The 60,948-nt window shown below is 36.6% G+C and overlaps 1 protein-coding gene and 3 long non-coding RNA genes across 5 annotated transcripts; all 4 read right to left on the bottom strand.

The window, feature by feature from the left end:
- Window positions 1-3,141: 3,141 nt before the first annotated feature.
- Window positions 3,142-35,533, bottom strand: LOC113061856 (uncharacterized). Of its 2 annotated transcripts, none has more exons than XR_003278449.1 (3): window positions 35,447-35,500; window positions 3,372-3,406; window positions 3,142-3,203 (listed from the first exon to the last, which is right to left on the bottom strand). It is a non-coding gene; the product is annotated as an uncharacterized LOC113061856 (long non-coding RNA). The 2 variants fall into 2 exon arrangements; XR_003278450.1 differs by lacking the exons at window positions 3,142-3,203; window positions 3,372-3,406 and adding exons at window positions 34,707-35,032; window positions 35,194-35,228 and having other exon boundaries at window positions 35,447-35,533.
- Window positions 4,258-4,580, bottom strand: LOC113061858 (uncharacterized). Its single transcript, XR_003278451.1, has 3 exons — window positions 4,520-4,580; window positions 4,406-4,430; window positions 4,258-4,307 (listed from the first exon to the last, which is right to left on the bottom strand). It is a non-coding gene; the product is annotated as an uncharacterized LOC113061858 (long non-coding RNA).
- On the bottom strand, window positions 12,380-14,435 carry LOC113061855 (uncharacterized). Its single transcript, XR_003278448.1, has 4 exons — window positions 14,373-14,435; window positions 13,791-13,937; window positions 13,292-13,422; window positions 12,380-12,610 (listed from the first exon to the last, which is right to left on the bottom strand). It is a non-coding gene; the product is annotated as an uncharacterized LOC113061855 (long non-coding RNA).
- A 1,230-nt stretch (window positions 35,534-36,763) lies between the features above and the next one.
- Window positions 36,764-40,848, bottom strand: LOC113061854 (uncharacterized). Its single transcript, XM_026231327.1, has 9 exons — window positions 40,752-40,848; window positions 40,618-40,650; window positions 40,226-40,525; window positions 39,702-40,016; window positions 38,794-38,901; window positions 38,662-38,676; window positions 37,504-37,555; window positions 37,251-37,285; window positions 36,764-37,089 (listed from the first exon to the last, which is right to left on the bottom strand). Exons 1-9 carry the CDS (start codon window positions 40,774-40,776, stop codon window positions 37,052-37,054), a joined length of 921 nt encoding a protein of 306 aa, XP_026087112.1. The 5' UTR covers window positions 40,777-40,848; the 3' UTR covers window positions 36,764-37,051.
- Window positions 40,849-60,948: the final 20,100 nt, after the last annotated feature.

Below are 60,948 nucleotides of genomic sequence, written 5' to 3'. Positions count from 1 at the left end.
TGTGTCCAAAATATTAGAAATAAATGTGTCTGCTCAATTATGCACCTCCGTACAAATTAATCATATCTATGAAATATGTTACCATTTTGTTTATTTAAATTAGGAATTATCTAATTTAATACCAATAAAGATTGGAGTGACACAAGGTTCTGCTTTACTCCTTCTCCTGTATTCAATATACAGTACGCACATTTTTCTAAATTATTTAAGCAAATGATTGGGGCACAGTTTCACTCTCTCAGTTTAGAATCTTGATTGAAGACATATTTTAGCCAGGTATACACAAAATGCATCAGGTTTTATAGAAACTAATTAAAAGGCTGAACAGAGTTTCTCCCGCTAAGCAGGCAAATTTGTGCATTTTGCTCATTGTCATTTGAAGTTCAGAGGATTGGAGCTACAGAAAGTCATTGTGTAAAGTTCCACTACTGTGCAACTGACTGTGGTTAAAGCTATTATATGAGAAGACATGTAGACATATATAAATGCAGTACAAGATATGTGATGCAGAACTTTGCTCTATTGCTAGTTTCGCCCTTAGTGAGGCGGCATTTGTGAGACGAATAATAAGATGGTGGTTAAATACAGGATGTGAGGTGCATGTGTGTGTGTGTGTGTGTGATTATACATGTGTTGCATATGCACTTAGCCATTAGTTAATACTGCCCAAATTATGTTTGCTTGTCAGTTCATTGTATTATTTTTCAGTTTGACCAGCCAATTCATATTTTGTTTCTTGTGACCATCTGTAAAATGCTTATTAAATGTGTACTGAGTGTCATAAAGGTCATACCCATAGACACCTAAGGCGCTACCCACTGAAATTTTCCATCAGGTTATTTTACACACACTGCTGAAGTGGTTCTTCTTTTTTAATCGGACAGACAAAGTCATCTGTCATGATAATAGACCTTCAGTTTGTTCCTTTGCTCTAGTTTTTCAGTATGATTTATCAGTCATTTCAGTCACCTAATACATTGATAATTATATCATTAGTTCATTAATTTGCCTTCTGTATAAATACTTCCTGTTTGATTTAGTTTGATGACAGATATTTTATTTGTTTTACTGGTTGCATTTTTCTGATCTGTGTTTCTGCTTGTTTCTAAGTAAATACTGTTTTTTAGATATTCCATATTATCTACTGCAACAAGCTCAGACATCATCTCCCTGTGATATATAATTTATGTAAGCACACCGTGAACAAAGTATGTAAATAAACAAAGAAAAACAAATAATGTGTTACACACCAACATTCTTTCTGATTTATTATTTCAATTTCAGTTTGGTGTCTCTATGCAAATGTTTTTAGAAAAGTTTAATCTGTTTAAGGCATTTACTCTGAAATACTACACTATAGTAGTGAAATTCAGAATTCAGGTAATTCTTATGTGAAAATATTCATTAAAAAAAAACAAACATTCAATATAATTGCATTAGCCCAGTGGTTCCCAAGCATGTTCCTGGAGGCCCCCCAACACTGCATGTTTTCTGTGTCACCTTAATCAAACACACCTGATTCAGATCATCAGCTCATTAGTAGATACTACAAGACATGAATTGGGGGTGTCAGACAAAGGAGAGATGCAAAATGTGCAGTGTTGGGAACAACTACATTAGCCTCTTCAAAGACAGACAGAAGCAGTTGTACATAAAGTAGTTTAAGTTAGTTAAGATGTTGCGTTCTGCTCAGTTGATATATCTCTGAATGCTTAGTTTACAAAGCACTGCATTGATATTATTTTATGTAGTAAAAATAGACAGACACAGACATTTTAATGTTAGTATTATATAAAAGATAGTATCAATTGAATTTCGCATATGAGTTGAATATTTGTACAATATAAGCAGATTTCCTTTCACAGTGCATTATACTCATTTGTTGATATTTTTCAAGATTATAAAGATAATATTTTTGAAAAAGAACAATAATGTTGTGAAATCAGAATTTGGATATTACATAATTGTGTTATAGATGTCCTTTGTTCTTTTCTAAGTCTATCTTGTGTATCAGCTTGTGTGTACATTTATGTTCATAGCACACTGAAAAGCTTATATGTGACCACAAAACTTAAGTGGAAATTTTTCTAAATGTACAATATTTGGCCAATATACAACCATTTGAAAATCTGGAATCTGAGGGTGCAAAAAATAAAACAAAAAATAAAAAATAAAATCTACATACTGAGAAAATCGCCTTTAAATTTGTCCAAATGAATTCTCAGAAATGCATATTACTAATCAAAAATTACTAAATTAACTAAATTAAATGAATTATTTTTGACATATTTACGGTAGGAAATTTGTAAAATGATTTTAATAATGATTTTTGGCATAAAAGAAAACATTTTTACAATGTATTTTTGGCTATTGCTAAAAATATACCTCATGGAAGTAAGACACATTTAGAATTACTTCTTTACTCCAAAATAAGATGTATATATTTCAATGGAAGAAAACATGATTTACTCTACTTTTACAGAAAAATATAACTAAAAACACTACATGGAGTTAAATATCTACTGATTCTGAAAACAAATATATGCAGTGTTAAAAGTTATTTAGTATTTTATTATTTTAATTTGTTAACATTAAACACTAAATGACCTAAAATTGACTTGAATTTAATATTTATGTGATGTTAACAGTTAGTACATTTCACAGCACTATCAACCTTTAAAATAGAATTTGTATGACAAAATAAAGATTTTTTAAACTGCAAAAAAATAAATAAATAATTAAATAACGTCTGTACCTGGTGAAATATCTTTAAATTCCAATCATTTTATTGTGAGATATTCTTCAGTACATTTGTGAAAACACTAAAACACTGCAGATTTAGAGAAAAAAATAAAACAAACATCAGTTTGTATTCTAAAATTTGTTACATTAACAATATTCATAATGTATTTTGGTATGAATGAGTTGTAAGAATGTCCAGTCTTGAAAGATAATTTACAGCAATGTTTACATGAAAAAAAAAATTGTGCACAGTGACTAAAGTGATAATCAACAATTAGTCAGTAGTTCAGTCTCATAAAAAAGTGACAATAAACAGATTACAAAGAGATTAAAACAGAAACGTAAAAAAAGACCATAAAAAGCAACATTTGTAAAATAGGAAAAGCAAAGATAACCCCACAAAGTTGCAGCAGCATAATTTAATCATACTGTAATGCTTCCCACATCATTATACTCTTCATCTGTAAAAATAAAAGACATTTGTGTTATGCAGACGAGGCTATTCACTGTAATTGCACATCACAAAATGACTAAATTTCTGTGTATATATTACTGTGTTTTACAATACTGTAAGATTGCTTCAGTAATTACACAGCATTAACTCATTCATTCATTCAGTGCAGACCTACCACTTTCAGAGGAATCAGCAGACTCTGAGGCACTCCTGAGTCATTATGGACATTGATTTACAGCATTTGTGTGGAAAAAGTCAATAAATAAGGAAAAAAGAGAGAGAAACTAATCAATCATTCATATGAAAGCTAAAATTGCAACAGACAAGACAAAAGACGTGAAATCAGTCAGAGGTATGAAAAATAAGAGATGAAAACAACACAAAGATAAAACAGCAAAAAAAAAAACATATTTATACATAATTAACTGGCTTACCAGACAACATGTTGTGTGTCACCAGTATCAGATGTGTGAGGATTGTTAACTTCTGGAAGATAGATTTGAAAATTTAAGATATGAAATAAGAGAAGGAGAGAGTCGAGAAACTGGTGTTTTAGGGTCTTTAGTCCAACTTTGAAGTTATCTGTATTGTAGGATTAAAGTATACTCCTAAATGCTTACAAATGAACATTTAGCAGATAAATAAATAAATGAATAAATAAATAAATATATATATATATATATATATATATATATATACACACACCCTTACACCGTACACCTCGTGTTCTAATCTTAAACTTTTGTGCTCCACAGAAAGTGGTAAGGGTAAGTAAATGATTGCTTCATTTTCATTAGTCATGGATGAACCATCCCTTTAAAATATGTACTACCACCACTTTTTTTTTATTGTACGAATTCATATGATATCACCACATCATAAAATTGTCAGATTTTCTCATGAGATCAGGCTAACTTTGCAATGTAGGAAAGTTAATAAACAAGTTAATAGAGTTAATAGAAATCCATGAGCTCAGTTGTTATGTATAGTGACAGCATAGCCAAACCTTCTGTTTCCATAAGGAATAATCCAACAAGAAATAATAACCATTAAATGAATACCTTCGTGGAAAATTTCTGTTCCTCTGAGCTCTGTCTCGTTATTCGAAGATCTGTTGATTTAGGAATGCATTAAAATTGTTCTAAATCTAATATCTTATATATTTACATTTCTAATTTACTTTAATTTCTTGTAATTTTTCAAACTGACCTTTCAATGTTGATTCTAAGGCATCCTACCAGAAAGAAAATGAGTTTTAGGATTTAAACAGAACAATTCAACAAAATTGAATGTCAGTGTTTGCAGATCTAGAGAAAGTGGTACCTCGTTTTCGGATCAGTGCCGAGATTCCCAGCAACAGACTGAAGAGCAAAACTATGATAGAGTACCTTATGATGACAAATATGACTTTGTCAATGCTGCTATTAGATGTCGCTGTCAAAACACAAAAACATCTTATTTTGACAGTTAACCTAATTCTTATAGTTAAGTAGTGTAGTTAACTATAATGCTTTATTTATATTGAATGTATATACTTGTAAAAGGTATCTTCAGGTAATATAATATGTATGAAATAAAAGGCTATACCTTTTTCAAGTTCAAGAAAACACTTTTTACAATGAAGAACACTTAAAAAGTGTGCACTGTGATTAGGATGTATGAAATGTTTTATTTTAAAGTACATTTTAAATCATTGTTTAAAAATCTTTAGTCATGTTTTAATGCACTTACTTTGTTGTGTTTAATATTATACTAATGCACATGTAAATAAAGATGTAAAACTAACTTTAATGTGTGTTGTTAACTATTAAATTTAAAGTTAATATTTTTTAAATGCACTAAATTACAACTTTTTCATTTCAAATGTGTAATTGCAAATATATGTAAATAAATGACATACACGTTTCAAGTGTACAGACGGCAACACACTTTAACCATATTGTAGACAACAGAATTATGAAATTGCACATCGCTTAAGTCTTAATTAAGTGAGTTAAAAACAACTCTAAATTTCAGCTAATATAATAGCTGCATTTAATATAAACTATAAAAACATCTTCATGCAATTGCAATTAACATTGTTAAGTGCCTGAAAACATTACATTCAGTTTGCACTCAAGTATATTCTTTTAAAGTACATTATTTCTGTAATAATTACTATTTTTACAACTTTCACTGAACTGATAAAATTATAATACTTAATTGTAAATTGTTTTGTTTTGTTTGTCCCCTCCCATTCTTACCAGTAATCTCAAGATTGACTGTAATATTTTGATGAAGTCTCATTCCATGGTAAGGGAGTATGTTTAGGAATACAACACAACTGTATGTCCCAGCATCTTCAATCCTGACATCTCTGAGGCTGAATGTTGTCATCATCTTCTCTGTGTCCCAAATATTAACTTCAACAGGCGTTCCATTTTTGATGAGATAAGCCCAAATCATGTTCTTGGACTGGTTTTTGTGTAAAGGTTTGGATGTCGAACAGTTAAACTCAGCATCACTTCCCACTGGCACCTCAGGTTTAAGTAAAGTAATCTGTGTATAAATTAAAGATTCTGTGGCGAGAAAAAGAGCACTTACGATTAAATGTTGTAGTGTATCCCTTAATATGACAAATCAACCTACCCCACATACACATACAAATATTTTCAGTATCAAACATTTCTCTCTTATTAAAGGCAATTTGTAAGTAATATTTTATCAAACATACTCACAAATGTAGGCAAACAGTGCTGTGTATCTTACCGATCACATTTATGAAGATGTAATTTTTACCATATCCTGTCACTTTGGTTATTTCCAACTGCTCTTCTGAAAACACACAGCTGTAGTTGCCTGAAGCGTTCATTTCTATTCTCTGTATTTTAAAGGTGGTGTCTTGTCGAGTTGTCCCTTTTTTCATACGAATAGCTTTACCATTTTTACACAGATATGAATAAACTGCCTTTTCTGTAAAGCCAAATGTGCTGCAAGTAACCTCCAGTCTTCCACCTTCTGGAACTTCTGTATTTTCACTGTAAATCTTAGCTTGATGAATCTTTTGACCTGAGAAGGTAAGAAGTTTGGGACATTTTCATCCTGATAAATACAACAGTACATTAGATGAGTTGTTTATTAAGTGTATTATTGGAACATACCTTGACATTTAAGGAATAGATTCACTGTGATATCTAAAAACAATAATATATTTTTTAAACCAACACCACCAGCATTTGTGGAGATTTCATTAATTGATCATTAATGATAGATTAAGTAATTTCAGTACTTACATGCAAAGAGAAGGACACCAACCATGGCTGCTTAGATTTTATTCACTTTCTCTGCACAAAATAATTGAGTTTCCCGTAGCTTATGACCTATATGCTATTACAGGGTCCCTGCAGTGAATAGAATAAGGCAGTGCTTTCAGTAGTAATAGACATGCTGTGAAGGTGTTCTAAATGGGGAAACATTGTCAAACAGTGCTAACAGATGTACAGTATTTTACATATAAAACATTTAGGTAGAACTACATACATTCAATATTCACCACTCACAATGGATTTCTCAGATCATCATTCATCATCATCAATCATTATTCCTCAACCTAAATTTCAAAATAGTTAATGTCCTTCTGACTGCTACTGTATATCTATGAATCCACTACTGATCCACACAGAAATGTTCACAATCTATTTTTGTTTTTTAATTTTTAGAAAGTGATAATTTCTTCCATAGTAACAATAACAGTTATATATATATATATATATATATATATATATATATATATATATATATATATATATATATATATATATATATATAATCTTGAAAAAAAGCCTGTCATTTAAATCCTTAACAGTAAAGTGAACTGAAATTGAAACATTTACTTTTTATTTAAACTACGGTTCCCCACAGTCAGCAGAACTGAGAAAAAAAGAGTTTATTACATTTGAAATCTGGATATTTACCTTACTACTGGGGGCCTTTATTCACCCCTCAAAGCAGTATTGGGACGTTTTATCACAGATACGTCCACTTTATTTCACTTCTTCTGAACAGTTGACAACAATCACCCACTTACCCCTACAGAAAGAGCAGGGATAATTTGTAATATAATTTTGATTGGATTTTTCTGAAAGAGGAAAGTCACATAGTGTCACAGTGTCTGGTCTGTGTATCCCTGGGTGTCCACTAGTGGTCTCACTTCCCCATATAGTCACCCCACTGCAGGCACTACATTTCCCACAAGCCTTTGTCCGATTATTGGATTCTCCTAAATAAAACACTGCAAATTGGATCTCTCTGTTTGTGTGTACGTTCGTGACACATAAACATAGGATGCCTCAAGGGGGACAAATAATCTTGATTTACTTTACTTTTACTATTTAAAAAATATTATTTCTTATTACTTTAAAGGTCCCGTTTTACGCGCTATTTTGAAGCTCTGATTGTGTCTACAGCGTGCAATATAACGTGTTCTTGTTTCGCGTGTAAAAAAACACAGTATTTTTCACACAATTCACCTATGTGTATACCGCTGTTTTCACTGTTATAAAAACGGGCTGATGTCTTCCTTGTTGCACCAACTTAAATAATAAAATACACTTACCGGTTGTGGTCTATAAACAACACCTTCTCCAGATAAAGAGGGAACTGCTTCATCTTTCAAGAATAATCTTTGTGCGAATCCGGCATTAAACTGATTGAGATTGAGAAAGTTGTCCTGAGCAAGCTGTCCTCAGCAAAATTTGCTGCACATAGTTTTACATGTGGATTATAATTTTCCGAAACCGAGTTAAACATAAATTGTAACCATTAATCTCCAAGTACAGCGTCCCTGGGAAGCCCAAACAAAGATTATTGGACTCAGAGATGAAAATAACAGCATTTCAACGACATGGCGACAAACACAGCTCTTCTTTCTTCTCCATCGGAGCGCAACAAGGCCACGCCCCCCTTTTTGTGAATTCATGTGGCCGGAGGTTAGTCAAAAAACTGTTTTAGTGACGTCATTACTGCAGGAACTAGAGGGATGTAGTCCATACGGGTCGTTTTTTGTAGGCGAATTCTGTTAAATAAAATATCTCGCTTGACATTGAACTTTGAGCTTTAGAATTTTACAGATATTATTTATACTCTAACAACAACATTACACACTAACTAAAGTTTAAAACATGGAATCATGAAGAAGGGGACCTTTAAGTTTGGGGTGAAATATAACCTGGAAATGTTCTTTATAGATTTAATGAGATTCACCTCTTTATTGTAAGTCAGTTTGAAGAACATCTCAGTTACATTCGTCTCTTTGTCTTCGAAGCATAGTATTTTGCATATGCAACAGGATTGGGTGCTGATGCAAAAACTATTGAAGATTCTTAGAACACTAACATAGATGTTGCATAGATATATACATATAATATACTGTGATGAATGGGGCAGGGCCAAGAGCCATGGGAACGGAGCAAGGCTGGTAGAGCGACTGATAATGAGCGACACCTGTGCCACTAACTGGGCTTGAGTCCCACGTAGGAGCTCCAGATGGATAAAAAGAGGAGTGATGACAGTGAAGGACAAGAGAGGACCAGACCTGGACTGTTAATGTTGTGGTTTTATTATATTTTATGCGGCAGTCGTTCCTGAGGGATGGTTGAGGAACAAGAGATTCACTGGTTTGATCAAGCCTTTTAACAGAATTGACTCAAGAATTGACGTAAGAATTAATAATTTGCGAATGGGCATCACTTATTGCCAAGAGAAATGTATATGGCGCATTTAGAATAAACTAAAGCATTTATAACTTGTATTGCATTAAGATAAAGTAATGAGCGCAGTTTCGTCCACAACAACGAAGTAAAAGTACAGATTTTTCCCCCAAAAAAGAGTAAAAGTACCCATCTTTAAATATACCCCAATAGTATTAGTTACCCAAAAAATTTACTCAAGTAAATAAACATATCACAAAATTATTATGATGATTTGATGACTGATTTAAGGAAACAAGAAGTTCTTGAATATCACAGTCTTTAATAAACCACTCACAACATAGAAGACACCGGAAAAGACATTCAGAACCAACAAAACTAATTGAATGAACAAGACCTTAAATACACAGACAATTAAAGGACTAATGACTAGACACCTGGATTCAAATTAAACATCAACAAGAGGAAGAAACTGGGTCACACAGAGCAAAAACACACAGAGACAGCCCATAACCCTGACAATGACTTAATCTATACTGTGACTAAACTTTTCAGATGGAAGGTGAGTTATATGTGCTGTCTCTACCCTGGTATACAGGTATGCCACTACATACAGTATCACATGGCATAATGCAATGCAAAATTTACATTATTTCATATAGCCACTTTATTTGAATAATTTTGGATAACTATTGCATAAGATTTGGATATTATCATTATTCTGTCTTTTCTGTTTCTTAAATTATGTAAACCTGTTTGTCAGTTTAGCTGGGGAGGATCAGTCAATGAATACCTTGACACATTTGTAGAAACTAATGCTAACCAGAATGCAGTACATCACCACTCCAGAATTTGTGCAGCCTGGACATCAATGGAAATGTGTGAAAACTGTGTGGAATGGACAGAACAAAAGAACAAACAGAATAGAGAGGTCTTTGAGTTTCTTCTGGCTGTGGCAGGAAATGTGGTTGAAAATTGGGAGATTTCCATTCCTCTGCTACATGTATTATAAAAGTTTTAATCAAAAATTTGTAAATATTGTTTAATTAAATTTTGTTAATCTTTTCCCATGCAAACACTTTTTCCATGGCCTGGGCGCTTTTCTTCCTCATCTCTTCTTTCAGCTCCCAACTGCCATGGGCCGGTTGTGACAACACCTGGAAGACGTGATAATCTAAATAAATAAACAATAAACCCATCTGCTGCTCTCTGATGAATATAAAATCACAATATCTAATTTTTTATTGTATTTATTTATATTTTTTCTTAGGTGACTGTGTAAATCTTGCTGCAAAGCATTTGATCCTCAACCGGGCAATGCTAATTAATTCAACTCCTGTAGCTACTGAGTTATGGGAGTAAATAATTACAGTCATACAGAGTTTTGCAAGAACAATGTGTACATCAAAATAAAGTGTTAGAAAACATTAAACAGACAGTCTATTAATACTCTAATGACTGGTAGTTGACACGCAATTGCAAAGTAACTTATTGTTAACAGACTGTCTAAAGCGGGCATCACCAAAACATAATTATATTGTTTATGACATTCTTGGGAAGTGGGATGAGCACATATATAGGCAGGTGAAAAGTGACTGCAGCTGGTGGTGGTGATCAGGTGAGTGGTAATTAGTGGCCACGCCTCCAACACAGCCAAGTACACACAGAGGGCATGAGCCAGCAAATTCAAGATGGAACAAGTCAATGTAGTGAGATTTCTGGGTATGTGGATGGATTATAAATTAAACTTTGGAGTTCATATTCAGAATTTGATAGAAAAGTGTAAAAAGGAATAAATGTCTTAGGATGCTTGTCAGGTGTGGATTGGGGAGCAAGTTGCCAGTAACTGAAAATAATTTATTATGCAGTGATCACGTCAAATATAGACTATGGAAGTATGGTTTACAGTTCTGCGAATAAAACTTTACTTAAAAAAATACAAGTAATACAAAATCAGGCATTGCCAATTTGTTGTGGAGCATTTAGATCTTCTCCGGTAGTATCATTACAAGTTGAATTAGGAGAATTATCATTGGAACAACGCAGACTTCAATTGAGGATGAGATACTGGTCTGGTGTATGTGGACATCTGGAAAGTCATCCAGTAAAAATACTTTTGAAGGAATGTTGGGAGTATGAATACAAAGAAACAACAAGCTTTGTTTGGGTAGTAGGGAAGGAGGCAAATAGCTTGGGATTGAACAAATATTTAATAGCCCCTTCTGTTCCAATACCAGCAATTCCCCCTTGGATTTATCCTATGCCATTAATTTACTTACAAATACATAAAGAAATAAATGATAAAATAAGCATAACAACTAAGTTAGTAGTTAAACAGTATGTAAATCGAGAATATTATTCAGTATCACAGGTATTTACAGATGGGTCAAAGGAACCAGAGTCTTGTAGAACAGCAGCAGAAGTATTCATTCCTACATTTAATATAACAATTGCAAAAAGATTATCGGATCATGTGTCAGTATTTACTACTGAATTACTAGCTATCATATTAGCACTACAGTGGATTGAAGAAGTTCAACCCTCAAGAACTGTGATATGTACGGATTCAATGGCTGCTCTCACTAGTCTTATGAGTGGAAAATCGAAATCTCGACAAGATTACATATTTGAAGTTTTGCAAGGTTTATTTAGAGCAAGGCAGTTAGGGGTATTGGTATTCTTCCTCTGGGTGCCAGCACATGTGGGTGTGGATGGTAATGAGGAGGTAGACAAGTTGGCAAAGAAAGCATTAAAGCATCCACAAATAGAAATTAATGTATCATTAAGTAAATCAGAAATCAAGAGATTAATAGCAATTGAAATTAGTAAAAAAAATGGCAAAAGATATGGAATAATGACTCTAAAGGAAGACATTTTTATCAAATTCAGGAAGGGGTTGGAAATGAAAGGAAAAGATATGGAAATAGGAAAAAATATGTAATTATTAATTGGTCACACTGCATTAAATTATAGTCTTTATAAAATAGGGAAGCATGATACAGGAAACTGTGATAATTGCAGGGAGTTAGAAACAGTCCAGCATATTCTTTTTAGAATGTGCTGCATACCGTATGAAAGGGAGAGACAACAGTGAGTGAAGTGACATTCAGCCAACTATAGTGACCCATACTCAGAATTTGTGCTCTGCATTTAACCCATCCGAAATGCACACACACAGAGCAGTGTACACACACACACACACACACACACACACACACACACACACACACACACACACACACACACACACACACACACACACACACACACACACACACACACACACACACACACGGAGCAGTGGGCAGCCATTTATGCTGCGGCGCCCGGGGGTTCGATGCCTTGCTCAAGGGCACCTAAGTCGTGGCATTGAAGGTGGAGAGAGAACTGTACTCTCACCCACAATTCCGTCCGGCCCGAGACTAGAACCCACAACCCTTCAATTGGGAGTCCAACCCTCTAACCATTAGGCCACGACTTCCCCAACAGTTAAGTCAAGAGTTAGGAAGGATGGGAGTTAATACAATTTCAATAAAAGTATTACTAGGAAATGGGACAAGACAATCAAGAATTCATGAATTATTATTTAAATATCTAAATAAAACAGGAATAGTAAATAGAATAAAAAATAAAAAAATTCTTCCAAAGCCAAGTACACTCCACACTCCAGATCAGTAGGTGGTGGAAATGCACCATTTATGTTGGTCTGCCAATCCGCCATTAAACACTAGAAGAAGAAGAAGAAGTAAATTCAAGAACCGTGACAATAAGGTCATGTTGTGGTACAGTGTACCACTTTCAATCACTGGAATATCATCATATTTAACACTTTTTTTTTTAGTAACTAGCAACTCTGCAAATCTATCAAATCTGTAACAATGTATTATATATTGAAATTGTGGTGTGTAGGTTTGGTTGGAGGTTGGCGGTAGGATCTTATTTTCCTACAGTGTGTCTGTTGGAACTCTCAATGTGTTGGCAAGCTACAATAAATAACAACAACTGCTACAGGTTAGTATTTGAGCTTTCAGTAAAATAACAAAGAATAGATGAATCAACAATTAAAAAAATTATCTATATTTGTATTGGTCTATTAGAAAAATGTTCTTGAAATATATGTATACTGTTTCATGTGATGCTCAGCGAGAAAATGCAAGACAATGAATGACGTTATGTGGATGTGTTTTTATAATCAATGTTTATCAGGGACAGCTTGTGGCTTTGTTTTCTGAACACATACATCAGATTAGTGGCTGTCTTTGCTGTGTTAACAGTCTTGGGGAATCCCCATTACAGAGGTGACAGGTAATGCAACATTCATGCAACATTCAAACACACTGTATTAGGAGAATTGAAAGCATAATGAAATGTGGCAAACAGAGACTGTATTAAAGTAATGAGTACTGACTGCATCCAACATCCAATCCCACACTGTCTCTGACAGGTCCAGGACTAGTGCTCATAGATTATCCCCAGGCAGTAGTCATGATGTCTCTCCCTCAGTTGTGGGCTGTTTGTTTCTTCATCATAATTATTTTGCTGGGGCCAGATACAGGTGAGATAAAACAGACAAATAAGTTGTAATGCCTTGAACTGCAAATTACTATAAATGTTTTTTTATTACAATATAAAAGCAATAAGGAATTTAAATATAAATACAAATGCACTAATTTGCATTTTCTCTGAATGATAGTTTAATATTTATATTTAACACTTATATGTAACTAAGATTATATTTACATTAAATATATAGTTTTCTTTTACAAAAAAAAAAAAAAAAAAAAAAAAAATTTACTAAATGATTATTTAGGTAAATTAGATAATTTGGTGTTTGTTGGAAAAACAGCTTTCAGTGCTTTGAAAGGATAGCACCCCCAACAATAAAACTTATGTCATTATTTACTCACTCTCATATTCTTCCATAACTATATGACTGTCCCTTTGAAGTTTGTTGCAGTGGAAGCCGTCACGACATCAGTGATGGATCTGTTCCCAGTGATTCTGCACAGGGCAGGACGGGGAGAAACATTCCTCCTGCTCTTCTGTTTCACTTGCTTCTTGGGCCAATTCATCATAGTTACAGAGGTCAAAGGAGAGTGTTTTGTGTTATGAGAGTAAAATGAACAAAAATTAACTGAGCCTACAGTATAAAGGCCTACTGTTAAAAATCTCAAATTTGAAAGACCGAGGGTCTGTGCAATTTTATTTCTTTAATTTGCATTGTATATTATTAACACCACAATATCTTAATCTGTTGTTATGTTATACTGTGACCTGCAGGGGGGGGGGGGGTGTATGTATTCCTGTTGTTTGACTACAATATGCCCTTAATGGTAAATCACACAGGCTATAAACCTTAACATCATTAAAGCCAACAGAATACAACATCAATGCTGGAAAGCCAAAGAAACTAAATCCTCTACACACAACTTATTTATCATATGACAAAATCAAGCCCCAACCACTTATTCGTGCTGTGCTGGAAATACCTGACTCCTCTCATGTCCCTGGTAAGAATCTGCAGTTCATTCATCTGATTGGGCCTGATTTTTCCTATATTGGATAATAATAAAAGGCAATTCTTAAGCAAAACCAACTAATTTTATTTAAGTTCTTGCTATACCTTTTCTTTTGCATTATTTTTCACTGTTTCTTTTTCTCCTTTGTTCATTCACAGGTGTCTTTTGTCTGTTCTATGGTGGAGTACAAGCCCCTCACTTTTAACCACTAGTAAATACAGTATATACACAGACTGGGCATATGTACTAGGCTGATTACTTGCCTTGTCCTCCATTGTCCTGGTGCCTGGATGGCCATTGGGTCAACTGTTTGCTGGTGAAGGCAGTCTGAAACAGGTGAGGAGGAAAACATGTTCATCCCTGACATTGATTAGATAAAAATGCCAAGATACATGCTAATCTATACAATTAATCAAGATAAACTATCTAGTCCATTTTCAAGTACTGTTCAAGTACCTAACTATTGTTTGCCCCATGTCTGTCTGTCTTGACAGCATTTGCATCACCTGTGTCAGTATTTGTGTAACAGAAAATACCAGATTGGTTATTATGAGGTATTACCATTATTTAAGGCTACGTTCACACTGCAGGCTGAAACGACCCAATTCCGATTAATTTTTTGCAGCTATGTATTTTTTTTTTTTTTGCAGCAAGACCTGTATCTGATCTTTTCATGACAGTCTGAACGACACAGATCCAATCTTTTCAAATGTGACCCAGGCCACTTCGGTATGGGGTCCTGAATTCGATACGTATCCGATCTTTTGAAGTGCGACCTCCGTCTGAACGGCCAGGCCACATGTATATCCGACCCGTACGTCATTGATACGCTACAAACATCATAATTCTGCGTTGAAGTAGGCGGGAACGAGAAGAGCCACTCACATCAGTATCCCACCAGTATCCCATCTTCGAAATGCAGGGAACAAACAAAAACACTTCAAATAAACTCCATCCAGTGGTCTCTTAATACGTTTTTTTTTTTGGTAATCGGTGCAGGGTTGTCTTGCCCTGGCAACCAAAAACACTTCTTTTGTGACATTTCGTGACGCTCTCGCTCTGATCAGTGAATGTCTGTGCTCTCAGTGCTCTGCTCTACGGGAGCGCGCGCTCTTCCGGCAGAAGTGCCCTTAGGACCCATATAAGGAAATTCCGCTCCAGCTAACGTCACACAGAGCCATACTCAAAAAAAAAAAACTTTCCAAAACTTGTGACAAACCGGTTTTTTTCCCAAAGTATGGCTCTGTGTGACGTTAGATGGAGCAGAATTTCCTTATTTCCAAAGAAACATGGAACAGAGACGAGATGGACAGGACTGTCACGGCAGGATCCTGACAATTTAGGCTAATAACATAAAAAAAAAAGATAAAGAAATGGTGTTGAAAAACAAACGTACAACTTGATTTTTGAAACTTTGTCCATGTTTAGCATGGGAATCCAACTCTTTAACAGTGTAAAAAACTCAGTATGCATGAAATAGAATTTCACCCCCCCTTTAACAAAATGTAGACTGGAACAGCTGGGGGAAATTGCAGTGAAACGGTTCAAACAGATGGGCAGGGTAGACAATACAGGCAGGAGGGATGACCACTGAGACGGTCCAAGATGACCACGGGCCCAAGCACAGAGTAGGCAGCTCCAGAGGAAGGGCAAGGTAGACACAGGAAACCCGTAGCTTCAAGTGAAACTCAAACGTCACCAGTCTAGTCGCCAGGTAGAGACTCACGAGACCAGAGACTTGACACGTGAGAGAGGTGAGCTGCTTCCAGGCAGTGGGGTTCAGTGGCCAGGAAACCGGAGTGTGGGCAAGACAGGACAATACACAAAAACAAGCAAGACTCAAAATGACACGGACCTTTGAAAACAAAATTAGAACAAAGTAAAAGAAAACCAAAAGCTATCCAAAGATATGATCCAAGAGTATGAACAAAAACAAAATCCACTTATACATGAATAGATGAAAATCTAAATCAAATGAGAAACAAAACTAGATTAGAATACACAAAAATATTTCTTTCCTTTTAAACTAGACAAAACTAAAGACCAAAAAGGATATAAATAACTAGAAAAGAGATCAAAAATAATGATCAAGCTCAAAGGGATAAACTCTGGGCCAAGAGACAAGTAAACACCAAAAACGAACCAGCAGAGACACAAGGAAAGAGAACCCAATATATAGAACAGTACACATGAGGATCAGGTGAAAAAAATCAAGCAGACAATGGCTAAACAAGGGGGCGTGACCAGGGGTAACAAGGAGGTGGGACAAGAGAAGCACGTGGCAGACACGAACAAAGACAGAACCATGTGCTTAGACACAAGACAAACAAATAAACATGAAACAGAGACAAGATGGACAGGACTGTCAGGGCAGGATCCTGACAATTTAGTCTAATAATATCAAAAAGATAAAGGAATCATGGAGTTGAAAAACACCATGAAAAAAAGAAAAAAAAACTCACCTTTCAGTTCACCAACAACTCCACTGACCAGTAGCCACTGCACGATAAACAAATCCAAGTCGGGTATGACACTTTTTGAGGTCACCTTGAAACATTTCCATTGTGGTCAGTGCTATTTGCAGCGCGTTTGTTAATTGCATGTGTTGTGAGGATTTTCAGCGCATTTCGTTAATGCATGTGTTGTGAAGGATTTGCAGCGCGTTTCGTTTATGCATGTGTTGTGATGATTTGCAGCGCGTTTCGTTTATGCATGTGTTGTGATGATTTGCAGCGCGTTTCCTTTATGCATGTGTTGTGATGATTTGCAGCACGTTTCGTCATATGCATGTGTTGTGAAGGATTTGCAGCGCGTTTCGTTATATGCATGTGTTTGTGATGATTTACAACACTTGTGTTGTCAAACTGATGAAGATGTTTTCTTCTTTTGCTGATGTTTTTTCAATTTGCATGTGTTTTCTTAAGTTGCAGCGTGTTGAGCTGTCTCGGCCACCGTAGTTTTGCCACATCGACACAGTTATTGAAGTGAACTGAATCAACATTGAACTGACTTGACATCAGTAAAAACACTATTGCATTCTATAGAGCTTCTTATAGCTGAATTTAAACTGATTCATAATTGATTAACTTCACACAGTTATTGAATGGAACTGACACTAACTGTTGTCTATTTACAACTGTTTTACAGCAGAATTTGAATTTGTCTGACATTTTGAAGAAGTTTGCATTATGGATTCTTTTAATTTCTTGTTTATTACTGTGAAGCTGCTTTGAAACTATCTGTATTGTATAAGTGCTATATATTTATAGTGATAATTAGATTAGAATTTTGTCATTGACAAATTCAAAACAACACAATTAATTCTTACTGGAATAATGGAATATCTGAATATCAGAGCTTGAGCATTTAAAAGTAAAAAAAAATAACTTCTGTTTGTAATGTGCAGATATACTCGATCAACTCTAATAAAGCTCATTTGGCACTGTTATTGGATCTCCAGCAGCTGTTGCTATCATGCTAACATCCTGTGTGATCACATTTTCCTCTCAGAGTCTCTACAGTCACTAAGGGAAACGCACCATGATTAGCTTAACACGTGTTCATTTCTGTGGGGGCAGGCAGAATTATGAATGTAGATTTATGAATCTCTGAGTGTTAAATTGGTTTAGATAATTTGTTGTGTTACCATTACTGGTGGGAGGGATTTTCTTTAATGTGAAATGTCATACACTATAGCTCTGTTCCCAAACCCAGTTCGTTGTCTGCTACCTACATGCTGTTGCATCTGATGAAAGCATCCTAACTGAAATGTAACTTCAGAAGGGACTAATTTAGAATGCTTTATATATGCAGTCGACTCCACAATTGATATAAGCACAAATGATTTCAAAGGAGACTGGTGTAAGAATGTTGCTAAACTAACAATAGTATTCCATTTTCATACACTACAGACCTATGTCTGTCTTGTATGCAATAAATATGTGTATGTACTGTATGCATTTTTTTCAATGCACACAAACCTAAACTGCATCTAAAAATAATCTACTGTATAATTCTTTGTTTTGTTTTTGTTTTTTGGACGAATGCTTCAAAAAATTCGAACTGACCCTCTGATGTCACATGGACTACTTTGAAAATCTTTTTTTTTTTTACCTTTCTGGATATGGACAGTATACCGTACACACATTTTCAATGGAGGGACAGAAAGCTCTCGGACTAAATCTAAAATATCTTAAACTGTGTCCCGAAGATAAATGGAGGTCTCACAGGTTTGGAACTACATGAGGGTGAGTTATTAATGACATTATTTTGATTTTTTTGGGTGAACTATCCCTTTAAAGACGTGTGTCAGATCTGCATCATGCTGAGCATCGGCAGCTCTTAAAGGGACAGCAGACAAAAAAAAAACATAATAACCAGCTGGTGTGATGTCTGGTAATCAATGGTAGCTTTAAGTATTCACCTATATTTGATTTAGAATTTATTGTTTGATAACTATTTTCAATTTCTGTATATTTCCTACTTACTGAAGGGCACATATACATATGACATTATAACAGGTATGTGAAGATTGTTTTAAGTTCACTTAAAATAGAAGTTATTGTAAGTAGTATAATACAAGTTAAAATTGATAGCTTTGTAATGTTGAATGGCTTATCAATGGTTAAATATTAATGTTGGGGGGGGGGACTATTTCAGTCGCCGTGATATTGCCAAGTAAGCTATGTTCCTGGATCAACATTACTGTCCAAAAATATAGACTTAACCCAATCCCTACCCCAAAACTAGGGGTGCTCCGATCATCGTTAATGCGCATCTCGTCAGTAAAGACGGTTATCTAATCAGCGGTTAATTGCATCAGGTGCGTGGTTTCACATAGAGCAGCTGTTACTACACAGAGCCGTTGTTAATAGAGAAGATGCACCAAAAAACGCTGAAAATGAAGTGGATTTGCGCATCTTCTCTATTAACAATGGCTCTGTGTAGTAACAGCTGCTCTATGTGAAATCCGGCACCTGATGGAATTAACCGCTGATTAGAGAACCGCTTTACTGACGAGATGCGCATAACGATCGGCCGATCGTGATCGGAGCACCCCTACCCAAAACCTAACCCTACCTATAATTTATTCCTAAAATCAGTGTGAAATGATAGTTAATTAACTAACCCTGATTATAAGCCTAAAACAGTTATCCCTCAATTCTGATTGGTTGATTGGAATGTTGTACTTGGTGAAACCACGTTCACTGAAATATTTCATAGAGATGTCAGAATTATACTGGCTTTCAGTCATAAAAAAAAATATGTCATTATATAAATATTAAAAATATACTGTCTTTATTAGACTGAAAAATCCCCACCACTGAGGAAAAATGAAAAATAAAATATTGTATGTATATTTTGAAGAATGGTGGTAACCAAACAATTTAAGTGATCATTGGCTTCCATTGCAGGTATTTTTTTTAAAAGTCCTAAAATAATTATATAAATTATCTATATATAAAATTATAATCCCTTTCTGTAACACTTTCTATGAAGCCTGTATTTATAATACATTATAAGGCTATTGATAAGGAATTTTAATAAATACTCAATGCATTATAAATAACCTAATAATATGTTATATCAACTTATGAATAATCATAACAGCAATTATAATGCAGCATAATACCTACGTATTTGTGGTTATAAGTTTACCATACTAAAACTACTTCATTTACAGTATAAAGGACTGTATCATATCTTGACACTGTTCTGCACAGTATTTTACTACAGTTTGTGAGTGGTTAGATGTTAAGTGTTATTTATGTGTTTCCTTTGGGTCTTATGTCAATTAATTATTGTGTGCTTAATACTCCAACAACTGAAAAAATGCAATATTTTAAATGGTTAAATTCTATTTTGATAAACCCCCTTAATCAGTCGACTATAAGCTATTTTGCAACTACATGCCAACTAACTCTAATTAGAGTATCAGTATGCTCAAAAATGGTAGAATCTAGTATGGTAGAATAAACTGATGTACTTGCAAAGACACTTATAGTCAGTTTATCTGTTGGTTGACCATCAAAATAAAGTTTTAGCATATATTTACAGTATCAGACATACTTATAATGTCTAAAGGGCACCATCAAAATAATCAAACTGATAGCACAATAAAAATAGTTAAAACAAGTGTGTCATATTACACATTCATCTGATCTGATATCTGATCCTATGGCTGTTTGAGAGAGAATTTTATTATTATTACTACTACTACTACTACTACTACTACTACTTTTAAGTGGTCTTTGACCATTTTAAGTAAACTAGCATCAGAAAAATCGCAAGATATTGTAACGCCACGCAAGCAGAGGGAGCCCTCTCCCGAGTACTGACTGTGTTCCGCTCCCTCTGCTTCACATGTACTTCCTGTTTGTGCTATATATAAGCATGGCCGCCACCACTATCACGTTGCGAAGTATTGCCAGCCTGTCTGCCTTACGGAGCGTTTTTCCCATTGCCATAGTTTGCCTTCTTGTGTATGATCTTTGCCTGGTTTCCCTGTCTCTGTCTTTGGATTTGCCTACTGTCTTGTTGTTTGGATTGGACTGCCTATCTGTGTATGATTCTCTGCCTCCTACGATTACGAATCTCTGCCTACTGTTTGAATTTGTCATCTGTGGAAGTTATTAAACTGCACATGGATTCTAACGCCGCCTCCGCGTCATTACATAATACTTTGCCACCGAAGAATACAGCAGAGGTAACAGATCTACAGGCCGCGTTGACTTATCAGGACAACGTTCTCATGGAGTACCGCGACCAACTGGCTAAGGCTCAAGTGGCTAACGACTATCTCACGCAGTACATGCGATCGCTACCACCACCCAAGCCCGCAAAGGTACATTTTGCTCTGCCTGATAAATTCAACGGTTCCGCGGAACAATGTAAAGGTTTAATTCGGCAATTTGAGATCTTTTTTATGTATCAGGAGGAAAGCTATGACTCTGATGAGAAGAAGTGTGCGTTCCTCATGTCCTTGCTAACGGGCAAAGCGATCGAGTGGGCCGCAGCAGTTTGAGAAACCGACCGTATGTTACAAACAGTTTTCCCGTATTTCATCAAACAACTCAGGGATGTGTTTGAATACCCTGCAGGGGGCAAGGATGTTTCCACTCAACTAATTCAACTCACTCAAGGCCGCAAATCGGCCCCCGACCATGCCATCGCATTCAGAACAATTGCTGCTCAGAGTGGATGGAACGATGTTGCACTTAAGGTCATGTTTCGTCGCAGTTTAAACCTGGAGTTACAGGCAGAGCTCGCTTGTAAAGGTGTGGACTGTTCCTTTTCTGATTATATTACGTTGGCTATCAGGATCGATAATCTCATCCGTAACCATCGCCCTCAAGCCAAGTTTACGAATGTCATGCCTGCCCCTATAACAACACTGATGTCTGAAACATGCCATGTCGGTGATCATGCCAATTCTGAGCCTATGCAACTAGGAGTTACCAGACTGTCATCTGAAGAAAGATCAAGAAGGGTCACTCAGAGATTGTGTTTCTACTGCGGTAGTCCGGCCCATCGCAACGCAATGTGTCCGCTCAAGGCCCGAAAGGACTACAATGAAAACAGCCGGGTGAGTGTTTCCAAGCACAATGTAAAGAATCTCACTACCATGGTTAAGATATCTACTGAGAATGATTTGTTTGAATTCACTGCACTGATTGACTCCGGCTCGGCATTAAACCTCATTCATCGGGATCTTGCTGATACATACCATATCCCCGTTCTACCATGTGACCCACCTATTGAAGTAAAAGCTGTTAATAATAAACCAATTGGAAGCGGCATCACTCAACAAACACAACCTGTAAAGATGCAGATAGGCCTATTTCACCAGGAAACCATTACTTTCTATGTCATCAATTCACAATGCCATGAAATCATACTTGGATACCCCTGGTTATCTGTCCATGACCCAACCATTTCCTGGCAGAGTGGAGAGATAAAATGTTGGTCACAATTCTGTTTCTCTACCTGTCTGAATAATGTCCTGTCTAAACCTTGTCTCACCACCAGCGTCGAGAGTCCAGAAAGTAAGCCTGTAACCATTCCATCCTCTTATCAGGATCTTAGGGAAGTCTTCAGTAAATCCAAGGCCACTCAACTACCACCTCATCGTCATTGGGATTGTGCCATAGAACTACTACCTAACGCCATGCCACCCAAGAGTAAGATCTATCCACTGTCACTTCCGGAGAGTCAGGCTATGGACGCATATGTTGAGGAAGCTCTCAGTTCTGGATTCATCCGTCCATCTACGTCCCCAGCTGCAGCAGGATTCTTCTTCGTGGAGAAAAAGGATGGAGGTCTACGCCCCTGCATCGACTATAGAGGTTTTGAACAATATTACTGTCAAGTTCCGATATCCACTGCCACTTGTTCCTGCAGCACTTGAACAACTCAGGGAGGCCAAAATTGGATTTGAGAAGTGCATATAATCTCATCAGAATCAGAGAGGGTGATGAATGGAAGACGGCATTCCTGATCACTAGGGGGCACTATGAGTACCAAGTTATGCCTTATGGGCTAGCAAATGCACCTGCAGTATTCCAGTCAATCATGAATGAAATTTTCAGGGACCTCTTAAATAAATTTGTTATCGTCTACATCGATGATATTCTGATCTACTCTAAGACTGAAGAGGAACACAAGGATCATGTCAGAACGGTACTTACCAGATTATTAGAGAATCAGCTCTATGTCAAGGCAGAGAAATGTGAATTCTGTGTCAAGAACCTCATTCCTAGCTTATAATGTCAACCATCAGGGTGTGGAAGTGGATCAGTCAAAGATTAAGGCAGTCACTGAATGGCTACAACCCACCACCGTGAAGGAACTGCAATGCTTTCTATGATTCGCAAATTTCTACTGACGTTTCATAAGGAATTACAGTATCACAGCCGCACCTATGACATCATTATTGAAGGGGAAGCCATCCAAGTTAAAATGGACTGATCAAGCTACACGGGCATTCACTAACCTCAAGAACAGCTTTTCCACGGCACCTACCTGGCAGTAAGAATGGTAAGGCTGATGCCCTGTCCAGAAGGCGTGACCACCCATTGAGCGATAATCAACCCGAATCTATCCTACCATCGTCCATCATCATAGCACCAATCACGAGGGACATAATGGAGGAGATTCAAAGGGAGCAACGTAACGAACCCACACCTCAGGGCTGTCCTGCCAGTCGACACTATGTTCCATCCAGGATTTGACCAAGAGTTTTACAGTGGGTCCATTCTTCACTATGTTCCGGGCATCCAGGTATCTCTCGCACACTACACCTCACGCAGAACTCTTTCTGGTGGCCTGGTATGGTCAAGGATATAGCAAATTTTGTCAAGTCTTGTCCTGTGTGTGCACAATCAAAAACCCCCAAAGAACTCCCATCAGGTTTGCTGCAACCCTTACCGATACCACAGAGACCATGGTCACACCTATCTGTTGACTTTGTCACCGATCTCCCCCCATCTGAAGGTTTCACCACTATCCTAGTAACCATTGACCGCTTCTCAAAGGCATGCAGACTCGTACCGCTGAAAGGTCTTCCCACAGCCATGGATACAGCTCAAGCTTTATGTCTTCAGGATTTACGGTATCCCCGAGGATATTGTCTCAGACCGTGGAACAACAATTCACGTCCCAGGTATGGAGAGCTTTTTGTAAACAGCTCGATATCAATGTCAGTTTAACTTCAGGTTACCACCCTCAATCGAATGGACAAGTGGAGAGATTGAATCAGGAGATCGGCAGATACCTTAGATCCTACTGCGGACGTGAGCAGCATCGATGGTCAGAGTTCCTTCCCTGGGCAGAGTACGCTTAAAAATCTTTAAGACATTCCTTACAGGCCTTACTCCGTTCCAGTGTGTGCTAGGATACCAACCCCCCATGTTCCCGTGGTCTGGAGAACCGTCGCTGGTACCTGCAGTTGACGATTGGATTCGTCTGAGCGAGAGGGTATGGGACAGTGCTCATGTGCGTCTACAAAGGGCTATCAGGAATCAGGAAATTCACTATCAACCGGGACAAAGGGTCTGGCTCTCCACTCGGGACCTCAAGTTGCGGTTGCCCAGCAAGAAACTCAGCCCACGGTACGTAGGCCCATTTAAGATCCTGAGACCGATAAATGTGGTTACTTATGAACTGGAGCTGCCTGTTAACTACCGTATCTCTCCCTCCTTCCATGTTTCCCTCCTGAAACTGTTCCACCCGAATACTGACCCCAACGTCGAGAACCGGGAGCCACCTCCACCGCTGGACATTGATGGAACTCCGGCTTATGCGTTAAAGGAGTTGTTGGACTCCAGATGAAGAGGGGGTCAGCTTCAATACTTGGTGGACTGGGAGGGATACGGTCCAGAGGAGAGATCTTGGGTAACCGCCCACGACATACTGGATCCCTCATTAATTCAGGAATTTCATAGAGCCAGACCCGATCGTCCAGAACCGCGACCACGGGGACGTCCTCGTAGAGCGCCAGGAGGCGCTCGTAGAGGGGGGGGGGTCTGTAACGCCACGCCAGCAGAGGGAGCCCTCTCCCGAGTACTGACTGTGTTCCACTCCCTCTGCTTCACATGTACTTCCTGTTTGTGCTATGTATAAGCATGGCTGCCACCACTATCACGTTGCAAAGTATTGCCAGCCTGTCTGCCTTACGGAGCGTTTTTCCCATTGCCATAGTTTGCCTTCTTGTGTATGATCGTTGCCTGGTTTCCCTGTCTCTGTCTTTGGATTTGCCCATTGTCTTGTTGTTTGGATTGGACTGCCTATCTGTGTATGATTCTCTGCCTACTGTTTGGATTTGTCAGCTGTGGAAGTTATTCAATCAATCAATCAATTAGGGATGCACCGAAATTTCGGCCACCGAAAATTTTCGGCCGAAAATGGCCTTTTCGGTTTTCGGCCGATAGACTTTTATCACCGAAACAACACGGCCGAAATGTTGTGATGACGCAAACAGAAACCGCGACCTGCACGTGCACCTGCATAGCGCAGACCACGAGCTCCACGCGACATTCACTTAACACCAGTGAGAACATTCTCTCTCTTCTTACTCCTTTATTCGCAGCACTAAAGCGTCTCCTAACAAAGAGATTAAGACGGACCACGAAGTGAAAACAAAGAAAAGTACAGTCTTATAGAGTCTGTTAGCACACGTCTCACTGAGATCTTTTCGGATCCTCTGCACTTCATCGCGAATGTGCTTGATCCGCGTTATAATGACCATTACTTGTATGCGGAAATAAGGCAGCGCGCACGAGAAATGATCCAGGCCGCGCAGCATGCAAAAACACGCGTGGAGACGGAGAAGCGCCAAGTGCAGGAGACAGATCAGAGCGCAGAAAAAAGACTGGTCTCTGCACCAGATGAGGGGCATGCACCATCGTTGTCTGATATGTTCAGTGGAATTCCACAAGAAAGTGCCTCAAATAATAATAATACGTTGGCTATTTTGTTCTTATACACACACACAAACATATATACATACATAATATCAGATTGTAGCCATATTTATGCTAGATTTCTGCTTTAATTTGATAAAAATGTTTATTTATGCCCTGGCCCTATTTAAATACACTCTCTCAAATATTTCTCAAATGTCAGGCAGATGACAAGCTCCACTGCTCAACAGCTAGATGGTTATCTGTCTGAAGTCCCCATCCCCAGAAGTGATAACAGTCTTGCCAAATGGAGAAGTGATGCACTTTCTAGTCCTACATAGAAAAATTTCAAATGCACTTCACCTAAATGCACTTTGTTTTTATGAGAGAACTGTTCATTTTAAAACCTTTCTGCAGGCCAGTAGGCCTGTACATTATTATTAAATATACACATGAGTGGGATAAATTTTTAGTTTGAATTTTATTTTATACTGTGCATTGTTGCAATGTGCTTAATAAATATTTACATCATTTGTAATTATGTATTTTTATGTTTTTTTTTTTATAAGTTATGTAATTGTAATTATCTTTGAAACTTTAATATTAATTTATGCAATTGCAATGTCTTAATTTTAGTAAAGTTAGTACACGGTCATAGCAATAAATGCAATGGTACTAATAATTGGGATAATTTATTTCGGTGTTTCGGTTTCGGTTTTCGGCCTTGGTTTTCTCTTTTTCGGTTTTCGGTTTCGGCCAAGAATTTTCATTTCGGTGCATCCCTACAATCAATCACCTTTATTTATATAGTGCTTTAAACAAAATACATTGCGTCAAAGCACTGAACAACATTCATTTGGAAAACAGTGTCTCAATAATGCAAAATGATAGTTAAAGGCAGTTCATCATTGAATTCAGTTATGTCATCTCTGTTCAGTTGAAATAGTGTCTGTTTTTATTTGCAATCAAGTCAATGATATCGCTGTAGATGAATTAAACTGCACATGGATTCTAACGCCCCCTCCGCGTCATTACAGATATGAGACTTATAATACATTATAACTATGAGATAACTATGAGAAATATAATAAATTGTAAAAGTGGATGCAAAATGTTCATTGTATTATAAATCATCATGCTCTTAAAAGCTAGAATCACAAATAAGTAAATATTATAATATATTAAAACTGTTCTTATGAATATTCATGAGATGATACAACATTTTGTACGTTTTTTTTAAAAAATACCCTTATAATGTATTATAAATGCGGGCCTTATACAAAGTGTTATCTTACTTTCTTTTAATTGACATGGGCATGTGCTTAACAGGTTTTATGAGATTTCAGGCACATATGTTAGATTAGGCATTGAGCCAAGGTCAGAGGTACTCACCTATAGAGGAGCAGAGGACAGCACAGCAAACTAGCGGGAGGAGAGATCTGACAGCACTTTGAGCTTTCATCCTGGTACCAGGAGCAGCAAAGCTACTGAAAAGAATTGGAAGCAGCCATAAACATGCATGCACTTTAACAACTGCTCAGATTGTATTTGTGCATAATAAAGACTCACAAGCATGCTAGCAATTAAGCATGTGAAGACCTGCATGTTGCATCTTTTACATCTTTCATGTATTTGCAGATGACCATAAATATATGTGCATACACATGCCATGCTATATGTAATCTATAGGAATTTCACCATGTCCTGCCTCATGCATGTGAACTGACCTTTACACAAGCACACAAAGCATGTATCTATCCTCCTCTCTTATAAGATTACACACATTCATCAGTCTGCAAACTACCAGTGGATCCCTTTCTATTTATCACAATTTTTTACTTCATCATTTTCTTTACCTTACCTGATTATAGACTGAAAGAAAACAGAATCTTTAGATTTTTTTCCATTTGCATGTCTTGTGTCCATGCCAACCAGCTTGTGTGTGTTTCTCTTTCTCTCCCTCACACACACACACACTGTCATGGTCTCCTGCTCCTCCTCCTCCAGAAAGGCAAGCCCACCCCTGTGCATTTTCCTGCACAGAAAAAAAGAAAAAAAAAAGCCAGTCACAGCCATGGGTCCTCCATTATCTTGTAAAGTCTACCTCCTGCTCAAAATATGCACACATGTTAATGAGAGTCTAAAAGAGGTCTTCAGATGTTTTTAGGCTAATGATGCTTTGGTTGATGAAGAGACTGAGCAGATATATTTTATAACATAATGTGTAAAATCGACAGTTATTGCTTGGACTATAAATACAGTATTAAAGTCAACATGAAAACTGACCCTATTTACATTTGTCATCTTAAATTCTTCCTGGTCATATTGTAAATATGATTCTTTAATCAAAATAAAATATAGCTTTTCAATCAGCGTCACTCAGGCTGTAAAATGTCCACATCTATATCCACATATAGTATATACTTAAATTAAAAATGCATTAAAGCCTGACATATGAAATATTAATCTCAGAAAAATCTTGAAATATTACTTACAATATTAAAAGCCTTTATGTTTGATTTGTAAAAATCATTAAAGATATCACAGCAAAAGCATACGTGTACCACGACCTGAATGTGGACATTTTTACTACTATACTAAAAGGGTTTTTATTTGATAGAAAAATATCTGCTGTACCAATAAGACAAAATGTAGCAGACTGAATACCACAAGTTTAAGCAAAGTTTTGATTATGTTGTTCATTTAGAGGCCTTAGAATTTTGCATATCAAATATGATATCATATCATTGTAACCCGATTCCAAAAAAGTTGGGACACTACACATTGTGAATGCAATGATGTGGAAGTTTCAAATTTCAATATTTTATTCAGAATACAACATAGATGACATATCAGATGTTTAAACTGAGAAAATGTATAAATTTAAGGGAAAAAATAAGTTGATTTTAAATTTCATGGCATCAAAAAAAATTTGGACAAGGCCATGTATACCACTGTGTGGCATCCCCTCTTCTTTTTATAACAGTCTGCAAACGTCTGGGGACTGAGGAGACAGGTTGCTCAAGTTTAGGAATAGGAATGTTGTCCCATTCTTGTTTAATACAGGCTTCTAGTTGCCCAACTGTCTTAGGTCTTCTTTGTCGCATCTTCCTCTTTATGATGCACCAAATGTTTTCTATGGGTGAAAGATCTGGACTGCAGGCTGGCCACTCCTTCTTCTATGCAGCCCTGATATTGTAATTGATGCAGCATGTGGTCTGACATTGTCTTGTTGGAAAATGCAAGGTCTTACCTGAAAGAGACAATGTCTGGATGGGAGCATATGTTGTTCTAGAACTTGGACATACCTTTCAGCATTGACAGTGCCTTTCCAGATGTGTAAGCTGTCCATGCCAGACGCACTCATGCAACCCCATACCATCAGAGATGCAGGCTTCTGAACGGAGCGCTGATAACAACTTGGGTTGTCCTTGTCCTCTTTAGTCCGGATGACATGGCATCCCAGTTTTCCAAAAAATAACTTTCCACAAATTTTTCCACTTTGCCACAGTCCATTTTAAATGAGCCTTGGCGCAGAGAAAACGCCTGCGCTTCTGGATCATGTTTAGATATGGCTTTTTTTGACCTATAGAGTTTTTGGATTGTGTTCACAGACAATGTTTTCTGGAAGTATTCCTGTGCCCATATTGTGATTTCCATTACAGTAGCCTTCCTGTATGTGATGCAGGGCCCAAAGATCACAGGCATCCAGTATGGTTTTCTGGCCTTGACCCTTATGCGGAGAGATTGTTCCAGATTCTCTAAATCTCTAGATGATATTAGGCACTGTAGATGATGATAACTTCAAACTCTTTGCAATTTTTCTCTGAGAAACTCCTTTCTGATATTTCTCCACTATTTTTCGTTACAGCATTGGGGGAATTGGTGATCCTCTGCCCATCTTGACTTCTGAGAAACACTGCCACTCTGAGAGGCTCTTTTTATACCTAATCATGTTGCCAGTGACCTAATAAATTGCAAATTGGTCCTCCAGCTGTTCCTTATATATACATTTAACTTTTCCAGCCTCTTATTGCTACCTGTACCAACTTTTTTGGAATGTGTAGCTCTCATGAAATCCAAACTGAGCCAATATTTGGCATGATAATTCAAAATGTCTCACTTTCAACATTTGATATGTTATCTATATTCTATTGTGAATAAAATATTTGTTATGAGAATTAAGCCTGGAGACTGAACAGGCCACTTAAGAACATTCTATGACTGATCCCTGAACCAAACAGAAGTAGATTTGGATGTGTACTTTGGGATGACTGGACTGTAGGAAAGTCCATTGATCTTCAACTTCAGATTCTGCACCAAAGGCATCACAATTCTTGTTAAAATGGCCTGACACTTTAAAGAATCCATGATGTCCTTCATACAGTCATGATTTCCACTTCCTTCTACAGTAAAGAAACCCCATAACAGGACTGATCCACCTCCAAGTTTGAGGATGGAGATGGTGTTCTTCTGCTTATGAGCTTTGCCTTTTTTGCAGCAGACATACTGCTGATCCATGGGTCCAAAAAGTTCCAGTTTGGTCACATCACTCCATATAACATTCCTCCAGAGCTCCACAGGTCAACACAAATGAATTTTATCAATTTGTTCTTCTTGATGAAGGGTGGTATTTATCAAGATGTCTCAACATGAAGGCCATACTTGTCTATTGTTCTTCTTACACACTGCTCTGAAATGGTTTTCCTTCTTTCATCGGGTCATCTCTCAAGTCTTTGACTATACATTGCTGGTTTTTTATCAGTTGCTCTGATTAAACATTTTATGATATTGTGCTTTTTCTTCCACACCCTCAAAGGTTTTCTGGTAAAACACACTTTAAGCTAAGGAATAAGGCTGAAAGCTGTGTCTCTAGGAACTTTCAATGTCTTGGAAATCATCATATAGCCTTAGCCTTTCTAAAGTAATACAATATTTCTTCTCTTTTGCTTTTGTGAGATCTCTGTTGACATTTTTGCTACTCAACTTCAACACATGCATGGGCTAACTGTATGTGTAACAGCTCAAGCTAATTCTGTTTTTAATAGAGTTTCTAAAGGCTTAATTGTGTTTTGAGACTGTTTTATTCCCCACCATGCAAATAAGTGATTTAATAACTGCAATTTTGAATAGGGGTTGAATAATTATCACATAGCAGTATTATTAAAAAATCTTATAACTCAAATATATTAAATTATATATTGACAATATCACTTTTAATATGACAGTGAACTGTTATAGATGCAAGTTTTATTATATCCTGGATCTTCAGAAAAGCTTGTATTTGTAAAGTACTGCAGTCTCTAGGGGGTTGAATAATTTTGAACACAACTGTATATATATGCATACATACAGTACATTTAAAAAAATGAATCAGAAGACTTCATCTACATCGCAGGCAGGCAACAGGGGAAAAAAATGTTATTTATGTCAACATGGACCATGTTTTCCAGCCTGACATGGTAGTTTGCAATTCTACACAAGATTCTCTTCCACTATTCTTTTGAACTTTCTAACTGATTATGGGAGCCACAGAGAATCTGCTCGAATTTGGTTGAACTATGTGTCCGGTCCTCTCTCATTTCATGCACAAAAACATAGTCTCAGTCACAGTAGCTCTAATTTCATCTTAAATGACTGTTCTTGGTCTTGCTCTTCCTTGTCATCCTCTTCCTCCACATCGTATAGGAACTATCCCTTACCTCTCAGATTGATGAATGCACCCATGGCATCTGTGCACTTTGAACTGAAGACATCTTTTTAGCAAAGTATACACAAAATGCATGCAGAAATCAGGTTTTATAGAAACTAATTAAAAGGTTGAACAGAGTTTATAGATAGTTGCTGCTCCCGCTAAGCAGGCAAATTTGTGCATTTTGCTCGTTGTCGTTTGAAGTTCAGAGGATTTGAGCTACAGAAAGTCATTGTGTAAATTTCCACTACTGTGCAACTGACTGTGGTTAAAGCTATTATATGAGTAGACATGTATAGATATATATGAATGCAGTACTAGATGTGTGATGCAGAACTTAGCTCTATTTCTAGTTTCACCTTTAGTGAAGCGCCATTTGCAGAGATGAATGATAGGAAGGTGGTTAAATACAGGATGTGAGGTGCATGTGTGATTGTGTGTGTGTGTGTGTGTGGTTATACATGTGTTGCATATGCACTTGGCCATTAGTTCAAAACCTGTAATACTGCCCAAAATATGTTTGCTTGTCTGTTGATTTAATTTTTCTCAATTTGACCAGCCAATTCATATTTAGCCTCTTCTGACCTTCTGTAACATGCTTATTAAGTTGTTACTGTGTGTCATAAAGGTCATACCCATAGACACCTAAGCCACTACCACTGAAACCTTTCGCAAATTTTCCATCAGGTGTAATTTTACACACATGGCTTAAGTGGTTCTTCTTTGTACTCGTTCTTCTTTGTAATCGGACAGACAAAGTCATCTGTCATGATAATGGACTTTTCATCAGCATCCTTTGCTCTAGCTTTTCAGTATGGTTTATCAGTCATTTCAGTCATCTAATAAATTGTTAATTATCTCATTAGTTCACTCATTTGCCTTGTGTATACATTTTTCCTGTTTGGTTTAGTTTGATTCTGGATATTTTATGTGTTTCATTGGTTGCGTTTTTCTGATCTGTGTTTCTGCATGTTTCCAAGTTAAGAGTTATCTACTGCAACAAACCCAGACATCATCTCCCTGTGATATATCATTTATGTAAGCACACAGTGAACAAAGAATGTAAGTAAACAAAGAAAAACAAATAATTTGTGAACACACCAAAATTTTATTTCAATTTCAGTTTGGTGTTTTTATGCAAATGTGTTTAGACAAGTTTAATCTGTTTTAAGCATTTACACTGAAATACTACTAAAAAGAAACCCAATGTATCTCAAATGTGCATCTACACTATAGTAGTGAAATTTAGAATTCAGATCATTTTTTGTGTGAAACAATTTATCTAAAATATAACTGCATTAGCCTCTTCAAAGACCGACAGAAGCAGTTGTACATAAAGTAGTTTCCTGCAGTTAAAGACGTTGCATTCTGCTCAGTTGATATATCTCTGAAAGTTTGTTTACAAGCACTGCAAAAATATTGATTCTTTTATGCAGTAAAAATAGACATACACAGACATTTTAGTGTTAGTATTATATAAAAGATAGTATCAATTGAATTTCGCGTATGAGTTGAATATTTGTACAATATAAGCAGATTTCCTTCACAGTGCATTATACTTTTTGTTGATATTTTTAAAGATAATATTTTTGAAAATGAACAATTATGTAGTAAAATCAGAATTTGCAATATTACGTAATTGTGTTATAGATGTCCTTTGTTCTTTTCTAAGTCTATCTTGTGTATACACTAAACCAGCCTTAAGTGGAAATCTTTCAAAATTGAGATGTAGACATCATCTGAAAGCTGAATAAATTTATTTCAAATAAAACTTTCAATTGATGTATGGTTTACAAGGATCAGACAATATCTGGCCGAGATACAACTATTTGAAAATCTGGAATCTGAGGGTGCAAAAAATAAAATAAAATACTGAGAAAATCACCTTTAAAGTTGTCCAAATGAATTCTCAGCAATGCATATTACCAATCAAAAAAAATAAGTTTTGATATATTTACGGTAGGAAATTTGCTAAATATCTTAATGGAACATGATCTTTGCTTAATACAATACTGAATTTTGGCATAAAAGAAAAATCAATCATTTTGACCCATGCAGTGTATTTTTGGCTATTGCTAAAAATATACCCCAGCAATTTAAGACCAGGGTAGATAGAGCTACTTCTTTCCTCCAAAACAAGATGTATATACTTTTTGCAATGCAGACCTGCCAACATGTATGCATTTTGCATACCGGCTACGCATTTTACCCTCAAAGTACGCTGGTACGATTTGTCAATCTAAACTATGCAAAAATCTAGTGATGCCCCTGTCCACATGCAGTACTCAAAACAATCAACAGAAAAAGATGAAGAGTTCAACCACTCATAGCGGGTTTTTTTTTTTTTTCTTGCCATTTAAATAAATTCTGTGTTTTATTTCAGCCAAAAAATACAGCGTTATAATATTTGCTTATATTGCCAAGCCCTATACAGAAGTGTACTGAAATTTAATTAAAGTTTTTTTTTTGTATAACATAAAGTAAATAGCAAAAATGTACTTAATAGTCACAGTAAACAGTAATAAATTGCTAAAAGTAAAACTGTAAACTGTTTACCCCCACTCCAAAACCCATAAGGTCCTAACCCCCTCACCCGCCCACCTGACGGTACTCAAAAAGAAATTCCAAGGTTGGCAGGTCTGTCAATGGACTTCACAGAAGAAAACATGAATTACTCTACTTTCACAGCCAAATATAACTAAAAACACTACATGGAGCTAAAATATCTACTGATTCTGAAAAACAAATCTATACCATCACAGGTCCCCATGCTTTAACCAAAAAAAGGCCCAATTATTAAACAAAGTGTATCATCAGTGTTATTTATAAGTTACTTAGTATTTTATTATTTTAACTTATTCATACTAAATGACATAAAATTGACTTTAATGTATTCTTTATGTAATGTTAACAGTTAGTACATTCCACAGTACAATCAACCTTTAAAATATCGTCGATTAAGGTCGATTTTGTAAAGTGCATAAAAAACATGGAAATATGATCTGTAACTAGTGAAATATCTTTCAATTCCAAGCATTTTATTGTGAGATATTCTTCAATACATTTGTGAAAGCACTAACACACTGCAGATAATATATATATATATATATATATATATATATATATATATATATATATATATATATATATATATATATATATATATATAAAATAAAACCAACATTAGTTTGTATTCTATAATGTAATGTTACATTAACAGTATGTATATTGTATTTTTGTATGAATGCTGGGAGTTAATGTCCAGTCTTGAAAGATAATTTACAGTAATGTTTACATGAAAAAAGTGACTAAAGGGATAGTCAACAATCAGTCAGTAGGTCCGTGTCATAAAACAAAAACCAACAATAGTGACAATAAACAGATTACAAACAGATTAAACCAGAAACTTAAAAAGACAGGCTAAAAAAGACCACAAAAAGCAACCGTTGTAAAATAGCAAAAGCAAAGGTAACACCACGAAGTTGCAACAGCATAATTTAATCATACTGTAATGCTTCCCACGTCATTATACTCTTCATCTGTAAAAATAAAAGACATTTGTGTTATGTAGACAAGGCTATTCACTGTAACTGCACAGCACAAAATGACTAAATTTCTGTGTATATATTACTGTTTTTTACAATACTTGCTTTAATAATTACACCGCATTAACTCATTCATTCATTCAGTGCAGACCTACCACTTTCAGAGGAATCAGCAAACTCTGAGGCACTCCTGAGTCATTATGGACATTGATTTACAGCATTTGTGTGGAAAAAGTAAATAAATAAGAAAAAAAGAGAGAGAAACTAATCAATCATTCGTATGAAAGTTGAAATTGCAACAGACAAAACAAAAGACGTGAAATCAGTCAGAAGTATGAAAAATAAGAGATGAAAACAACACAAAGATAAAACAGAACAAAACATATTTATACATAAATTATGGCTTACCAGACAACATGTTGTGTGTCACCAGTACCAGATGTGTGAGGATTGTTAACTTCTGGAAGATAGATTTGTTAATGTAAGATATAAAATTACAGAAGAAGTGAGTCGAGAAACTGGAGTTTTAAGGGGCTTTAGTCCATTTCTTTAACTTTGAGGTTAGGGTTATTTTTGGCTATTGCTAAAAATATACCCCAGCAATTTAAGACCAGGGTAGATAGAGCTACTTCTTTCCTCCAAAACAAGATGTATATACTTTTTGCAATGCAGACCTGCCAACATGTATGCATTTTGCATACCGGCTACGCATTTTACCCTCAAAGTACGCTGGTACGATTTGTCAATCTAAACTATGCAAAAATCTAGTGATGCCCCTGTCCACATGCAGTACTCAAAACAATCAACAGAAAAAGATGAAGAGTTCAACCACTCATAGCGGGTTTTTTTTTTTTTTCTTGCCATTTAAATAAATTCTGTGTTTTATTTCAGCCAAAAAATACAGCGTTATAATATTTGCTTATATTGCCAAGCCCTATACAGAAGTGTACTGAAATTTAATTAAAGTTTTTTTTTTGTATAACATAAAGTAAATAGCAAAAATGTACTTAATAGTCACAGTAAACAGTAATAAATTGCTAAAAGTAAAACTGTAAACTGTTTACCCCCACTCCAAAACCCATAAGGTCCTAACCCCCTCACCCGCCCACCTGACGGTACTCAAAAAGAAATTCCAAGGTTGGCAGGTCTGTCAATGGACTTCACAGAAGAAAACATGAATTACTCTACTTTCACAGCCAAATATAACTAAAAACACTACATGGAGCTAAAATATCTACTGATTCTGAAAAACAAATCTATACCATCACAGGTCCCCATGCTTTAACCAAAAAAAGGCCCAATTATTAAACAAAGTGTATCATCAGTGTTATTTATAAGTTACTTAGTATTTTATTATTTTAACTTATTCATACTAAATGACATAAAATTGACTTTAATGTATTCTTTATGTAATGTTAACAGTTAGTACATTCCACAGTACAATCAACCTTTAAAATATCGTCGATTAAGGTCGATTTTGTAAAGTGCATAAAAAACATGGAAATATGATCTGTAACTAGTGAAATATCTTTCAATTCCAAGCATTTTATTGTGAGATATTCTTCAATACATTTGTGAAAGCACTAACACACTGCAGATAATATATATATATATATATATATATATATATATATATATATATATATATATATATATATATATATATATATATATATATATAAAATAAAACCAACATTAGTTTGTATTCTATAATGTAATGTTACATTAACAGTATGTATATTGTATTTTTGTATGAATGCTGGGAGTTAATGTCCAGTCTTGAAAGATAATTTACAGTAATGTTTACATGAAAAAAGTGACTAAAGGGATAGTCAACAATCAGTCAGTAGGTCCGTGTCATAAAACAAAAACCAACAATAGTGACAATAAACAGATTACAAACAGATTAAACCAGAAACTTAAAAAGACAGGCTAAAAAAGACCACAAAAAGCAACCGTTGTAAAATAGCAAAAGCAAAGGTAACACCACGAAGTTGCAACAGCATAATTTAATCATACTGTAATGCTTCCCACGTCATTATACTCTTCATCTGTAAAAATAAAAGACATTTGTGTTATGTAGACAAGGCTATTCACTGTAACTGCACAGCACAAAATGACTAAATTTCTGTGTATATATTACTGTTTTTTACAATACTTGCTTTAATAATTACACCGCATTAACTCATTCATTCATTCAGTGCAGACCTACCACTTTCAGAGGAATCAGCAAACTCTGAGGCACTCCTGAGTCATTATGGACATTGATTTACAGCATTTGTGTGGAAAAAGTAAATAAATAAGAAAAAAAGAGAGAGAAACTAATCAATCATTCGTATGAAAGTTGAAATTGCAACAGACAAAACAAAAGACGTGAAATCAGTCAGAAGTATGAAAAATAAGAGATGAAAACAACACAAAGATAAAACAGAACAAAACATATTTATACATAAATTATGGCTTACCAGACAACATGTTGTGTGTCACCAGTACCAGATGTGTGAGGATTGTTAACTTCTGGAAGATAGATTTGTTAATGTAAGATATAAAATTACAGAAGAAGTGAGTCGAGAAACTGGAGTTTTAAGGGGCTTTAGTCCATTTCTTTAACTTTGAGGTTATCTGTATTGTAGAATTGAAGTATACTCCTAAATGCTTACAAATAACAAATACTAACAAATAACAAATGCATTAAGAGCTGGGGGGTGAAAACTTTTGGAATTTGAAAATCAAGTTAAATTGTACTTATTTTAATAATTTCAGCAATTTTTTTGTCTTGTGGACTAAATGTTAATATCCTTTATGTACAATATCTTACTCAGGACAGTACTAAATAAAAAATAACATGCATTTAGTATGATCTCTCTTATTTTTTTAAAATTACTCGCATTTTCACAGATTCTGCAAAGGGTGCCCAAACTTTCGAGCCCCACTGTATATATATATATATATATATATATATATATATATATATATATATATATATATATATATATATATATAGTCTTTCTGTAGTTTCTAATCTTAAACTTTTGTATTCCACAGAAAGTGGTTTGGGATGGCATAAGGGTAAGCCAACATTTTTGGGTGAACCATCCCCAAATATGTAACACCAGCACTTACATTTATGTACAGAAATATCTAAAACTTTTATGAATGAGTGGACCAGCAAAATATAGAATTTGTATGAATTAATTCGATCTACCTATATATTCCCTATTGATGAAACTTCATGCTTACATTTTTTTTTTCTATTATTGTACGTATTCATATGATATTACCACATTGTAAAGTTGTCAGATTTTCTCATGAGATCAGGAAACTTTGCAATGTAGGAAAGTTAATAAACAAGTTAATAGAGTTAATAGAAATCCATGAGCTCAGATGTTATGTATAGTGACAGCATACCCAAACCTTCTGTTTCCATAAGAAATAATCCAACAAGAAACAAGAACCATTAAATGAATACCTTCGTAGAAAAAATTTTTTGTTACTGTGAGCTCTGACTCTGATATTTTTGGGGGATCTGTTGACTAGGAATGCATTAAAATTGTTTTAAATCTAATATCTGATGTTTTTACATTTTTAATTTACTTTAATTTCTTGTAGCTTTTCAAACTGACCTTTCATTGTTGATTCTAAGGCATCCAGGCATACCAAAAAAAATAAATAAATAAATAAATATTTTTAGGATTTAAACAGAACAATTCAACAAAATTGAATGTCAGTGTTTGCAGATCTAGAGAAAGTTTTACCTCGTTTTCGGATCAGTGCCGAGATTCCCAGCAACAGACTGAAGAGCAAAACTATGCTAGAGTACCTTACGACAAATATGACTTTGTCAATGCTGCTATTAGATGTCGCTGTCAAAGAAAAACACACAAAAATATCTTATTTTGACAGTTAACTTAATTCTTATAGGTTAGTACTGTAGTTAACTATAATGCATTATTTATATTGAATGTATATACTTGTATAAGGTATTTTCAGGTAATATAATATGTAATATAGGTAAAATAATACCTTTTCAAGTTCAAGACAGCACTTTTTACAATTAAGAACACTTAAAAAGTGTGCACCGAAATAATGTTTTATGAATTGTTTTATTTTAAAGTACATTTTAAATCATTGTTTTAAAAATCTTTAGTCATGTTTCAACGCACTTACTTTGATGTGTTTAATATTGTACTAATGCACATTTAAATAAACATGTAAAACTAACTTTGATGTGTGTTGTTAACTATTACATTTAAAGTTATTATATTTGAAATGCACTAAATTACAACTTAATTACAAATGTTTAATTGCAAATATATGTAAATAAATGACATACACGTTTCAGTAAAGGTGTACAGAAGGCAACACACTTTAACCATATTGTAGACAACATTATAAAATTGCACATCGCTTAAGTCTTAATTAGGTGGGTTAAAAACAACTCTAAATTTCATCTAATATAATAGCTGCATTTAAATTATAAACACATCTTCATGTAATTGCAATTGACATTGTTAAGTGCCTGAAAACATTACATTCAGTTTGCACTCAAGTATATTCTTTTAAAGTTCATTATTTCTGTAGTAACTACTTTTACAACTTCCACTGAACTGATTAAATTATAATACTAAATTGTTTTGTTTTGTTTGTCCCCTCCCATTCTTACCAGTAATCTCAAGATTGACTTTCATATTTTGATGAAGTCTCATTCCATGGTAAGGGAGTATGTTTAACAATATAACACAACTGTATGTCCCAGCATCTTCAATCCTGACATCTCTGAGGGTGAATGTTGTCATCATCTTCTCTGTGTCCCAAATATTAACTTCAACAGGTGTTCCATTATTTATGAGATAAACCAAAATCATGTTCTTGGACTGGTTTTTGTGTAAAGGTTTGGACGTCGAACAGTTAAACTCAGCATCACTTCCCACTGGCACCTCAGGTTTGAACAAATGTATCTGTGCATAAATAAAAGATTCTGTGGCGAGAAAGAGAACACTTAGGATTAAATGTAAGTTTACCCCACCCCACCCCCACGCACACACACATACACAAACACACACACAGATTTTCAATATCAAACATTTCTCTCTTATTAAAAGGCAATTTGTAAGTAATGCAATATTTTATCTGTGCCCAGTAATCAAACATATTCACAAATATAAGCAAAAGTGTTGTGAATCTTACCGATCACATTTATGAAGATGTAATTTTGACCATATCCTGACACTTTGGTTATTTCCAACTGCTCTTCTGAAAACACACAGCTGTAGTTGCCTGAAGCATTCATTTCTATTCTCTCTATTTTAAAGGTGGTGTCTTGTCGAGGTGTCCCTTTTTTCATAAGAATGGCTTTACCATTTTTACACAGATATGAATGAACTGCCTTTTCTGTAAAGCCAAATGTGCTGCAAATAACCTCCAGTCTTCCACCTTCTGGAACTTCTGTATTTTCACTCCAAATCTTAGCTTGATGAATCCTTTGACCTGAGAAGGTAAGAAGTTTGGGACATTTTCATCCTGATAAATACAACAGTACATTTACTGAGTTGTTTATTAAGTGTATTATTGGACCATACCTTGACATTTAAGGAATAGATTCACTGTGATATCTAAAAAAAATTATACTTTTTTTTTAAACCAACACCACCAGCATTTGTGGAGATTTCATTTATTGATCATTAATGATAGATTTTGTAATTTCAGTACTTACATGCAAAGAGAAGGACACCAACCATGGCTGCTTAGATATTATTCTCTTTCTCTGCACAAAATAATTGAGTTTCCCGTAGCTTATGACCTATATGCTATTACAGGGGGCGCTGCTCTTGTAGCGACCAGCAGCAGGTGTGTTGTTGTCTGCGTTTGTTTGTCAAAAAGTGCTAAATAAGTTTTTTGTTTTGACTCGTTGTTTGAATGAAAATGGACTAGATACGATTGTTCATTAAGCAGTCACCATGGAGATATACTACGTTGTCATTTTATGGACTTTATGGATTTATTATGTCCAAGGCGAACACAGCCAGCAACGTGAGCCGGTAAGGACATACTCTCGGGAATGTTTGATGAGATGGGACAATCCGCTTATGGGAAATATATACTGGGACCCGCTTGTATCTGAAGATATTCTAGCCGAGATCTCTAGGCCCAGGTCTCCTGGAAATGGTTGCAAAAACTCTCGTAAAGAGAGGAAGCGAGGAAAGAGAGGTGGCGTACGACTCCGGTTAAAACAACAAAAATTACAACGTATTCCGCTCCCTTCAATAATATTTGCAAATGCTCAGTCACTTAGAAATAAGATCGATGAGCTACAAGCAAATTCGAACTATCTACAGGAATACAGGAACGCCTGTATTATGGCTTTCAGTGAGACGTGGCTGTCGTCTAAAGACAGCGACACGGACTTATCGATCAGCGGTTTTGGGGCGCCTGTTAGGATGGATAGAGACTCTGAAGTCACAGGGAAATCTCACGGTGGTGGAGTGTGTGTATATATAAACCAGCGGTGGTGTAGCAACATCACCGTCAGGGAAAAGATATGCACTCCTGACATCGAACTGCTTTCCATCTCCGTTCGTCCGTTCTATCTCCCGAGAGAATTTCCCCAGATATTTGTGACTGTAATATATATTCACCCCAAAGCAAACACACAAACTGCTGCCGATATAATTCGTAAAGTGACTCAAAGACTTCAATCTCTTTCCCCGGATGCCCCATGTCTGCTTATGGGGGATTTTAATAATTGCAAACTGAGTAAATCCCTCAATTTTTATCAATATGTCACATGTCCAACTAGAAAAAATAAAACTTTGGACAAATGCTATGGTTCAATTAAGGAGGCATATAAGGCCTCTCCTCTGGCTCCCATAGGATCTTCAGATCACTGTACTATTAATCTCATCCCGGTGTACAGACCTATACTCAAAAGGGGGGAAGTTAAAACTAGAGAGATTGAGATCTGGGACGAAGAGTCTGTTCTGAAATTACAAGGATGTTTTGACTGCACCGATTGGTCCGTTTTCATTGACTCTGCTTCGGATATCAATGAGGTTGTTGATGCTGTATGTTGCTATATTTCTTTTTGTGTGGATTCTATTATTCCCAAAAAACATGTCAAAGTGTATGCAAATAATAAGCCATGGGTCACTAGCTCATTGAAACAAGTATTAATGAAAAAGCATTGTGCTTTTCATAACGGGAATGAGCATGAAATTAGGGAGGCAACGAAGGAGGTCCAAGCAGAAATCAAGAAGGCTAAATTGCAATATAAAAATAAGATAGAGGAAAGACTGGGCAGTAACAACCTGAAGGTAGCATGGGATGGGGTGAAAAGAATGATAGGGTTGCAAAAAACACAAAAAAAATCAGTCCAATTGCCAATGTATACAAATGATAGTGAGTTATCTGAAGCATTGATCACCTTTTTTTCACGTTTTGATAATCATGACTTTTCAGACAAACTAAAGAAATTAATGGAGGAACAAGCTCAGGTAAAATCTATTCCTTTCTCAATTACAAAAGAGGAGGTTAGGTCTGTATTTAAGAGAATTAAGGTAAATAAGAGTCCAGGACCGGATGGAATTACTGGGAGATTGTTGAAGTGCTGTTCAGAGCAGCTCTGTGGGGTGTTTGCAAACATCTTTGAGATGTCCTGGAAACAGGGAAGGGTCCCAATGGCTTGGAAGGAGTCTATGATAGTTCCAGTGGCGAAGGGCAACTCTGTGAGCACACTAAATGACTTCAGACCAGTGGCATTGACCTCACTGGTCATGAAGTCATTTGAAAGGATTGTTAAGCGGCTTCTGCTGTCCAGGGTGGGTGGGGCCCTGGACCCTTTGCAATTTGCATATAGGGCTAGCAGAGGGGTAGAGGATGCCCAGATTACACTCTTAGATCTCCTCTATAGACATCTAGAGGGTCCTGGTACACATGCCAGGCTCTTGTTTTTGGATTTTTCTTCTGCTTTTAATACTATCCAGCCACACGTTTTAGTCAGTAAATTATTATCAGAATTTAACATTGAGAGTAATCTTGTGTGCTGGATTATGGACTTTTTAACTAACAGAACACAGCGAGTTAAGGTGAATGGTTGTCTCTCTCGAAGGCGTGTCTCTTCCACTGGCTCCCCGCAGGGTTGTGTACTTTCACCTTTACTATACATCCTCTACACTAACGATTGTAGGAGTCAGTATAGTAATAGACACATTCTGAAATATGCGGATGATACAGTTATTGTCAGTTTACTGCAGAAACATGAATCTCAGCATGGGCCAGTGGTCGATGAGTTTGTAAGTTGGTGTGACAGGTCTTTTCTCCATCTTAACACCTCTAAAACCAAGGATATGCTCATAGATTTTAGGAGAAAACAATCAGGTAGTCCTCCACCCACCTATATAAAAGGAATCGGCATAGAGGTAGTGGAGCAGTACAAATATCTGGGCACTGTGATAGACAATAAACTCAAATTTAACATAAATGCAGAGATGATCTGTAAAAAGGGACAACAACGATTGTACTTCCTAAGGAAGCTTAACTCTTTTAATGTTGATAAGGTTATCCTGTCTTTATTTTATAAATCTTTTATTGAATCTGTTCTTACTTTCGCTTTTATTGCCTGGTATGGGGGCATCAGCCTGAGGGAGAAAAATAACCTCAGCTATATTGTCAAGGTGGCTGGTAAGTCTATAGGATGCCCACAGGTTTCCTTGACAAATATCTATGAGAGGCAGGTTATGAGGAAAGCAGATGCCATATTGGACTGTGTAAATCACCCCCTTCATTGTTCTTTTGAGGTCCTCCCCTTAGGCCGGAGATTCAGAGTACCTCGTTTTAAATCCAATAGGACAAAGAACTCTTTTATACCAAGTGCAATTCGGTTGCTAAACTTGCATAATTCTTGATCTAGATGAGTAGTAGTGTAACAGTGTTTTTAATTAATAGTTTGTATTGTTGTTGTATGTGTATGTGGTGTTTACCTGTTGTGCTACCTGTGTGTTTACCTGGCTGTAAGACAAGTTTCCCTTAGGGGACAATAAACTGAAACTGAACTGAACTGAACTGAACTGGTACAGGGTCCCTGCAGTGAATAGAATAAGGCAGTGCTTTCACTAAGGTACAGTAATAGTCATGCTGTGAAGGCATTCTGAATGCGGAAACATTGTCAAACAGTGCTAACAGATGTACAGTATTTTACATATAAAACATTTAAATAGAACTACATACATTCAATATTCACCACTCACAATGGATTTTTCGGATGAATAATCATTATTCCTCAACATAAATTTCAAAATAGTTAATGTCCTTCTGACTGCTACTGTATATCTATGAATCCACTACTGATCCACACAGAAATGTTCACAATCTATTTTTGTTTTTTTGTTTTTTAGAAAGTGATCATTTCTTCCATGGTAACATTAACAGTCATGTGATCTGTAGATATAGAGTCTTTGCAGAGTTAAACTAAGACAAGAAAATTAAAACAAGGTATACAGTTTGTCAGTGTGTTGCATATTTTAAATACAACACACAAACCACTATGTCAGTGACTCTCCAACCACATAAATTAATAATGTGCTAGTAGTTCAGATGATGACAAAAAAAAAATGTTTTCCAATAACATGCAGTACTTTCCAGTGATATTAGAAGGATATTGCAAAATTAAACGTTTTAATGTCACATTTGTATTGAGAATGCAACTTCACCGCTGAGTGAGCTGAAGAAAAAAATAAATGAAATAATTATATTTATCTATTTGTCTATTCATTCATTTATTCATGCTAAATGGTCCTCTCTGTCATGCTACTTACAAAATGAGATTAGAGCCTAACATGTGAAGGTATATGGTAACATCGCAAGATTCGCAACTAAGAGGTCAAAAGCCATAAATGCATGTTGCCGCATTAATGGTGACAACAACTGCAATGGCAATATATATATATACACACACACACAACAACAACGAAAAGACTTCCACTTATTATTATTTGCACTACTGTCTGTTTATCCACAATACTGAATAATCCATTGCACACTGGAATATTTTTCTATGCACTTTTTTAATGTCCATTGCACAAGCGTAAATGATATTTCTGCTTATAGTGTACATACACTTATTACATAATCCATCTGTTTAGTATGCTCATAGTACACCTATCTGTATAACATGCTGATTGATAAAAAATCTGTTTGATTTTGATCTGTAAATTGTTTCCATAGTACTGCCTTATTTATGTACATTTGTAATATATTGTAGACACTGTATATCCTGCACTTTTGGTTAGATGCTAACTGCATTTCATTGCTTTGTATCTTACATGTGCAATGCCGATAAAGTGAAATCTAATCTAATCTAAATAAACAGATTTTAAAATATTCACTGATTCAAGCCAGAAGATTATTTTGGGTTGCATTATTGGGTAAATCTGTGTTCAAATTTGAGGTTGTCACCCAAATGTGGTTGTAAATTAATTTAAAGGCCTTTTTTGGGGCAAGTGAGCATGGTGTGTGTTTTCATGTTAAGCAAAAGACAGAACTGAAGAGCATAAAACAATACCCCCGACAAAATATTGGTTTCTATATTTGATATATATATATATATATATATATATATATATATATATATATATATATATATATATATATATATATATATATATATAATCTTGAAAAAAGCCTGTCATTTAAATCCTTAAAAGTGAAGTGTACTGAAATTTAAAATTTTTACTTTTTATTTAAACTACGGTTCCCCACAGTCAGCAGAACTGAGAAAAAAAAGAGTTTATTACATTTGAAATGTGGATATTAATCTTACTACTGTGGGCCTTTATTCACCCATCAAAGGTGTATTGGGACATTTTATTACAGATACGTCCACTTTATTTCACTTCTTCAGTTGACAACAATCACCCACTTCCCCCTACAGAAAGAGCAAGGATAATTTGTAATATAATATTAATTGGATTTTTCTGAAAGAGGAAAGTCACATACTGTCACAACTGTCACAGTGTCTGGTCTGTGTATCCCTGGGTGTCCACTAGTGGTCTCACTTCCCCATATAGTCACCCCACTGTAGGCACTACATTTCCCACAAGCCTTTGTCCGATTCATCACTGTTAATTGCACACCTGTTAATTGCACTCAGCTGTTCCCACTTTCATCGTTTTCACCTGTCATATATATATACACACACACACACACACACACACACACACACACACACACACACACACACACACACACACACACACACACACACACACACACACACACACACACACACACACACACACACACACACACACACACACACACACACACACACACACACATACATATACATACATACCCATACCTAGTTTGTTTCTAGCAGTTTCATGGAGTCCTTGGTTTATGTCACCATGCTTTCTCCTGTTCCCTAGTGTTTGTCATGTTTCTTGTGTTGGACTGCTTTTGTGAATATTGACCTCTTTCCTGTCTGGACTACGATATTGTATTCTCCTAAATAAAACACTGCAAATTGGATTTCTCTGTTTGTGTGTACATTTGTGACACATAAACATAGGATGCCTCAAGGGGGACAATAACAAATAATCTTAATTTACTTTACTTTTACTATTTAAAAAATATAATTTCTTATTACTTTAAGTTTGGCTGAAATATAACCTGGAAATGTTCTTTATAGATTTAATGAGATTCACCTCTTTATTTATAAGTCAGTTTGAAGAACAAACTGACTTACATTCATCTCTTTGTCTTCGAAGCATATTATTTTGCATATGCAACAGAATTGGGTGCTAATGCAAAAACTATTGAAGATTCTTAGAACACTAACATGTTGCATAGATATCTACATATAATATACTGTAATGAATGGGGCAGGGCCGAGAGCCATGGGAACGGAGCGAGGCTGGTAGAGTGACTTATAATGAGCGACACCTGTGCCACTAACTGGGCTTGAGACCCACGGAGGATCTCCAGATGGATAAAAAAGAGTGAAACAAAAAGTTTAAAAAAGTGAAGGACAAGAGAGGACCAGGCCTGGACTGTTTATGTTGTGGTTTTATTATGTTTTATGTGGCAGTCGTTCCTGAGGGGCTTCTGCTTTCACTTTAATTTTGTGTTCGTTTATTTGATTTTTAACGTTTTATATTTAAATGTTTGCTAGTTCCTGCCTCCTCCTTCCCTGATCTATGATCTTTGTTACATTGGTACCCAAACCTGGGAGGAAGGAGGGATTTAGACCATATCATAGTACTGAGACTGCTCTCCTTAGAGTTACAAATGATATTCTCTTATCATCTGATCGTGGGTGTTTCTCTCTATTAGTTTTATTGGATCTTAGTGCTGCGTTTGACACAATTGACCACAACATTCTTTTGCATAGACTTGAACACTTTGTTGGCATCAGTGAAAGTGCATTAGCATGGTTTAAATCGTACTTATATGACCGCCATCAGTTCGTAGCAGTGAATGAAGATGTATCATATTGATCACAAGTGCAGTATGGAGTACCTCAAGGCTCAGTACTAGGGCCGCTACTCATCATGTTTTATATGTTACCCTTGGGAGATATCATCAGGAAACATGGTTTTAGCTTTCACTGTTATGCTGATGATACTCAGCTCTATATTTCTTTGCGGCCCGGTGAAACACAGCAATTTGAAAAACTAATGGAATGCATAGTTGATATAAAAAACTGGATGACAAGTAATTTCTTAAATTCAGAAAAAAAACTGAGGTGTTAATTATAGGACCTAAAAACTCCGCTTGTAATAACCTAGAACACTGTCTAAGACTTGATGGTTGCTCTGTCAATTCTTCGGCGTCAGTTAGGAACCTAGGTGTGCTATTTGATCGCAATCTTTCCTTAGAAAGCCACGTTTCTATCATTTGTAAAACTGCATCTAATATTGTTCGGGAGGCCGACACACTCCTGCAGTTTAAATCTAGATTAAAGACCCATCTCTTTAACCTGGCTTACACATAACATACTAATGCAGTTTTAATATCCAAATCCGTTAAAGGATTTTTAGGCTGCATTAATTAGGTAAACCGGAGCAACCGGAAACATTTCCCATAACACCCTATGTACTTGCTACATCATTAGAAGAATGGCATCTACGCTAATATTTGTCTGTTTCTCTCTTATTCCGAGGTCACCGTAGCCACCAGATCCAGTCTGTATCCAGATCAGAGGGTCACTGCAGTCACCCAGATCCAGTACGTATCCAGACATGATGGTGGATCAGCACCTAGAAAGGACCTCTACTGCCCTGAAAGACAGCGGAGACCAGGACAACTAGAGCCCCAGATACAGAATTTCAAAAACGAAAATGAGATTTTTGTCATTTATTACTGAAAATCCTACCTCACACAATAATAGTGAAAAGTTTTTGACCCAAAAATATATTTTTCAAACCCTTTGCTTGACAGAAATGGGCTAATGTTCAATCAAATGTGTAAAAAACAATTAAATAATTAACTTTATTTACAAACAGTCCTAGACGTTTTTTTTATTTTTGGGACTAAGCCCTTTTAGGTCTGTTTTCTCTATTTTTATATTTGGGCTTATAAATCATATGTAAAGGAGATGGAACACCCTGTGTTTGGTATCTATGGATTCAGAAGACCCTAAGCTACCATAAGCATGCATGCAATGTGTTTATAAAGGAAGTATGAGTGAAAGAAAATGTACAATAAACTAGAGAATTTCAAAAACGAAAATTAGATTTTTGTCATTTATTACTGAAAATCACAGAATCACACAATATAGAACAGTTTTTGAACAAAAAATAAATAATACATTTAAAAATCTTTGTTTAACAGAAATGTCTTATTGTTTAATCAAATATTTAAAGAACAATTAAATAATTAACTTTTTTACAAACAGTCCTAGGCATGCCAGAGAGCAAAGCAAGGCCTCTCCAGGAAGTTGCAGAGGGGCACCTGGCATGCCCCACACTGCCAGGGGGTCTTGTTGTACACTTTGCTTGCCTTGCACTGCTCACAGTACTTTCTGACATCTGCAGGCTTGTGTGCAGGGTTTGCTGGGTCCAAGGGAGCAATGGGTAGGGGTGTGTGGTGAGTTGTCCTGTCTGCATCCTCAGTTGTTACCCCTGCAAGTTGAGCACAGAGCTCCTCCATAAAGTCTCTGTGTGTCAGTGGTATAGTATTTTGCTCTTTACACAGTTCTTTGTGGAGGATGTAGCTGTTGCATGTGGCGATGTCCACAAAGTGCAAGAACATAGTCTTATACCATCTGTTTGCTTTGTGGTGAGCAGAGGTGTACTGGATGAGCTGATCAGACAAGTCAACACCACCCATGTGTTTGTTGTATTCCACAACTGGAGTGGGAACTGGAATCCTCACTTTCTCCCAGGTTCCATCTGCCTTTTTTTGCCTTCTCGTGACCGTCTCCGATGTGTAGGCTTGATGGATGGTCGAGCAGATGGACACCTCTCTTGTGTCCATCCACTTGACGAAGAGCAAGTCATCATCTCGGATCCACCTGATTGTGCCTCTTTGGGATTTTTTGGAGAGGGCATTCACAGTCGATTTAGGGGTGTCCTTCCTCCCCTGTCTATATGTACCACAGACTCTAAAGTGCAGAGATGACAGGTGTCTGAAGAGCTGAGGGCTTGTATAAAAGTTATCACAATAAATGTGATAACCACTTCCCAAATGTGGTTTGTCCAGGAGGCCCACAACTGCATCATAGGAAAGTCCAAAGCCAGTGGGGAACTTTGCCTTTCCTGTGTACACGGTAAAGCTAGATGTATAACCTGAAGAGTCAGCCAAGACAAACAGTTTGAATCCCCACTTAGTCGGTTTGTCCTTTATGTATTGTGTCATTCCTGTTTTGGCTTTTGTCGCCACCATCCTCTCATCTATTGCCAGATTTTTTTGGGGCTGGTAAAAGGACTTGCATGCTGCCATGATTTCAGTCATCAGAGGCTTGAGGCGAAACAGTGGATCATGGTCTGATGTTCCCTTTTTGCTGTCATTTACAACATCCTCAGCCGGATCGCTCATGTGCACATTTGAGGAAATGGAGAGCCACCTGTCCCTTGGCATCACTTTCTTTGGGAATGGAACTGAAAAAATGTTATTTTGCCTCCAGTAAGATTTCACTGATCCAAGTTTTAGCAGTCCCATGAAAATCACAAGTGCAAGATATTTTTTTGGAAGTCTGTGGGAGTGACATCAGTCCATTTGAATTGAAGTCCTTCTGATAACCTCTTTGTAGCTTGCTTATTTGTGTTGCTGCATAATGTTCTGATGACATTATTGCTGAAAAAAAGCTGGAACAAATCAAGTGGACTGTACACTTTGGATTTATCGAGTTGCACCCCTGGGGGCCTGGCAGGGGCAAACCTGGGGAGAATGGGTGCCACATCTGGATCGTTTTCAGTTTTCCAGTGTTGTTCATGTGTTGTATGGTGTGGAGAGCGTGATCTTGAGCGGCTCAGCATGGGCCTCTGAACACTCTCGGTAGAGTGTCTGCGTGTTAGAGTTTCTCTCCTCGGTGGAAGCTGAGGTGCCGTTGTAGATGACGTGCTTGGCTGGCTCCATCTCCTCCTCGGTGGAAGCTGAGGTGCCGGTGTAGATGACGTGCTTGGCTGGCTCCATCTCCTCCTCGGTGGAAGCTGAGGTGCCGGTGTAGATGACGTGTTTGGCTGGCTCAATCTCCTCCTCGGTGGAAGCTGAGGTGCCGGTGTAGATGACGTGCTTGGCTGGCTCCATCTCCTCCTCGGTGGAAGCTGAGGTGCCGGTGTAGATGACGTGTTTGGCTGGCTCCATCTCCTCCTCGGTGGAAGCTGAGGTGCCGGTGTAGATGACGTGTTTGGCTGGCTCAATCTCCTCCTCAGTGGAAGCTGAGGTGCCGGTGTAGATGACGTGCTTGGCTGGGTCAATCTCCTTCTCGGTGGAAGATGAGGTGCTGTTGCCGGTGTAGATGACGTGCTTGGGTCGTTATCATTACTGAAATAAATGTAAAAGGAGAGAGCAAATACACAATAAAACTGATAGCTTTTTTTGTGTCAAAATTCAATGTAGAATAAAATAACTCCTATAAACTCATGTAACACTATGAAACTCCACTGTACACTAAATTGTACACTTCACTTAGTTGAGTAAGTCAGTCTATTGAAACAAATTTCACACCACTCTTGAACGGAGTTTACAGGGAAAGAGTAGTATAGTACACTAAAACAAATATTTCATGCCTCAATCGCTATCTGACTAAAAATCCAAAACATATACATACTCAAGATGTATGATATAATAAATTATAATGATAAAGAGGTTATTTGAAGTTACATACCAGTCCTCAAATGGATCTTCCCCATCCTGGTAAAATACTTCATCATCTGTGTAAAAGCTGTCTGCTCCAGATTCCTCGTCGCTTTCCAGTAATTGTTCTAGAGCTTGTTCTGCTGTAAATCTTTTAGCGCTTGTCATTTTGCTAAATCAATTCTCGCTCTCTGTAACACTCCGATCGCTTTCTGTTTTCTCAACCTGATGCTGATTCTTGAATCGCTTATTATTACACCCAGCTGCCGGTGTTTTACTATAGCCATGGTAACCTTCCTCTGATTGGGTTAGAAAATGTTCCTCCCAGCGACAACAGGGTCCTCTGAATGGCTAGATTACATCATGGTAACCTTCCTCTGATTGGGTTAGAAAAATGTTCTTCCCAGCGACAACTAAAGAGTCCTCTGAATGGCTAGATTACATCATGGTAACCTTCCTCTGATTGGGTTAAAAAAAATTCCTCCCAGCGGCAATTTTTCCATTGGTTGTTGCGTGTTGAATCTGCCTAACAGAATCGTTTATGTTGGGCCTGTTTACGTAGTGGTATTGCGCAATAAGGGAAGCGACTTTGCTGCAGCCTGGAATTGAACTACTTGTTTCGTCTGGTCAGAGGAGAACTGGCCCCCCAACTGAGCCTGGTTTCTCCGAAGGTTTTTTTCTCTATTCTGTCACCGATAGAGTTTCGGTTCCTTGCCACTGTCGCCTCTGGCTTGCTTAGTTGAGGTCACTTCATCTACAGCGATATCGTTGACTTGATTGCAAATAAATGCACAGACACGATTTAACTGAACAGAATTCAATGATGAACTTGCTTTAACTATCATTTTGCAATATTGACACACTGTTTTCCTAATGAATGTTGTTCAGTTGCTTTGATGCAATGTATTTTGTTTAAAGCGCTATATAAATAAAGGTGACTTGACTTGACATGCTGTAAGAGAGCCCTCATTACTGAGGTGGATCGCAGTGCTAAAGAGATCGGGCAGCACAAAGGAGTGGAGACTGCTAGTGAAAATGCATAAGTGATGTAGTCTGTGGAAACCTGTAGGCTCTTCAGTGTCCAGCAGCCCCCAGCATTGGTCTCCATCATGGACACCACTGGCAGCATGTTTGAGGAGATCACAGCAAAACCATCAGTGCCATTTATAATGGGGTCTATAGCTCATACAAAACCTCTGTTTCTTTTAGTTAAATGTACAATACTTGCATTATCTTGGTCATTGATGAGTGTCCGGATGCACTCTCAGTTGAAAGTCTTGATGGTTTCAAGGTTTTGAACTTGTGATCACGTTCTTCAAGTTTTAAGAGTGATGAATTCCAAAGATGTTCTGACTGCTTCCCAGTGGAAAGAGAAAAAGAGCTAAGAGAGACTTTTGTCAAGAAATCTTGTCTCAGATGTTTCTCTACATCGTTTTATACATGACTCCAGTTCGTCGACACCAAGCTTCGTTGCAATATCTTTCTAGGAATTAAATGCTTTCTCTTAACCTTCTAAGTCTCTCTGCGAACGATCGTACAAGTGAAACAAATTCAAAACAAACTTAGTTTTTGCCTGATTTTTGTTCAAAATCATATCAGTTTGTTCTTCGATTTTGTTTGAAGAATTGCCTTAAAGGGATAGTTCACCCAAAAATCATAATTATGTTATTAATAACTCACCCTCATGTCGTTCCAAACCAGTAAGACCTCCATTTATCTTCGGGACACAGTTTAAGATATTTTAGATTTAGTCAGAGAGCTCTCAGCCCCTCCATGAAACTGTGTGTACTGTATACTGTCCATGTCCAGAAAGGTAAGAAAAACATCATCAAAGTAGTTCATTTTACATCAGAGGGTCAGTTAGAATATTTTGAAGCATCGAAAATAAATTTTGGTCCAAAAATAGCAAAAACTATGACTTTATTCAGCATTTTCTTCTCTTCCGTGTCTGTTATGAGAAAGCTCAAAACAAGGCAGTTTGTGATATCCGGTTCGTGAACGAATCATTCAATGTAACTGGATCTTTTTGAACCAGTTCACCAAATCGAACTGAATCGGTTCGATTTAACGGAACCGTTTAAACGGTTCGCTCCTCCAATACGCATTAATCCACAAATGACTTACGCTGTTAACTTTTTTAATGAGGCTGACACTCCCTCTGAGTTAAAACAAACCAATATCCTGGAGTAATTCATTTACTCAAACAGTACACTGACTGAACTGACTGAGAGCTCTCAGACTAAATCTAAAATATCTTAAAATGTGTTCCTAAGATAAATGGAGGTCTTACTGGTTTGGAACGACATGAGGGTGAGTTATTAATAACATAATTATGATTTTTGGGTGAACTATCCCTTTAAGCCTTACGTGTACCATACAGATTTACCCTCACAGTGCAGAGCACAACATCTTCTCCACAGGAATCCAAGTAGGTATAGCTGCAGTCTGGAGATATGCAAAGTGGGGCCTGAACTCCAAAAGTAGGCAGAACCTCAAAAATGGGATGGGGTCTCCTCGTCACCATTGGCAATTTTTATGGACTTTTTTTTCTAAATGAATCATTGTGTCTAGTTCATTTAAAATAAAATATGCTATATAAATAAATATCCTCCCTGAGAGCAGAGCCCAAAGCTGGTGGTGGCTGGTGGTGGCAGGTGGTGTTCGAACCTGAGTTTGAACCTCTGCTTCATGATGTAAATTAAAATCACCCACGAGCTCTCATGCAAGCTTTCCCAGTACAGGGGAAATATTTTACTCTATAACTTTGTTCCAAGCAATGGGGGCGTCCCAGGGCACGAAATACACAGGGTAGGAGGGGGGCAGTGATGCTAGGTGTAACTAAAAAGGTGCCGTTGTCCGGTGAGGTCCAGTTGGGGAGTCATTGAACTATCTCATATCACACAATCTTATTAATTGTTCATCTCCTGAAGTGCAACTTTCATTACCATGCTATTCAGCACCCTCCTTGCAGTCAGTCAATTGATATTACACAACCAATAAAAACTTTATAATCAGCTGTCGAGCAGAGTTTGCACTGAAGTGGATTGGGAGAACATTTTTTTGCATGTGTGTCATGTACCTGTCTGTCAATGGGAAGAAGCTCCTGTTTACTGCTCCCACCACATTTTGGAGTTTCCACTCCCATTTGGAGATCTCCAGGCTTCAGTTACACTCTTCTGCAGGAAACCGCTGCTACTGTGTTTGAGGGAGGGGAGGTTCAAGTTTTCCTGGGTCTGCATGTGGGCGGGCATAAATATGTGAGTTTTTATTTTTGATGTCAACTTGAAACAGCTTAGGAGTCATTTTAAAAACTACTTGTTTTCATGACTCAGAGTCGACTCTTTCTTTTGAAAGACAATAACTTTATACTCGGTGAACTTTTATGTTTGTGTTACAACACTGCATTTAAAAAAAAAAAAAATCCATTATTGGGGCACTTTAAGGGTAGCTTGTTTCATCCAAACAGTCCTGTAAATAAACATATTACAAAATTATTATGATGATTTGATGACTGATTTGAGGAAACAAAGAGTTATTGAATATCAAAGTCTTTAATAAACCACTCACAACATAGAAGACACCGGAAAAGACATGCAGAACCAACTAAACTAATTGAATGGGCAAGACCTTAAATACACAGAGAATTAAGGGACTAATGACTAGACACACCTGGATTCGAATTAATCATTAACAAGAGGAAGAAACTGGGTCACACAGAGCAAGCCCACACAAACAGCCCATAACCCTGACAATGACTGAATCTATACTGTAACTGAACTTTTCAGATTGAAGGTGAGTTATATGTGCTGTCTCTACCCTGGTATACAGGTATGCCACTACATACAGTATCACATGGCACAATGTAATGCAAAATACTGTATTTGATGCCATCTGTCTCCCTTCTTCTGATACATCTCTGATCAATCTCTGATCAGTTCCTCTCCCTTGTATCCTGCTGTATTTTCACAAATTGCAAAAACAGACAGTTTCACAAATCAGGACATCCTCAAAGAGAGGTTTTGGGTGATTTTGTCAGGTAGGTATTCCTATCTTTATAGGTGACATTCAGTAGGAGTAATGGGATTTATACTGTACAAACTGTATATTATATCCCCCTACAGTCACCCTATTCCTAAAACTTACCCTTACGAAATTAATCACTAGTGTAAAAATTATTAATTACATTTGATTATCCATAAATTGCAGGCAAGTTCTTTAGAGACTATATCTACTGAATTATATTTCTACATGTATCTATACATAGATGCACCAAATGATTAACTGGTTAACCATTCAGATGAGTTAGATTAAATAATAGACAAATGTAACTGAATGAGAAGACATGCAAATGAAAAGTTTGATAATGACAGCTTTATGAAAGACTGTTACTGTGAATAAAACATTTATAGATGCAACACTTATTTTGTGTAGTGAAAAGGATTCTTTTTGATTGTGTGGATCATACTAAGACAAGTGAAAATATGCTGAAATATTTGAAAAATAAATAGTACACTTTTGATGATCTGTTGTGATATTAGTATTACAAGAAAATTCACACCTTATTTATAAATGTTGTACCAAACCAAAAAAAAACTGTAATTGAAAGAACAAGTCTTCTACATTGAATTTCTTCCTAAACTGGAAGCTTTAGGTTTTACATATTAATTAATCAAACTATGTTTTTAAAACCGGTCACTTTATTTCATTTAGCCACTTTATTTGAATAATTTTGGATGACTATTGCATAAGATTTGGATATTATCATTATTCTGTCTTTTCTGTTTCTTAAATAATGTAAACCTGTTTGTCAGTTTAGCTGGGGAGGATCAGTCAATGAATACCTTGACACATTTGTAGAAACTAATGCTAACCAGAATATGTGCAGCCTGGACATCAATGGAAATGTGTGAAAACTGTGTGGAATGGACAGAATAAAAGGACAAACAGAAGAGAGAGGTCACTGAGTCTTTGAGTTTCTTCTGGCTGTGGCAGGAAATGTGGTTGAAAAATTGGGAGATTTCCATTCCTCTGCTACATGTATTATAAAAGTTTTAATCAATTAAATTAAATTTGTTTAATCTTTTCCCATGCAAACACTTTTGCCATGGCTTGGGCGCTTTTCTTCCTCATCTCTTCTTTCAGCTCCCAACTGCCATGGGCCGGTTGTGACAACACCTGGAACACATGTGATAATCTAAATAAATAAACAATACACCCATCTGCTGCTCTCTGATGAATACCAAATCACAAAATCAAATTTTTTTTTTTTTTGTATTTATTTATTTTTTCTTAGATGACTGTATAAATCTTGCTGCAAAGAATTTGATCCTCAACCGGACAATGCTGATTAATTCAATGCCTGCAGCTACTGAGTTATGGGAGTAAATAATTACAGTCATACAGAGTTTTGCAAGAACATTTATAAACATTAAACAGACGGTCTATTAATACTCTAATGACTGGTAGTTGACACGCAATTGCAAAGTTACTTATTGTTAACAGACTGTCTAAAGCGGGTAATCAAAATAAAGTGTTACCAAAACAAAAGCATATTGTTTATGACATTCTTGGGAAGTGGGATGAGCACATATATAGGCAGGTGAAAAGTGACTGCAGCTGTTGGTGGTGATCAGGTGAGTGGTAATCAGTGGCCACACCTTCAACACAACCAAGTACACACAGAGAGCATGAGCCAGCAAATTCAAGAACCGTGACAATAAGGTCATGTTGTGGTACAGTGTACCACTTTCAATCACTGGAATATCATCATATTTAACACTTTTGATATACCACTGAAAGGTTTTTTTCTTTTTAGTAACTAGCAACTTTGCAAATCTATCAAATCTGTTACAATGTATGATATATTCAAATTGCGGTGTGTAGGTTTGGTTGGAGGTTGGCGCTGGGATCTTATTTTCCTACACAGACTCTCTATTGGAACTCTCAGTGTTTTGGCAAGCTACAATAAATAATAACAACTGCTACAGGTTAGTATTTGAGCTTTCAGTAAAATAACAAAGAATAGAAAAAAATGGATGAATCAACAATTAAAAAATTAACTATATTTGCATTGTTCTATTAGAAAAATGTTCTTGAAATATATGTATACTGTTTCATGTGATGCTCAGCCAGAAAATGCAAGACAATGAATGACGTTATGTGGATGTGTTTTTATAATCAATGTTTATCAGGGACAGCTTGTGGCTTTGTTTTCTGAACACATACATCAGATTAGTGGCCATCTTTGCTGTGTTAACAGTCTTGGGCTTTATAGCCCAATAGCAGGGAATCCCCATTACAGAGGTGACAGGTAATGAAACATTCGTGCAACATTCAAACACACTGTATTAGGAGAATTGAAAGCATAATGAAATGTGGCAAACAGAGACTTTATTAAAGTAATGAGTACTGACTGCATCCAACATCCAATCCCACACTGTCTCTGACAGGTCCAGGACTAGTGCTCATAGCTTATCCCCAGGCAGTAGCCATGATGTCTCTCCCTCAGTAGTGGGCTGTTTGTTTCTTCATCATAATTATTTTGCTGGGGCCAGATACAGGTGAGATAAAACAGACAAATAAGTTGTAATGCCTTGAACTGCAAATTACTAGAAATGTTTTTTATTACAATATAAAATCAATAAGGAATTTAAATATAAATACAAATGCACTAATTTGCATGTTCTCTGAATGATAGTTTAATATTTATATTTAACATTTATATGTATAACTAAGATTATATTTACATTGAATATATGGTTTTCTTTTACAAAAAAGAAAAAATTACTAAATGATTATTTAGGTAAATTAGATAATTTGGTGTTTGTTGGAAAAACAGCTTTCAGTGCTTTGAAAGGATAGCGCCCCCAATAATAAAACTTATGTCATTATTTACTCACTCTCATATTCTTCCATAACTTTATGACCATCCCTTTGAAGTTTGTTCCAGTGGAAGCCGTCACGACATCAGTGATGGATCTGTTCCCAGTGATTCTGCACAGGGCAGGACGGGGAGAAACATTCCTCCTGCTCTTCTGTTTCACTTGCTTCTTGGGCCAATTCATCATGGTTACAGAGGTCAAAGGAGAGTGTTTTGTGTAATGAGAGTAAAATGAACAAAAATTAACTGAGCCTACAGTATAAAGGCCTACTGTTAAAATTCTCAAATTTGAAAGACCGAGGGTCTGTGCAATTTTATTTCTTTAATTTGCATTGTATATTATTAACACTACAATATCTTTATGTGTTGTTATGTTATACTGTGACCTGCAGGGGGATGTATTCCTGTTGTTTGACTAAAAATATGTCCTTAATGGTAAATCACACACAGGCTATAAACCTTAACATCATTAAAGCCAACAGAATACAACATCAATGCTGGAAAGCCAAAGAAGCTAAATCCTCTACACACAACTTATTTATCATATGACAAAATCAAGCCCCAACCAATTATTCATGCTGTGCTGGAAATACCTGACTCCTCTCATGTCCATGGTAAGAATCTGCAGTTCATTCATCTTTTCCTATATTGGATAATAATAAAAGGCATTTCTTAGGCAAAACCAACTAATTTTAACTAAGTTCTTGCTATACCTTTTCTTTTGCATTATTTTTCACTGTTTCTTTTTCTCCTTTATTCATTCACAGGTGTCTTTTGTCTGTTCTATGGTGGAGTACAAGCCCCTCACTTTTAACCACTAGTATATACAGAATATACACAGACTGGGGATATGTACTAGGCTGATTACTTGCCTTGTCCTCTATTGTCCTGGTGCCTGGATGGCCATTGGGTCAACTGTTTGCTGGTGAAGGGGGTCTGAAACAGGTGAGGAGGAAAGCATATTAATCCCTGACATTGATTAGTTAAAAATGCCAAGATACATGCTAATCTATACAATTAACCAAGATAAACTATCTAGTCCATTTTCAAGTACTGTTCAAGTACCTAACTATTGTTTGCCCCATGTCTGTCTGTCTTGACAGCATTTGCATCACCTGCGTCAATATTTGTGTAACAGAAAATACCAGATTGGTTATTATCAGGTATTACCATTATTTAAGGCTACGTTCACACTGCAGGCTGAAACGACCCAATTCCGATTTTTTTGCAGCTATGCGTCCTGTATCTGATCTTTTCATGACAGTCTGAACGAAACAGATCCAATCTTTTCAAATGTGACCCAGGCCACTTCAGTATGGGGTCCTGAATCCGATACGTATCCGATCTTTTGAAGTGCGACCTCCGTCTGAACGGCCAGGCCACATGTATATCCGACCCGTACGTCATTGATACGCTACAAACATCATAATTCTGCGTTGAAGTAGGCGGGAACGAGAAGAGCCACTCACGTCAGTATCCCACCACTCCTGGCTGTGACTCCGTAAACTAACATTTCTCTGTAACGACGTTGCTAACACTGCTCCACAAAACGCCATGGCCAAAAACCTTGCTCTCCTCCTTCTTTTTAATTTTCTTCATAAAACGAGAAGATTGTAATTGTGCTGGCTCCGTTGGGAAAATAACTTTAATATTGTTAAAAGAGCTCCGCTGTTGAATACACTGTTGTTGACATCCATGTTTAACGTTAGCTACTTCCGCAAACACCGTTGCACAGTTGAGTACTCTTCTGCGCATGCGGGTCACTTCTGGTTCATTTCACGTTCACACAAGAGATCACAAAAGGTCGCATTTAATTGGAAATGTGAACAGCCTTGCAAAAAAATCAAATTGGAATTGGAATTGAGCATTAAGCCCTGCAGTGTGAACGTAGCCAGACCCCGTGTCAATTAAGAAACCAATTTTTAAACTGTCAGTCAAAGCTGTAGCATAAAGCCATCAGGATGGTGGTTAATCACAGTTAATGTCCCTCCCAGGGCATGGAGGGACAGCATCTTATTCAACTCTGATTTACCATTGTAGGCTATTTTTGTTATTTGCAGCAAATTGGCAGACTTAAGGTGACCATAGGCCTGGGACACAGAGTCAATAGTGTAATCTTGCCTCAAATAAAGGTCATTATGAGTGCCCTGCAACATTTTGAGAGTGTGAGCTACCAGGGACCATCATTAGCATTTTGTATTTTCATCCCGTTTTGTCTTTGTCATGCCACTAAAGTTCAGTATGGCAACTCTGAATCTGTGTGTGTAGTCTTCAAATGTTTTCCCTGGGCTCTTTTTTTATTGATGTGATCTACTCAAAATCATATTTTACATTCTTCAGCTTTTTCAGAAATTCAGCAATGATCTTTCTGCCAGCCTTATCCACTTAAACAGTGTGCATGTGACGAATGGCAGTATGCTCCATACTTGGAATATGTATTCTGCATTTAACCCATTCAAGTGCACACACACATCAGTGAGTAGTGTTCACACACACACACACACACACACAAACACACACACACACACACTAGTCTCAGCCTCAGATGCCATGCCCATGGACCGTTGGCTGAACGTCTGAGCACACAAAAGTGGAAGCACTTCAAGAGTGTCGAAGTCATCATTGGATTAATTATATTAATTATGGTTGAATTATACAGGATTTCCATGAGATGTGTGTGTGCCATGTCCTTTAATGTTCCACCTGGAAACAAATATGCCATGCCTCCAAACCCCCT

The sequence above is a fragment of the Carassius auratus genome, chromosome 43 (genome assembly GCF_003368295.1).
Source record: "Carassius auratus strain Wakin chromosome 43, ASM336829v1, whole genome shotgun sequence".
Lineage (NCBI taxonomy): Eukaryota > Metazoa > Chordata > Actinopteri > Cypriniformes > Cyprinidae > Carassius > Carassius auratus.
Note: the sequence above shows the minus strand (reverse complement) of the source record. Positions and strands in the feature narration are given on the sequence as shown.

Coding starts and splice junctions, on each gene's coding strand:
- LOC113061854 (XM_026231327.1), bottom strand. CDS start 40,776: ATGGTTGGTGTCCTTCTCTTTGCAT. Junction 40,526..40,617: donor TCTATTCCTTAAATGTCAAG/GTATGGTCCAAT, acceptor TTACCTTCTCAG/GTCAAAGGATTCATCAAGCT. Junction 38,902..39,701: donor AGTCAATCTTGAGATTACTG/GTAAGAATGGGA, acceptor TTTCTTTGACAG/CGACATCTAATAGCAGCATT.